Source organism: Drosophila subpulchrella, unplaced genomic scaffold (genome assembly GCF_014743375.2).
Source record: "Drosophila subpulchrella strain 33 F10 #4 breed RU33 unplaced genomic scaffold, RU_Dsub_v1.1 Primary Assembly Seq34, whole genome shotgun sequence".
Lineage (NCBI taxonomy): Eukaryota > Metazoa > Arthropoda > Insecta > Diptera > Drosophilidae > Drosophila > Drosophila subpulchrella.
Window position 1 is genome coordinate 1573089 of NW_023665571.1, and position 72089 is coordinate 1645177.

Here is a 72089-nt window from a genome sequence, read left to right on the forward strand (position 1 = left end):
CTACTTCCCGTGGAAACTCTGTGTACCCACTCCCCACAAAGATATTTCTGGCCCGGCATGTACCGCGAAGCAAAACCACGTTCGGCACTGTAAGTCGGCCAGAAATTTAAGACCGTTCAGACCGAAGCAGCAGGTAAAATGCTAACCCGCGTCGTAAGCGAACAATTAGACATTCTTTGTGCTGACTTCGTCGATCCACTGCCCCGTTCGAAACGAGGAAACTCTGTGCTTCTTGTTTTCCACGACGTGTTCTCCAAATGGGTAGAGTTGGTCCCACTCCGGAAAGCCACCACCGCTGTACTACAGAAAGCGTTTCGGGAACGCAGGGCCATCCCCCGGAAGTTCGTGTGCGACAATGGAACCAAATTCACAAGTCGGGTCCTAAAAGACTACTTTACTAAACTCGGCATGGAAGTCCAGTACACGTCCCCGTATTGTCCGCAGGAGAATCCCACCGAGGACCAATCGTACTGTGAAGTTGCTGATATCGCAGCTGTCGGAAGACGACCAAAGTTCTTCGCATAGTATGTTGCCGGAAATTTCCCTCGCTATCAATAGTAGCATATCGGACTTGACGGGGTATACTCCCGCATTTCTCACTCAGGGACGGGAGCTACGCTCGCCTGCGATGCTGTACGACGAACTTACCCCTGGGTCGGCGGTCGTACATACATGTCTTGAAGACAAGGCGTCGCATCTCAAAGGAATCTTCGACATCGTTCGATCGAATCTTCAACGTGCATCTTTAGAGCAGGCGAGGCACTATAACCTTCGAAGACGCGAATGGAGACCAACGCTCGGGAGTCAAGTATGCCTGCGACAACATCCCTTATCAAAAGCGGCTGAGGGATTCGCCGCCAAACTCGCTCCCAAATACGACGGTCCCTATACCGTCGCCAAGTTCACGTCTCCAAACTTGGTACGCCTGCGGCGTCCGGGAGACCGACGGCGACGGATCGCCAATATATCACAGATTAAACCCTACTATGCGGTGGACACCTCCGACACGATCGACGACAGCATCACCGGGTCGAGTAACCCGGCACGGTAAGCACCTGAAACCGCGGAATAATTTTAAGATCCATGCTTGTAATAGGTTAAGATAAACGGGTCCTTTGCTAGCTACACCGTTAGGTAGGGAGCTCAAAAGGTAGGGTTATACCAATAAGTCTAGACTAATATTTCAGTTGGACAAGGTAATCGTGTTATCCGACGACTCCAACGACGCCTTCTACCCAGAGGCCGTGAAGAAGAAAAGGAGGAGGAGTTCCTCACCTCCAAAGGTGAAGCCGAGGGTAGCTTAACGGGATTGGACGACGACGATTTCCAGAATCCCGGCGACTCACACTTTGCTTGACTTCGCTACCAGCCGGCGTCAGGATAACGCCAGCGACCACGACTCCGACCGATTCAGTCGACCCCCACGCTCTGGAGACAGCTCACCGCACGGTCATTCCCAAGGACGACGGTCAGGGGAACCGTACTACTCTGAGTCGCGACAATCCGAGTCGGAGGAGGACTGTCCGTGGACCAGTCGCGATCCCCGAGCCGGCCATCCGAGGTATTCGAGACCCGGACAATCACGATTCCCGGACGTAGAACATTTCTACCACCATACGACCGAGGACGAGGTGTGCAGGTACGCCGGACACGTGTCGCTCATGTGCATAGACGTCCGCTCGGTGCTCATAAAGGTGCCTGGGCTACACGCACAAGGGCCGAATGTGGACGAACCCCCATCCCCACCCCCATACCCGGCGCTGGAAGCCGGCATAGGAGTTAATCTCGACGCCGATCGTTTGCCGTACGACGTAGTAGCCCAATCACATGGGGAAGCTGCTAAGAGTTCCGAAGGTCCAACAATTCCTCCCCGACGAGTTTCGATGGCCCCAGCTACGCTCTCTCGAGGGTTCCAGACGTCCCCAACGTACAGAAAGGATCATCCACAGACGGTGTCCAACCAAAACCTCGCAACCCAACTGGCAGGACTTGCGCCGCTTCACCCAGACGCCCGAGATGCGGGTGCCTTACGACGAGGGGCCTTCCAGTCCGACACGTGACATCGGAGTCTCAACACCGATCGCTCCGTGTTCTGAGTATCTGGCAGGCTTTGAGTTGGTCACGGACACCGAGGACGATGAAGAAGAAATGCCTATGTTTCGCCGTTCCTTCGTGGCGTCGCCTCAGCAAGACCAGATGGCCAAGACCATGCTCTCCAGAGTCAGCGTTGAACGTTCTCGCCTTGTGGGCGCGAGGAACCTTTGGTCCACGTCGCGCGAAGGTGGGGACCCCCAACGATCCCCCAGTCGCGCCCATCCTGGCGAACCGCTCACTGAATGGGAGAATCAGGTGCTAGAGCAAGTCCTCACGGACCTGTCAGGAGTTGGGTCCCCCAAGCCTACCGTCGACATGGTTCTCATGCACGCGCAGACGGTGACCGAAGCAAGCGCATCATCCATTTCTGCGATGGGTTAGACCAGTCGGCAGAAACGGCGGACGACCTATGCTCACCAGAAGGTTGGAACGGAGGCAACATTTTACGCTGTCTGCCTCGACACTTCATAAGGCAGATAGAACGGAAGGTTGCTACCCGTTCCCGGTTCAGCTGAGGTTAGTACGAAGGCTCTCATGTGCTCAAAACGGTGTAGCGGACCCGGGTGAGGATGAATTGAATAAATAGTGAAAAATAAATAATCGCAACTTTCGATCATGTATTTTCTTTTCGTAGTCAGGTACTAAGTCTAACCTAACCTAACCTCATTCACACAGCTGCTTTGGGTCTGAACGCGCACTCCAACACCTACAAAATATCCTTCCCGGCTTGGCCTCGCCCGAAGGTCCAGCACGGTGGATTTTTCGCCTCTGACGCAAAGTTCAAGACTCCGGCTAGCCCTGCGTCTGCGTTTTCCTTGACGCAAATAAGGACCTCCGGTGAAGACTCCCCTCAACGTTACCCGTTCCCCTGTGGAGTGGAACCCTCTAGTCCGGTGTTTCGGTGATTTACAAATTTTCTTGTAAAGGACTCTTGGATCCGACTGAGATCTGTACTCCGGCCCAGAAAACATCCTTACAAGTGGCGCCCAAACAGGGACGCCGAGACTCGCTAGGGATTTATCCAAGTGGCCTAAAGACCCACTGTGAAAAGGATAGAGTCGCCCGGAGAGTCGAGACGCAACGACTGCCCCTACCCAGCGTCAGGAAGAAATAGGAGGATTTATGAAGGAAGACCACCCAGGAAAATAAGACGATGAGTACTCCTAAGGAATCAGACGGTGAATACGAAGAAGCCTATTTTATCAAAAACCATGGTGTAGGAGTTCGCTGGATATATGCTCGCCGAAAAGACAAACTCAACTCACTCGCCGTTGAGTTTGGCTTTAAAGCGGATGGTACCGTCGAGGATGCCAGAAAGGCGTTTGCTAACCTAGTCAGCGCAGGATCCTTCCCACAACGAGTGCGGAACCGACTAGCTCAGTTGCAGGAACAGTATAGCAGTCGGGCCCGAGCCCCGACCCTGCTGGGAAGGACGACGAGATGGGACAATTTGCGGAGTCCCTTCGGATCCCCGTCGGCTCTGATGCTGCTCCGATCGAGGTTCCAACACGTCATCGAGGGATAAATCCAGGAACGACACACGGCGTCTGGGTGCCGCCAGTAGATGTTCGCTCGGCCACTGGCCTACAGGAACAGAATGTACGTAGTAATACGATTCCCACTGAGCACTTGCTCCCCGAGAAGATGCATAAATGGAACCTGCGGTTCTACGGTAGCTCAGATCCGTTGACTCTCATCGCCGCACTCGAGGAGAAGATGACGACGTATAGGATTAATCCGGCAGAGATCCCCCGGGCTATGTCCGAAATCTTCGAGGGCCCGGCGGCACGGTGGTTCCGTACTAGCCATCTGCCGTCCGCCTCTTGGGAAACTTTCCGGAGGGAATTCTTGGATTTCTTCCTACCTCCTCGATATTTCGAAAGATTAGAGAATGAGATTCGGTCTAACGTGCAGAGGAAAGGGGAGCCTTTCAAAACATCCCTGATCGAGCTCAGAACAAAGATGCAACATTCCGGGTACCGAGAAGAGGAAGAGTTATACCGACCTCACGAAAACATGGCTCCAGAGTATCGGCTGTATATCAAGCGCAGCGAATTCGCGACGTTGAAGCAGCTGACCCACATGGCTACCGAGTACGAGAGTGTCAAACAACTCGAGTCGATTCGATGTGGAACCCCAGGGGTCGTCGAACCCCTTTCGGAACTCGGAGAGTACTACACAGGCAGGACACGTGAGTCACCGGATGATCGGGCAAGGAACCTCACGAGTAGAGGTGCAGCGGGCCTGCGGCCGCTGCGGTGAGAACGGACACTTCCGTCGAGACTGTCCCAACCCACGCCGCGACTTCTGTTGGAATTGTGGCCGAGTAGGAGTGTTAACCGTAGAGTGCTGCCGTCAGGATGCCTCGGGAAACGGAGGACGTCTCCGCCGGAACCCGAGTGCTGTGGAGACGAGCGAAGCATCGGCCCGACCCCTACAAAGGGTTAAGGGTACACGGTGGGCTCATCACGGCAGCGATAGAAGTCGGAGAGAGATGGGGGGACGCCACCGTTGATACCGGGGCATCGAGGAGTTTCACCAGTGAAAGTTTTACAAACCTGGTCGCCCGCGCAGGCGAGGTTCGGGATGTGGTCACTAGAATAGCGTTGGCCGATCGGCTATGTCTGGACGTAACGAATTTGTGGCGAACTCCGGTCACGTTGGTGGGCACCACATGTGGGCAAGCCACCCTTGACTTGCAGCCTGAGCCCTAAGCAGTCGGAGATCCTTTGTTACTCCCAGTCGTCATGCCATTGCCATTGAAGCAAAGGTATTATTAGGAACCCCATGATGCAACATGTCATCGATACCCAAGTAGACGAACTGCTCCGCGCAGGAGCCATCGAGCCTTCCAGGAGCCCACACAGCGCACCAATCGTTTTGGTGAAGAAAAAGGCTGGCGATTGGCGTCGACTACCGACAGTTAAACGCGCACTCGGTGCCCGACGCCTACCCGGTCCCGAGGATCAATCAAATCCTGGAGAAGTTGCGTCACGCCCGGTACATCTCCAGGTTGGATTTGAAAAACTGATATTGGCAAATACCCATGGCCAGGGATAGTCGCCAATACACGGCCTTCACTGTTCCAGGTCGGGGACTATACCAATGGAAGGTCATGCCCTTTGGGCCGCACTCTGCCAGTGCCACGTTCCAACGTGCTCTGGATAGCGTAATCGGGGCGGAGATGGAGCCGGTCGCCTTCGCTTACTTAGATGGCATTATTGTCATTAGCGCTAAGGAGGGACAACACTTCGCTAACCTCGCCGAAGTGTTCCGCAGATTGCGGACGGCAAATTTGAGGATAAATCCAAAGAAGTGTACTTTCTTCAAGCAAAAGTTGGTTTACCTCGGTCATGTGATCACCAGCGAAGGGATTCAGACTGATCCCGAGAAGGTGTCCGCGATTAATGGATTGAAGACCCCCACTAACCTCAAGGAACTCCGTCAATGGATCGGGATGGCATCATGGTATCGGAGGTTCGTCCATCGTATCGCGACCATCGTAAAATCAGTGACAGCGCTACTGAAGAAATGTCGGAAGTGTACCTGGGAACGGGATCAGCAAACCGCCTTGGAAGAGATTAGAAGATGCCTGACCACCGCCCCCGTGTTGGGTTTCCGGACTTTGACAAGAAGTTTGTATTGCAGACTGACGCGAGTGACGTCGGCTTGGGAGCGGTGTTATCTCAGGACATCGAGGGTCAAGAGAAGGTCATGGCATGCGCTAGCCGCCGACTAATTCCTGCGGAACGTAACTATACGACGACAAAGAAAGAGTGTCTGGCCATCATCTGGGCCACCAGGAAGATGCAGTGTTACATGGAGGGCTACCGATTCGAAGTCATTACCGACCACTTGGCTCCCAAATGGTTTAATTCTATTGAGAGTCCTCCCGGCCGAATAGCGCGCTGGGCTTTAAAACTACAACAGTTCCAATTTGACGTGCGCTACCGACGAGGGAAGCTGAACGTCGTGGCCGATACTCCTTCGCGACAGCACTGTGAGGCACTGCAATGCGCTGTCGAGCTCGAGGACCACTGCGAATGGATCGGTAAGATGAAAGATAAGGTACACGACGCGCCTGAGTATTTCGCGGACCATATGCTAGAGGACGGCCAGCTCTACAGGAACATGGGTTACCGAGCTGACGACGAGGACTACTTCCCGTGGAAACTCTGTGTACCCACTCCCCACAAAGATATTTCTGGCCCGGCATGTACCGCGAAGCAAAACCACGTTCGGCACTGTAAGTCGGCCAGAAATTTAAGACCGTTCAGACCAAAGCAGCAGGTAAAATGCTAACCCGCGTCGTAAGCGAACAATTAGACATTCTTTGTGCTGACTTCGTCGATCCACTGCCCCGTTCGAAACGAGGAAACTCTGTGCTTCTTGTTTTCCACGACGTGTTCTCCAAATGGGTAGAGTTGGTCCCACTCCGGAAAGCCACCACCGCTGTACTACAGAAAGCGTTTCGGGAACGCAGGGCCATCCCCCGGAAGTTCGTGTGCGACAATGGAACCAAATTCACAAGTCGGGTCCTAAAAGACTACTTTACTAAACTCGGCATGGAAGTCCAGTACACGTCCCCGTATTGTCCGCAGGAGAATCCCACCGAGGACCAATCGTACTGTGAAGTCGCTGATATCGCAGCTGTCGGAAGACGACCAAAGTTCTTCGCATAGTATGTTGCCGGAAATTTCCCTCGCTATCAATAGTAGCATATCGGACTTGACGGGGTATACTCCCGCATTTCTCACTCAGGGACGGGAGCTACGCTCGCCTGCGATGCTGTACGACGAACTTACCCCTGGGTCGGCGGTCGTACATACATGTCTTGAAGACAAGGCGTCGCATCTCAAAGGAATCTTCGACATCGTTCGATCGAATCTTCAACGTGCATCTTTAGAGCAGGCGAGGCACTATAACCTTCGAAGACGCGAATGGAGACCAACGCTCGGGAGTCAAGTATGCCTGCGACAACATCCCTTATCAAAAGCGGCTGAGGGATTCGCCGCCAAACTCGCTCCCAAATACGACGGTCCCTATACCGTCGCCAAGTTCACGTTTCCAAACTTGGTACGCCTGCGGCGTCCGGGAGACCGACGGCGACGGATCGCCAATATATCACAGATTAAACCCTACTATGCGGTGGACACCTCCGACACGATCGACGACAGCATCGCCGGGTCGAGTAACCCGGCACGGTAAGCACCTGAAACCGCGGAATAATTTTAAGATCCATGCTTGTAATAGGTTAAGATAAACGGGTCCTTTGCTAGCTACACCGTTAGGTAGGGAGCTCAAAAGGTAGGGTTATACCAATAAGTCTAGACTAATATTTCAGTTGGACAAGGTAATCGTGTTATCCGACGACTCCAACGACGCCTTCTACCCAGAGGCCGTGAAGAAGAAAAGGAGGAGGAGTTCCTCACCTCCAAAGGTGAAGCCGAGGGTAGCTTAACGGGATTGGACGACGACGATTTCCAGAATCCCGGCGACTCACACTTTGCTTGACTTCGCTACCAGACGGCGTCAGGATAACGCCAGCGACCACGACTCCGACCGATTCAGTCGACCCCCACGCTCTGGAGACAGCTCACCGCACGGTCATTCCCAAGGACGACGGTCAGGGGAACCGTACTACTCTGAGTCGCGACAATCCGAGTCGGAGGAGGACTGTCCGTGGACCAGTCGCGATCCCCGAGCCGGCCATCCGATGTATTCGAGACCCGGACAATCACGATTCCCGGACGTAGAACATTTCTACCACCATACGACCGAGGACGAGGTGTGCAGGTACGCCGGACACGTGTCGCTCATGTGCATCGACGTCCGCTCGGTGCTCATAAAGGTGCCTGGGCTACACGCACAAGGGCCGAATGTGGACGAACCCCCATCCCCACCCCCATACCCGGCGCTGGAAGCCGGCATAGGAGTTAATCTCGACGCCGATCGTTTGCCGTACGACGTAGTAGCCCAATCACATGGGGAAGCTGCTAAGAGTTCCGAAGGTCCAACAATTCCTCCCCGACGAGTTTCGATGGCCCCAGCTACGCTCTCTCGAGGGTTCCAGACGTCCCCAACGTACAGAAAGGATCATCCACAGACGGTGTCCAACCAAAACCTCGCAACCCAACTGGCAGGACTTGCGCCGCTTCACCCAGACGCCCGAGATGCGGGTGCCTTACGACGAGGGGCCTTCCAGTCCGACACGTGACATCGGAGTCTCAACACCGATCGCTCCGTGTTCTGAGTATCTGGCAGGCTTTGAGTTGGTCACGGACACCGAGGACGATGAAGAAGAAATGCCTATGTTTCGCCGTTCCTTCGTGGCGTCGCCTCAGAAAGACCAGATGGCCAAGACCATGCTCTCCAGAGTCAGAGTTGAACGTTCTCGCCTTGTGGGCGCGAGGAACCTTTGGTCCACGTCGCGCGAAGGTGGGGACCCCCAACGATCCCCCAGTCGCGCCCATCCTGGCGAACCGCTCACTGAATGGGAGAATCAGGTGCTAGAGCAAGTCCTCACGGACCTGTCAGGAGTTGGGTCCCCCAAGCCTACCGTCGACATGGTTCTCATGCACGCGCAGACGGTGACCGAAGCAAGCGCATCATCCATTTCTGCGATGGGTTAGACCAGTCGGCAGAAACGGCGGACGACCTATGCTCACTACCAGAAGGTTGGAACGGAGGCAACATTTTACGCTGTCTGCCTCGACACTTCATAAGGCAGATAGAACGGAAGGTTGCTACCCGTTCCCGGTTCAGCTGAGGTTAGTACGAAGGTTCTCATGTGCTCAAAACGGTGTAGCGGACCCGGGTGAGGATGAATTGAATAAATAGTGAAAAATAAATAATCGCAACTTTCGATCATGTATTTTCTTTTCGTAGTCAGGTACTAAGTCTAACCTAACCTAACCTCATTCACACAGCTGCTTTGGGTCTGAACGCGCACTCCAACACCTACAAAATATCCTTCCCGGCTTGGCCTCGCCCGAAGGTCCAGCACGGTGGATTTTTCGCCTCTGACGCAAAGTTCAAGACTCCGGCTAGCCCTGCGTCTGCGTTTTCCTTGACGCAAATAAGGACCTCCGGTGAAGACTCCCCTCAACGTTACCCGTTCCCCTGTGGAGTGGAACCCTCTAGTCCGGTGTTTCGGTGATTTAAAATTTTCTTGTAAAGGACTCTTGGATCCGACTGAGATCTGTACTCCGGCCGAGAAAACATCCTTACAAGTGGCGCCCAAACAGGGACGCCGAGACTCGCTAGGGATTTATCCAAGTGGCCTAAAGACCCACTGTGAAAAGGATAGAGTCGCCCGGAGAGTCGAGACGCAACGACTGCCCCTACCCAGCGTCAGGAAGAAATAGGAGGATTTATGAAGGAAGACCACCCAGGAAAATAAGACGATGAGTACTCCTAAGGAATCAGACGGTGAATACGAAGAAGCCTATTTTATCAAAAACCATGGTGTAGGAGTTCGCTGGATATATGCTCGCCGAAAAGACAAACTCAACTCACTCGCCGTTGAGTTTGGCTTTAAAGCGGATGGTACCGTCGAGGATGCCAGAAAGGCGTTTGCTAACCTAGTCAGCGCAGGATCCTTCCCACAACGAGTGCGGAACCGACTAGCTCAGTTGCAGGAACATTATAGCAGTCGGGCCCGAGCCCCGACCCTGCTGGGAAGGACGACGAGATGGGACAATTTGCGGAGTCCCTTCGGATCCCCGTCGGCTCTGATGCTGCTCCGATCGAGGTTCCAACACGTCATCGACACACGGCGTCTGGGTGCCGCCAGTAGATGTTCGCTCGGCCACTGGCCTACAGGAACAGAATGTACGTAGTAATACGATTCCCACTGAGCACTTGCTCCCCGAGAAGATGCATAAATGGAACCTGCGGTTCTACGGTAGCTCAGATCCGTTGACTCTCATCGCCGCACTCGAGGAGAAGATGACGACGTATAGGATTAATCCGGCAGAGATCCCCCGGGCTATGTCCGAAATCTTAGAGGGCCCGGCGGCACGGTGGTTCCGTACTAGCCATCTGCCGTCCGCCTCTTGGGAAACTTTCCGGAGGGAATTCTTGGATTTCTTCCTACCTCCTCGATATTTCGAAAGATTAGAGAATGAGATTCGGTCTAACGTGCAGAGGAAAGGGGAGCCTTTCAAAACATCCCTGATCGAGCTCAGAACAAAGATGCAACATTCCGGGTACCGAGAAGAGGAAGAGTTATACCGACCTCACGAAAACATGGCTCCAGAGTATCGGCTGTATATCAAGCGCAGCGAATTCGCGACGTTGAAGCAGCTGACCCACATGGCTACCGAGTACGAGAGTGTCAAACAACTCGAGTCGATTCGATGTGGAACCCCAGGGGTCGTCGAACCCCTTTCGGAACTCGGAGAGTACTACACAGGCAGGACACGTGAGTCACCGGATGATCGGGCAAGGAACCTCACGAGTAGAGGTGCAGCGGGCCTGCGGCCGCTGCGGTGAGAACGGACACTTCCGTCGAGACTGTCCCAACCCACGCCGCGACTTCTGTTGGAATTGTGGCCGAGTAGGAGTGTTAACCGTAGAGTGCTGCCGTCAGGATGCCTCGGGAAACGGAGGACGTCTCCGCCGGAACCCGAGTGCTGTGGAGACGAGCGAAGCATCGGCCCGACCCCTACAAAGGGTTAAGGGTACACGGTGGGCTCATCACGGCAGCGATAGAAGTCGGAGAGAGATGGGGGGACGCCACCGTTGATACCGGGGCATCGAGGAGTTTCACCAGTGAAAGTTTTACAAACCTGGTCGCCCGCGCAGGCGAGGTTCGGGATGTGGTCACTAGAATAGCGTTGGCCGATCGGCTATGTCTGGACGTAACGAATTTGTGGCGAACTCCGGTCACGTTGGTGGGCACCACATGTGGGCAAGCCACCCTTGACTTGCAGCCTGAGCCCTAAGCAGTCGGAGATCCTTTGTTACTCCCAGTCGTCATGCCATTGCCATTGAAGCAAAGGTATTATTAGGAACCCCATGATGCAACATGTCATCGATACCCAAGTAGACGAACTGCTCCGCGCAGGAGCCATCGAGCCTTCCAGGAGCCCACACAGCGCACCAATCGTTTTGGTGAAGAAAAAGGCTGGCGATTGGCGTCGACTACCGACAGTTAAACGCGCACTCGGTACCCGACGCCTACCCGGTCCCGAGGATCAATCAAATCCTGGAGAAGTTGCGTCACGCCCGGTACATCTCCAGGTTGGATTTGAAAAACTGATATTGGCAAATACCCATGGCCAGGGATAGTCGCCAATACACGGCCTTCACTGTTCCAGGTCGGGGACTATACCAATGGAAGGTCATGCCCTTTGGGCCGCACTCTGCCAGTGCCACGTTCCAACGTGCTCTGGATAGCGTAATCGGGGCGGAGATGGAGCCGGTCGCCTTCGCTTACTTAGATGGCATTATTGTCATTAGCGCTAAGGAGGGACAACACTTCGCTAACCTCGCCGAAGTGTTCCGCAGATTGCGGACGGCAAATTTGAGGATAAATCCAAAGAAGTGTACTTTCTTCAAGCAAAAATTGGTTTACCTCGGTCATGTGATCACAAGCGAAGGGATTCAGACTGATCCCGAGAAGGTGTCCGCGATTAATGGATTGAAGACCCCCACTAACCTCAAGGAACTCCGTCAATGGATCGGGATGGCATCATGGTATCGGAGGTTCGTCCATCGTATCGCGAGCATCGTAAAATCAGTGACAGCGCTACTGAAGAAATGTCGGAAGTGTACCTGGGAACGGGATCAGCAAACCGCCTTGGAAGAGATTAGAAGATGCCTGACCACCGCCGTGTTGGGTTTCCGGACTTTGACAAGAAGTTTGTATTGCAGACTGACGCGAGTGACGTCGGCTTGGGAGCGGTGTTATCTCAGGACATCGAGGGTCAAGAGAAGGTCATGGCATGCGCTAGCCGCCGACTAATTCCTGCGGAACGTAACTATACGACGACAAAGAAAGAGTGTCTGGCCATCATCTGGGCCACCAGGAAGATGCAGTGTTACATGGAGGGCTACCGATTCGAAGTCATTACCGACCACTTGGATCCCAAATGGTTTAATTCTATTGAGAGTCCTCCCGGCCGAATAGCGCGCTGGGCTTTAAAACTACAACAGTTCCAATTTGACGTGCGCTACCGACGAGGGAAGCTGAACGTCGTGGCCGATACTCCTTCGCGACAGCCCTGTGAGGCACTGCAATGCGCTGTCGAGCTCGAGGACCACTGCGAATGGATCGGTAAGATGAAAGATAAGGTACACGACGCGCCTGAGTATTTCGCGGACCATATGCTAGAGGACGGCCAGCTCTACAGGAACATGGGTTACCGAGCTGACGACCCGGACTACTTCCCGTGGAAACTCTGTGTACCCACTCCCCACAAAGCAAAACCACGTTCGGCACTGTAAGTCGGCCAGAAATTTAAGACCGTTCAGACCAAAGCAGCAGGTAAAATGCTAACCCGCGTCGTAAGCGAACAATTAGACATTCTTTGTGCTGACTTCGTCGATCCACTGCCCCGTTCGAAACGAGGAAACTCTGTGCTTCTTGTTTTCCACGACGTGTTCTCCAAATGGGTAGAGTTGGTCCCACTCCGGAAAGCCACCACCGCTGTACTACAGAAAGCGTTTCGGGAACGCAGGGCCATCCCCCGGAAGTTCGTGTGCGACAATGGAACCAAATTCACAAGTCGGGTCCTAAAGGACTACTTTACTAAACTCGGCATGGAAGTCCAGTACACGTCCCCGTATTGTCCGCAGGAGAATCCCACCGAGGACCAATCGTACTGTGAAGTCGCTGATATCGCAGCTGTCGGAAGACGACCAAAGTTCTTCGCATAGTATGTTGCCGGAAATTTCCCTCGCTATCAATAGTAGCATATCGGACTTGACGGGGTATACTCCCGCATTTCTCACTCAGGGACGGGAGCTACGCTCGCCTGCGATGCTGTACGACGAACTTACCCCTGGGTCGGCGGTCGTACATACATGTCTTGAAGACAAGGCGTCGCATCTCAAAGGAATCTTCGACATCGTTCGATCGAATCTTCAACGTGCATCTTTAGAGCAGGCGAGGCACTATAACCTTCGAAGACGCGAATGGAGACCAACGCTCGGGAGTCAAGTATGCCTGCGACAACATCCCTTATCAAAAGCGGCTGAGGGATTCGCCGCCAAACTCGCTCCCAAATACGACGGTCCCTATACCGTCGCCAAGTTCACGTCTCCAAACTTGGTACGCCTGCGGCGTCCGGGAGACCGACGGCGACGGATCGCCAATATATCACAGATTAAACCCTACTATGCGGTGGACACCTCCGACACGATCGACGACAGCATCACCGGGTCGAGTAACCCGGCACGGTAAGCACCTGAAACCGCGGAATAATTTTAAGATCCATGCTTGTAATAGGTTAAGATAAACGGGTCCTTTGCTAGCTACACCGTTAGGTAGGGAGCTCAAAAGGTAGGGTTATACCAATAAGTCTAGACTAATATTTCAGTTGGACAAGGTAATCGTGTTATCCGACGACTCCAACGACGCCTTCTACCCAGAGGCCGTGAAGAAGAAAAGGAGGAGGAGTTCCTCACCTCCAAAGGTGAAGCCGAGGGTAGCTTAACGGGATTGGACGACGACGATTTCCAGAATCCCGGCGACTCATACTTTGCTTGACTTCGCTACCAGCCGGCGTCAGGATAACGCCAGCGACCACGACTCCGACCGATTCAGTCGACCCCCACGCTCTGGAGACAGCTCACCGCACGGTCATTCCCAAGGACGACGGTCAGGGGAACCGTACTACTCTGAGTCGCGACAATCCGAGTCGGAGGAGGACTGTCCGTGGACCAGTCGCGATCCCCGAGCCGGCCATCCGAGGTATTCGAGACCCGGACAATCACGATTCCCGGACGTAGAACATTTCTACCACCATACGACCGAGGACGAGGTGTGCAGGTACGCCGGACACGTGTCGCTCATGTGCATAGACGTCCGCTCGGTGCTCATAAAGGTGCCTGGGCTACACGCACAAGGGCCGAATGTGGACGAACCCCCATCCCCACCCCCATACCCGGCGCTGGAAGCCGGCATAGGAGTTAATCTCGACGCCGATCGTTTGCCGTACGACGTAGTAGCCCAATCACATGGGGAAGCTGCTAAGAGTTCCGAAGGTCCAACAATTCCTCCCCGACGAGTTTCGATGGCCCCAGCTACGCTCTCTCGAGGGTTCCAGACGTCCCCAACGTACAGAAAGGATCATCCACAGACGGTGTCCAACCAAAACCTCGCAACCCAACTGGCAGGACTTGCGCCGCTTCACCCAGACGCCCGAGATGCGGGTGCCTTACGACGAGGGGCCATCCAGTCCGACACGTGACATCGGAGTCTCAACACCGATCGCTCCGTGTTCTGAGTATCTGGCAGGCTTTGAGTTGGTCACGGACACCGAGGACGATGAAGAAGAAATGCCTATGTTTCGCCGTTCCTTCGTGGCGTCGCCTCAGCAAGACCAGATGGCCAAGACCATGCTCTCCAGAGTCAGAGTTGAACGTTCTCGCCTTGTGGGCGCGAGGAACCTTTGGTCCACGTCGCGCGAAGGTGGGGACCCCCAACGATCCCCCAGTCGCGCCCATCCTGGCGAACCGCTCACTGAATGGGAGAATCAGGTGCTAGAGCAAGTCCTCACGGACCTGTCAGGAGTTGGGTCCCCCAAGCCTACCGTCGACATGGTTCTCATGCACGCGCAGACGGTGACCGAAGCAAGCGCATCATCCATTTCTGCGATGGGTTAGACCAGTCGGCAGAAACGGCGGACGACCTATGCTCGACACTTCATAAGGCAGATAGAACGGAAGGCGGCTACCCGTTCCCGGTTCAGCTGAGGTTAGTACGAAGGTTCTCATGTGCTCAAAACGGTGTAGCGGACCCGGGTGAGGATGAATTGAATAAATAGTAAAAAATAAATAATCGCAACTTTCGATCATGTATTTTCTTTTCGTAGTCAGGTACTAAGTCTAACCTAACCTAACCTCATTCACACAGCTGCTTTGGGTCTGAACGCGCACTCCAACACCTACAAAATATCCTTCCCGGCTTGGCCTCGCCCGAAGGTCCAGCACGGTGGATTTTTCGCCTCTGACGCAAAGTTCAAGACTCCGGCTAGCCCTGCGTCTGCGTTTTCCTTGACGCAAATAAGGACCTCCGGTGAAGACTCCCCTCAACGTTACCCGTTCCCCTGTGGAGTGGAACCCTCTAGTCCGGTGTTTCGGTGATTTACAAATTTTCTTGTAAAGGACTCTTGGATCCGACTGAGATCTGTACTCCGGCCGAGAAAACATCCTTACAATATTATAGTAGCAATTTTAACAAATTAGAATTTCTTATTAAGCCTGTGCATTTGTGATTGCAACACTCTGTACGCTGCTTGTGCCTTGCTCTTTGTATTTTCTCTCCCGTTTCTTTTCGTTTATACTGTTGTCGTTGGTTTTTTTGTTTCGCAAGCCATGCTTGGTCGATAGCTACTCTCTCTCTTTCGCAGTCAACATTTTTTTTTTTGATCCCAGTGTCAAATTGAGTAAGGTATTTATATTTTTTGTTGTTTCTTTTTACTTTTTAAATTTATAATTTTAAAATACTTGGAAAAAAGAAATGGGTCTCTTTTGTTCAAAAAAAAGGTTACCACTTTGGATCGTCACGTAATGACGTTTTTACTTACAGTCGTCTCTGCAATATGTATGTATGTATGACTATCCTATGAAAGTTAGCACTAGTTCGACCGGTATACCCAGCCCACTTGGTATAAGCCATTTTTTCACAAAGAAATGCTTAGAAAAAATGATAGAAATCACCTGCACTATTTTAGATCTCTCTTCTGTCAATTTTTGGTTGATATCTATGCTTAAATAAAAACAGAACGGCTTAATTTTTTTTTGAAAAAATCAAACAGAGCTAAGAGCAGAGAGATCCGAACATCTTCAAGATGCTAGGTATGAACAATGACGACAGATGGTAATTGTTTGTGCCTAACCGAAGTAGACACCTGCAGGACGATCGCGTCGCGGCAATGGTAACGATGGTTACTGCAATGCCGGACCACGGGCGATGCTGAACTGCGCTAAGGATGAGCTAACGTGGTTAGCTGCTAGTTGAGATAGTGTATTACGAGCCCTATTCCCAGAGGTAGGAAGTAGAACCGCGGAGTTATGAAGTGTGTTGATAACTGATTTATTCTTCATTTGATACCTGCTTATATTCTACTTAGAACACGGACGCTTAGTGTAATGGTTAGTGAAAGAAGCTATATTCTAAAGTAGGTCAGGGAATTATGATTACGGTAGCAGTTGCGTAGTTGGCTCGGCTGACACCGCAAATGTGCTGACTGCATTGGCGGGTCAGCGTATCGTTGTGACGGTGAGATGGTGAGATGGTGAGTTAGTGAGACATATGATATAATATGCTGATCAGCAATTCTCATCTGCAGTGAGTGCTACTGAGCGCCTGGTACTGTTCCCAATTTGGCTACTGCTTGATTTGTTGGGTGTGGTCATGTTGAGTAATGTCGGTCAGCCCTTGGCCGAATTGTATAGAAAGCACCTAACAAATCATTGACCACGGGGGATCTTCACCTGCGGCGGTTCCTGTTTGTGATTCAGGTCCTTCACATCTTCTTGATGCTGCTGAACACTCCCCTTTGCGATAAAATTTACATTACCGTGGGGACTGAAATTGTGCCCTCGTAGAATTTGATCATTTGGCACGTCTATGGTATGTGGACGTTCTGCAACAAAACTAAGATCTTTCTTGGTTAAGTTTAGAAATGTTGAACCAAAGTCAGCCTTCTTGTAGGTTTTGAATTGATGAGACGTCGGTTCTATATTCATCGGATTTTTATCTTTCGTTGGCTCATAAGCAGCGTTCGGTCCTGCAAAATCATCTCTGCTTTCTATTAGATTGGGGTTGATTTCCGTATCAGATGAGGTTTTAGAACACGGAAGCTTAGTGTAATGGTTAGTGAAAGAAGCTATATTCTAAAGTAGATCAGGGAATTATGATTATGGTAGCAGTTGCGTAGTTGGCCGCAAATGCGCTGACTGCATTGGCGGGTCAGCGTATCGTTGTGACGGTGAGATGGTGAGTTAGTGAGACATATAATATGCTGACCAGCAATTCTCATCTGCAGTGAGTGCTACTAAGCGCCTGGTACTGTTCCCAACTTGGCTACTGCTTGATTTGTTGGGTGTGGTCATGTTGAGTACCTTTGGGTACGAACATTCTCCCCCCCATTGAGGGGTACCCTAAATTAAAGGCGTGATGTCGGTCATCCCTTGGCCGAATTGTATAGAAAGCACCTAACAAATCATGGACCATGGAGGATCTTTCCTTCAACTGCGGCGGTTCCTGTTTGTGATTCAGGTCCTTCACATCTTCTTGATGCTGCTTAACACTCCCCTTTGCGATAAAATTTACATTACCGTGGGGACTGAAATTGTGCCCTCGTAGAACTTGCTCATTTGGCACGTCTACGATATGTGGACCTTCTGCAACAAAACTAAGATATTTCTTGGTTAAGTTTAGAAATGTTGAACAAAAGTCAGACTTCTTGTAGGTTTTAAATTGATGAGAAGTCGGTTCTATATTAATTGGTTTTTCTCTTGCAGTGTAAAGTTCAGTCAGCTGCAATGAACCATTATATGTATCGGTTGATTCTCGATCGGACGAGTCAGCGTCGCTAGTTTTTAATTGGCTACATATATCTTCAGGCTCTTTTATTTTATGATCCATCAATGCTACGTTCGTTGAATGAATGAGTGAAATCTCACCTTGCCGTTTGCTTTCTTCTATATCAAATTGATTATTATTCATCGGATTTTTATCTTTCGTTTGCTCATGCTCATAAGCAGCGTTCGGTCCTGCAAGATCATCTCTGTCTTCTACCAGAATAGGGTTGATTTCTGTATCAGATGAGGTTTCTTTATTGAGATAACCTGTGATTACATAACCAAGCCTTGTGCCTTGTGCCAAAGGCTTATTAGGTCTTAGTTCAAGAAGTTCACCGGTTATTACACGAGAAAAAACCTCAATCCCTAAAGTTAGGTCAATGGGTCCAGGTTGCCGAAAATCACGATCTGCTAACGGCAGTCCCTCGGGAATATTATGATCGGTATCAATCGGTACTGACGGTTGGTCTGCAATGACTGTGGGAATAATAAATACCTCTATTAGTGTTTCAAACCCTGATGTAACTGATGAGAGCTTTAGTGCTGATCTGATTACTGTTGATATTTTTCCTCCGATTCCAGATATTCCAATCGGTGACATTTCCTTAAAGGATAGCAGATCTGCCATCCTCCTTGAGATAAGATTCACCTGTGATCCACCATCTATTACAGCGCGACATGTTTGTAGTTGGCCGTTTGGCCCTTGTAATAAAACCTTGGCGGTCGCGAGCAGCGTACATCCTCCTAAGTGGTCGTAGCCTGCAGTGGTTACTGCTCCGGCCACTAGATTGCTAGTCGGTACTTGGTGTAACAGTGAATGATGCCATTGCTGGCAGCCTCGACAAGTGCCTGGTGATCCACAGTTTTCAATCTTATGAGCTGTAGACAAACAATTTGTGCATGCTCCTATTTGAATAATGGCTTGGCGCCGCGTTTTGGGGTCCATTTCCTGGAAGCGGCTACATGCTCTAAAATGATGTGGTCCTAGGTGACAAATCTTACAGCTCTCTTCGTTGTGAACTGACTGATGGCGGAATGTTGCTGTAGGTTGAGCGCTTATCGTCTCCAGCATGCAAGCGCGCCGCTCAATAAACGTTAGTACACTCCTTAACGTTGGGATTTCCGTTGGTGCATCCGCTGAATTCTCCAGAGCAGCTAGAGACTGCTGGTCTAGTTTTCTTCTGATAATAAAACCTAGGAGTGGATCCCAGGATTTCGTGTTGACATCGAAGTTTTTAAGAGTACTCATTGAGTTTTTGATAGTGCCATGTAAGACCCTTAGTTGGCGCGAGGAGCCGTCTATAGGCTTATAGTCAACCATTTTTGCTATAGCGGCGAATACTATTATCTTTCCGTTCTGGTACCTGGCCTTCAATCGCAACCAGGTGTCGTCATAGCCACCCTGTGAGAAGGCTGTGTCTGTCAAGACGTTCCTCGCTTCACCACGAAGCGAGCTCTGTAGAATATGTAGTTTTTGACTGGCCGAATATGGTTTGTTATGTACCAACTCCACAAAGAGATCATGGAACCGGGGCCAGTCTAGATACTCGCCGTCGAACTCCGGAATGCTAATTGGCGGAAGTGCCAAGTTTAGGCTCATTGGCGCGTCGTTTTCTCGAAGCAGGTTCATTTCGTATTCCTCGTATAATGTGTGGAATTGAGCTAGCTCTGCTACTGCCAGAGCTGCGGCCCCAGGTGTGCTGTCCAATTCGTCGTGGGCTTGCCTAAGTAACGCCCAATGGAGATCCAAGTGCCTTTGTAGGGCTGGGGTGACGGTTGGGGCGTTCGAGGCTAATGTTAATGATGACTCCAATTCGTTGCATCTTCTCTGCAACTGTCGGATCACCGTATCAATTGGGGAATCTCCTTTGACTTGATCTCTTGTTGTGATCTTGATGTTGGCCGAAGTTCGTCTGGGGCCCTTCGGAAGCCCGCTTCCAGTCGGCATGTTGTCCAGAAAGATATTCTGATATTTTTCGACCAGCTCCTTAAGTGCTACTAGTCGTGAAGAGTACTCACTTCCAGTGGGTAACGCCGCTTGTTGGACTTCTTCATCTAGGTCGCAAAACTGCTGCCAGAGATCGTTTAACTGAGTTAGCTTACCGGAATAATAGCCGTCTCGGTGGCGTCGGTCGACAGAATCCTTGCCATAATTCTTAATGAGCTGTTGGATTTTCCCTTGCAGCTCGTTTTGGGTGTCTAGTAATCGATTGTGTAAATCGATTCTTGTGTGACTTGTTTCCTCTATGAATGAAGTAGACATGTTGTGTGTCTTGGAAACAAAGAATCCTGTGAAACCGGATAAAGCTGTGTGTCCTGTGAAGCTGGATGAAGCTGAGTATCCTGTGAAGCTAAATGAAGCTGAGTATCCTGTGAAGCTGGATTAAGCTGAGTTCCTGTGACGCTGGAAGAAGAAGCGTATCCTGTGAAGCTGGATAAAGCTAACGATCCTGTGACGCTGGATGACGAAGCGTATCCTGTGAAGCTGGATTAAGCTGAGTTCCTGTGACGCTGGAAGAAGAAGCGTATCCTGTGAAGCTGGATTAAGCTGAGTTCCTGTGACGCTGGAAGAAGAAGCGTATCCTGTGAAGCTGGATTAAGCTGAGTTCCTGTGACGCTGGAAGAAGAAGCGTATCCTGTGAAGCTGGATTAAGCTGAGTTCCTGTGCCGCTGGAAGAAGAAGCGTATCCTGTGAAGCTGGATAAAGCTGACGATCCTGTGACGCTGGATGACGAAGCGTATCCTGTGAAGCTGGATGAGCTAGGGTTTCCAGGGAGGGTGGATGTAGTGAACTTAACGGGTCTTCTCACCAGTCAGAGGTTCAGCTTTTGGTAGGAAGGGGGTTGCTGAAGTGTGATCCTTTGTTGGTAAAGGATCACGTCGGGGTCACCAATGTTTGTGCCTAACCGAAGTAGACACCTGCAGGACGATCGCGTCGCGGCAATGGTAACGATGGTTACTGCAATGCCGGACCACGGGCGATGCTGAACTGCGCTGAGGATGAGCTAACGTGGTTAGCTGCTAGTTGAGATAGTGTATTACGAGCCCTATTCCCAGAGGTAGGAAGTAGAACCGCGGAGTTATGAAGTGTGTTGATAACTGATTTATTCTTCATTTGATACCTGCTTATATTCTACTTAGAACACGGACGCTTAGTGTAATGGTTAGTGAAAGAAGCTATATTCTAAAGTAGGTCAGGGAATTATGATTACGGTAGCAGTTGCGTAGTTGGCTCGGCTGACACCGCAAATGTGCTGACTGCATTGGCGGGTCAGCGTATCGTTGTGACGGTGAGATGGTGAGATGGTGAGTTAGTGAGACATATGATATAATATGCTGATCAGCAATTCTCATCTGCAGTGAGTGCTACTGAGCGCCTGGTACTGTTCCCAATTTGGCTACTGCTTGATTTGTTGGGTGTGGTCATGTTGAGTACCTTTGGGTACGAACAGTAATTTTACTTTTTTCCTTACTGGCTAGCCAAGGTACGTGCTAGAAAAAACTCAAGATGTCATGATGTACGTTCGTTATGGTCGTCCTGATCTGTTTATTACACTAACCTGTAACCTTAAATGGATGGAATGAAAGATTTAACAAGTGCACCATTTTCGGGAAAGAATCCTCACGATCGCTATGATACTATTGTTCGAGTCTTTCACTTAAAGGCCAAAGCTATAATGTTTTTAATTAATAAACATAATTTGTTTGGGGAAGTGCAATTTTTTATGTATACGACGGAGTGGCAAATAGTCGTTGAAGATGTAGTGCCATTAGTTACCCTTCAGGGCTTACAGACCTGCGTTCACTAGACTATGGATAACCTAGTGTATAGGAAGATTCGGGTTCGTGCACTTCTAGCATTGCTCGGTGCTAAGCTCGTCGGATTGACGTGGGATCTTCCTAGTCTTCTCTATAACATGCACCGTACTACGCGAAAAAACAAAAATAGTGGGTGTAAACGGACTCAAGGTAAGCGGACGGACGTTGAAGGCACATGCGAATCAGGAAACATTAAGAGTTAGGGTGGCTGGATGATATTGCCCCCCTTTTCTGTACCCTCCCTACCATGATAGCTCGTGCGAAATTGTTGGCGGTTATCCTTACTCAATGTTTATTCATTATTTACATTTTTAGTTCATATAGAGGCGGCATAGTATGATCAATGATGATCCCGCGATACAAATTTATTCAACCATGGCTAAACTATCTACTTCAATTACACCAGTTTACAAAAAACAAGGCAGAACGCTATAGTCGAGTACCTCGAATATCAGATACCCGTTACTCAGCTTAAGGGACCAAAGGAAAATGGAGATATGCAAGCAGCAAAGCGAGATTGAAATGCGCCACCTACCGGCGGTAGACAGATTTAAGAGATGTGGGCGTTAGATGTGGGCAATGACAGCTTTTATAAACACTAGTTCCTTGAGTTTGTTGTGTAAAAAGTTTACTGGATCGTGATTGATATTACTACATGTTCCTGCTCACCATGTAAATCAAACTCTCCAATGTTCCTTGATTGCTTGCCAAAATAAAATTACACTACCTAAAATTGGTTTGAATGCTTACTCACCGAATTACGTGTTCTGAACCGGTCAAAGGTCGAAGTTCCTCCGATACTTTGCAAATCCATTGCTCAGACGATCGTGATCTAAAAGTAAGTTTAAAGAAATTCCATCGAAATGAGATCTCAAGTTACCTGTTGGTTCTGGTCGACTATTCCGTAATAACTCGAAATACAATCGCAATTTTTAGAGACCTGGTTTACCGTCATCCAAATCCACAAATACTTTCTTATTTTCGTTAACTTCCAATTCTACATTGATCTGAGTGGTCGACCCGATCCGCAGATTCTTGATTCATTGTCGCTATTCCAGCCTCAAGATACAAGTTATCATTGAATAAACTGAGAAGAGGAAACTAAACTTCAGCAGACTCTAACAAAGACTTTATTAAATACTGGTAAAGCAATACGTGAAGTTAAACCTTCTCCTAGTAGCCTTCGCTTAGAAATAAACTGTAATCTAAGCGGTTTCGGTTTCTAGGGACGTAAATATCGTTTGGTTTTGGTTATGTAGTAGACAGCTAGGGCCATTAGTTACCCTTCATGGTTTACAGACCTCCGTTCACTAGACTATGGATAACCTAGTGTATAGGAAGATTCGGGTTCGTGCACTTCTAGCATTGCTTGGAGCTAGGCTCGTCGGATTATCGTGGGATCTTCCTAGTCTTCTCTATAACACGTACCGTACTACGCGAAAAAAAGTTTTAAGTGCTCTATACGGTAATCTAAAAGGCTAAAACAAAAATAATGGGTATAATCGGACTCAAGGTACGCGGACGGACGTTGAAGGCACAAGCGAAACAGGAAACATTTAGACTTAGGGTGGCTCGATGATATTTCCCCCCCTTTTCTGTACCCTCCCTACCATGATAACTTGTGGGAAATTGTTGGCCGTTATCCCTTACTCAATGTTTATTCAATATTTACATATTTAATTCATATAGCGGCGGCATAGTATGATTAATCACTTTCCCGCGTTACAAATTTATTCGACCATGGTTGAACTATCTACTTCAATCAACAAAAGAAAATCAGAAAATACAATAATGATTTCAATACAACTTAAGATCTTTCATCTTCAAAAAATCAAATTTAATTCAAAATAAAACAAGATTCAGGCTGACCGAGTAACCTTCCGTTTGATTTGGCACACACAATCATAATACCATTAATAAAAATAGAAAAAATTCAGAAAATCAATATGGTGGTAACAATATTTCACTTAAGCAAAACTCCTGCGTTGCAGGTTCGGTGGGCCCATCGAAGACGCTGTGCAAGGATGCTTTTAAGACAAGTTGACATATTCATTTCTGCCAAGATAAGTTAAGTGGCATATACGGATGGGCATTGTCAGGACTAAAAGAGAATTACTACTAAATCAATACAAAGGTACGCTACATACGCTTTTACCGAAAAACTACTCTACGTAGGTTGAAATGAAACTACACAAAACTTTAACGCCTGCGACAGCTCACTACATACGAAGGGTTCTGCGTCTTCGCTTGTCAGACAGCAGGTCTGTTCAATCGTTACTCTCCTCCAAATACATTAGCCTATGGTGAGGCTTTTCCCATCGGCAAGCCGCACGTGGCGATTACGGGCGAAGTGCCGGGTCTGCTACGCTACAAATCGCCTTACTGGACTAGCCAGGGCTGAGAATCCCGTTGCCGCGCATGGCGCGTGTTGGTGAGGCGATGTAGGTGTGGTAGCAAAAGTCACATCCGGTATCCGTTCACTTCCCTATTCAAGTACAACCACGGTTACGATCTATGGTCCAACCATAGCTGATGTACTTGTACTATAACCCTCAAAAATGTCACTCTATGGCTTAGCTAGAGCTGGGACACAGTTGTCATCCAGGTGGACTTCCTTCGATTCGGGGCGGTTCTTAATAGGCCGCACGTGGCATGCGGATAATGGGATGCCGGGCTAGAGAATTGCGCCGTTTGCGGACAATCTGTAGCCTCGGTCACCTTCCAAACGAAACGAAGCTGAAAATCTGTGTAACCATTCCTGGCCAGAATAGATGGCGCCTGAGTTTCTCAATCATTTTGTTCATTTCCTTTCGCTGTTCTCAAGATTGGAGATGAGTCTAATTTGGTTTTTAGATGGTCAGAAAGTCTTTCGCTCTTTCAGTGAACGGTCGTGCTTTTGTCTTGCGCTCCGAATTTTTGTTCGTTTTTTCGATAAACCATCGGGGTTTATTTCATATTTTCCTACATTTTTATAACTTTTTATGTCCCTAGCACATCCGTTCGCTTCGCAAGTGCACAGTGATTGTTTTGTGTTTAGATTAACAAAATTAGTTTGCACGTCTAATCTCTTTGCAGTGTTTGATGTTATTGTTTTTTTCTAATTGCCTTCTTATTTTCTTCCAAACGCTGCTTTGAGCGGTAAGAGTCTAAACGGAAGTTACCCGCTCTCCCGCACTCCCACATATAACTTTGTTGTTGGAACATCAAAAACTTACGCTCCCCCAGCTTACTCACTCCCGCTTACTCTCCCCGCTCTCTAGCTCTCTCTTTTACTTGCGCAGCTTTATTCTCCTTGCACTGTGGTTCGGAATATCGCGATAATATCTGTCTGCAATTTAAAGAAATGCAAGTCGTTGATTTCGGCTGGACAACAGCATTCCGTGCCATTCGTACGAGAATATTTTTCATGCAAAATGCCTTGGCTATTCGGGTCTGGTACGCGATGTAATCGACATGAGAAGTGGCTTGCGCTACTATTGTGATGAATGCATTGCCTATGAAATCCAGGCACTCTCTATAAGACGGCTTACAAAAAGCACTGATTTGGTTTCCGAATGCAAAGGACGCGAGGTTTTGCCGCATGAGACGCCCGAACAATCTGTTATAAATAATACAGTTATAATTAAAACGCCGCATGTTGACTTAACGTCCGGAATACCGACTTAAACAGGTAGTGCAGCCATAAATGCCGTAGTACCAAAATCTTTCACATGCGTGGTACCTAAAACAGTCACCTGTGTACCGCAGCGGAAACTAAAATTTGTTTCTCGGCTGAATCCTGACCTTTCATCCCTTGACATTACGGCCTATATACGTAACAAAGTTGAGATTGATAATCTAAAGGTTGAACGATTTAACTATGATATGCTAGGGAAGTATCATCATTTAAGATCGGTGTTCCCTGTGCTCATTTTGCATCTATGTGCTCAGCCAATTTTTGGCCTGTAGGCATTTTTGTTAAAGAGTACGAAGCTAAGAACAAGAAAATTCCTTTAAAGGAAGTTGGAAATCCCTTTAAAAAGCCATCCACAACTACATCCTCATCTATCTCAAAAAACTAGATTCTTTTCTTCAGCTATCTTATCAGAATACAACAGGTTTACAAAGTAAGTTGAACAAATTGTATACTGATAGTTTTTTCTTGTCTTCTCATGTTATTGTGCTTACAGAAACCTGGTTAAAACCAGAAATTCTTAGTCCTGAAGTTTTTCCAAGTAAGTACACAACTTACAGGCTTGATCGTCCGTCCCGACGTGGAGGTGGAGTTTTCATTGCAGTTGACTCAGAATTAACGTCTGAAGTAATAACCTCCGTCGAAATATATGACATTAAATTTCTGTGTATAAAACTATCCCTTCCGGGTATTTCTATATACATAACATGTTTATATATTCCGCCATCATCTGAATTCCCAATATAGGGATCAGTTAATAGTTTTAGGTGACTTTAATATACCTAGGGCGACATGGTCCACCGTCGAAACATCAAATATATTGTTACCTTCAACGCAGCATTAATTTTCTTGACGGTTTGCTTGATATTTCATTGTCTCAAGTAAATCACGTTCTAAATTTATTAGGACGATTACTCGATTTATGCTTTGTTTCCAGTCCAGATTGTGTTTGCATAGCTAGAACCTCTGCAATTACTTTACCAGAAGACCCACCCAACGCAAGAGCTGACTATTGACATTGAAAAGTCAGTTAACGCATCCCCTGCTTTCGTAGAGCAAACTTTGCACTCTGTACTTATGTACTAATATAACTGAAACTGTTAATATATTTTATAATGTATTAAACGCAGTTGTTGATACATGCGTTCCTACGTATTATCCTAAAATGTCAAACAAACCTCCGTGGTTTATCATAGAGCTGGCATGACTTAAAAATGTAAAGTCTAGACTTTAAAAAAAGTTTAGAGCTTCTGGTACACACGCTGCCTTTTCCCGATACTTAAGTGCTCGGTCTGATTTTACCGTGCTTAACGCCCAGTGTTATAAAAACTATTTAGGTTGTTGCAAGACCCATTTTAAACTGGATCCAAAACAGTTTTGTAATTTTGTTAACACAAAACGTAAATCTTCAGAGTTAGCTTCTCCTGTCCTTCAAACAGCAGCTGACAAGGACAACTGTTGTAAAGTACACTCCTGTGCAATAGCACACCGGACATCCGTTAAAATCAAGTATATAATCCATGATGGTGGAATGTATGACCGCATGGAGTAAATGCTGTTATATCGTTTGCGATTAATGGCTGCGTACAAGTCGTACACGATGTTATCTCGCCGCCTACTGTGGCTGGTAGATCGAGATTGCTGTGACGCAATGACAGCTTTTATAAACACTAGTTCCTTGAGTTTGTTGTGTAAAAATAAATAAAAAAATTACTACATGTTCCTGCTCACCATATAAATCAAACTCTCCAATGTTCCTTGATTGCTGGCCAAAATAAAATTACACTACCTAAAATTGGTTTGAACGCTTACTCACCGAATTACGTGTTCTGAACCGGTCAAAGGTCGAAGTTCCTCCGATACTTTGCAATTCATTGCTCAGACGATCGTGATCTAAAAGTAAGTTTAAAGAAATTCCATCGAAATGAGATCTCAAGTTACCTGTTGGTTCTGGTCGACTATTCCGTAATAACTCGAAATACAATCGCAATTCTTAGAGACCTGGTTCACCGTCATCCAAATCCACAAATACTTTCTTATTTTCGTTAACTTCCAATTCTACATTGATCTGAGTGGTCGACCAGATCCGCAGATTCTCGAATCATCGTCGCTATTCCGGCCTCAAGATACAAGTGATTATTGAATAAACTGAGAAGATGAAACTAAACTTCAGCAGACTCTAAAGAGAATGTATTGAAACCTGGTAAAGCAATACGTGAAGTAAGAAGTAACTAATTAGTTTTACTTTATGTATCTTGTCTATTCGTATTTTGACCAGTATTTTTAATTGTCTATTGTTATACTGTCTTTTTCTTTATCCGCGATTTTGTTTACTCGCCCAAAACGGTGAAGGGCTCCGTGTGTAACAAGCATTGCTTGGTGTTGTAGGGCCACTTGTTTGTACTGACCATAGTGCATCAACGTCAAAGAAAAGCGTCCTCTGCCGCTTGAGTCCACGAAAGAACTTTATTTTTCTTGAGCAGATCAGTTAGCGGAACGGCAATCGTGTCATAGTTATCCACAAAGCGCCTGTGCCAACCTTTGACGGTTGTAGGTGCAGGGAACTTTTCGATCGCACTTACTTTGTCCGAGTCAACTTTCAGCTCACCGTGACCAATGACAAAACGTATGTATTCAATTTGAGTCATACAGACCTTTCATTTGGCTATGTTTATTGTCAGGCTCGCATCACGAAGATAGCCTGCTATTTCTTCTAACAGCTTCATGTGCGACTCGAAGTCGTCAGACAAAGCCAAGAGGTAGTCCAAATAAACAAATATTCTCGAACGCAATTTCGCTGGAATAACCAAATCCATTAGTCTACACAGAGTTTGAGCAGCGTTACATAGACCGAAAGGCATCACCTTATATTGATACAAGGGCCTGTTAGGTATTGTAGATGCCGTATACTGTCTGGACTTTTCCTCGAGCGGTATTTGCCAGAAAGCATGTTTCATATCAAGGCCTGTGATATAGCGCGCGGGAGGCAACCGGCTAAGTATCCCGTCTATGTGCGGTAGTGGATAAGCGTCCTTTATTGTTAGCTTATTCACTTCTCTAGAATCGAGACACAAGCGAATTTTCTGTCCTTTCCTCACGAGAACACAGTTACTGCTCCATGGGCTTTTGGATTCTTCAATCACGCCTATTCTGCAACTCGGAAAACATAAGATTCTCTTTTGCCGGCGAGATTGGCCAATGACGCTGCTTTACTGGTTTCGCGTCCGCTACATCAATAACATGTTCCATCAGATGGGTTCGACCTCGACCGTTTTTTTCATAAGATGGTAGTTTATTTATGACTAAGTCTAGTCTTTCATTTTGCTGTGCTGACAGCACGTGAACTTGCGTAACGTGCTGCTCTAATATGGTAAGGCTGTGGGTATTTGTCCCTGGTTGATAAAGATTCGTCCGGTTGGTTGATTAACTTGTCTGGGATTAAATCTACTAATATTTCTGTTTGGGTACCTTTATCGGATTTTACTGCCTCGGATGCGAAGTGTGGTTCTTGACCAACGAATCCATAGTGTAGTTATCCGAAAGGTTGCACTTTTGGCATTTGGGCTTGTACGTGTTCTTTGCTCCACATCCGTAACAAAAGATGGTTCGATATTGGAAACATTCATCAAAACGATGACCTAGCATATCGCATTTCCAACACTTTAATTGCTTGCGTTGTATCGCTGCCACTTCAGCCAATTCGCTGAAGTCAAAATCTTGTTCTATCTGAGAAACAAAAGAGCGTTGATGAAAACTACTCTTCATGGTTTGTGCTTTTATTTGCCTACAAAATTGTTTATGAGTTCTGATTTCTTCCCTGAGCTGAGCTAACGTAACTATAAGTAAATGCATAATTTCGTGCCGCAGAGATGGCTTTGAATGCCGTATGAGAAGCCTCACTAACGATTCTTCTGAGATCGGAGTACTCAAGCGAGAAACGAGTCCTTCCACCTGAAATTGGTAATACTCAGGAGGCTTTTTTTTTAGCTTGACGCTTGCTGTTTATAAACTCCCAAATGTCCATATCGTTATCGCATTTCTTGAACTTATTTCCGAACTCTCTACAAAACTCTATCCAATTAAATTGATGGCATGAACGATGGAAATTCCAGTTCCATTCGCCACGAAATATTAGTGCAAATGGTCACACAAAAGCTGACGATCTTCATTTTAATTTTGCTGAGCTAATGCTTGTACACGATAAAGGAATTCTTTGGTCCGTAATCCGTCTTTGGATCCATCACACTTGATGTGCCAGCTCTGAATGATGTTCGGCAATTTTTCTGGTTGCACTGCCGAATTTGACCTGCTGACGCGCTTAGCGTTTGGGTGAATGTCATGATAAACTGTTCCTGCAGAATGAGCTTCCCCTGATTGACCTTGCCTTTTATCCAACCTCCTACCCCGGGTTTGAGCAGAACTAGCAATAAGTATATTTGCTACCTGTGCACGAATAAAATCAGAAAGTTCTTGCTTGAGGTTCAGTTGTTGCTCCTGCATGGCTGTTTGTATTACTCTCTCTATTTCCTCTAAATTCTCTACCCTAGAAGTATCTATTATCGAGTCTGTGTTCAGACTCCGTTCGTGGTGATTCACAGGATTATTGCGATTCGATCTCAGTGTCATTCCTTTTCGCGGTCAAGCGCCTCTGCGTTGACCTTTTACTCGCGTTACTGCCGTTAGCAGAGTTAGCTTCTCCTGTCCTTCAATCAGCAGCTGACAAGGACAACTGTTGTAAAGTACACTCCTGTGCAATAGCACACCGGACATCCGTTAAAATCAAGTATATAATCCATAATGCACTGTTGGTGGAATGTATGACCGCATGGAGTAAATGCTGTTATATCGTTTGCGATTAATGGCTGCGTACAAGTCGTACACGATGTTATCTCGCCGCCTACTGTGGCTGGTAGATCGAGATTGCTGTGACGCAATGACAGCTTTAATAAACACTAGTTCCTTGAGTTTGTTGTGTAAAAAGTTTACTGGATTGTGATTGATATTACTACATGTTCCTGCTCACCATATAAATCAAACTCTCCAATGTTCCTTGATTGCTTGCCAAAATAAAATTACACTACCTAAGATTGGTTTGAATGCTTACTCACCGAATTACGTGTTCTGAACCGGTCAAAGGTCGAAGTTCCTCCGATACTTTGCAATTCATTGCTCAGACGATCGTGATCTAAAAGTAAGTTTAAAGAAATTCCATCGAAATGAGATCTCAAGTTACCTGTTGGTTCTGGTCGACTATTCCGTAATAACTCGAAATACAATCGCAATTCTTAGAGACCTGGTTCACCGTCATCCAAATCCACAAATACTTTCTTATTTTCGTTAACTTCCAATTCTACATTGATCTGATTGGTCGACCCGATCCACAGATTCTCGATTCATTGTCGCTATTCCGGCCTCAAGATACAAGTTATCATTGACTAAACTGAGAAGAGGAAACTAAACTTCAGCAGACTCTAACAAAGACTTTATTAAATACTGGTAAAGCAATACGTGAAGTTAAACCTTCTCCTAGTAGCCTTCGCTTAGAAATAAACTGTAATCTAAGCGGTTTCGGTTTCTAGGGACGTAAATATCGTTTGGTTTTGGTTATGTAGTAGACAATTAGGGCCATTAGTTAACCTTCATGGTTTACAGACCTGCGTTCACTAGACTATGACCTAGACCTAGTGTAAAGGAAGATTCGGGTTCGTGCACTTCTAGCATTGCTCGGTGCTAAGCTCGTCGGATTGACGTGGGATCTTCCTAGTCTTCTCTATAACATGCACCATACTACGCGAAAAAACAAAAATAGTGGGTGTAAACGGACTCAAGGTAAGCGGACGGACGTTGAAGGCACATGCGAATCAGGAAACATTAAGAGTTAGGGTGGCTGGATGATATTGCCCCCCTTTTCTGTACCCTCCCTACCATGATAGCTCGTGCGAAATTGTTAGCGGTTATCCTTACTCAATGTTTATTCATTATTTACATTTTTAGTTCATATAGCGGCGGCATAGTATGATCAATGATGATCCCGCGATACAAATTTATTCAACCATGGTTAAACTATCTACTTCAATTACACCAGTTTACAAAAAACAAGGAAGAACGCTATAGTCGAGTACCTCGACTATCAGATACCCGGTACTCAGCTAAAGGGACCAAAGGAAAATGGAGATATGGAAGCAGCGAAGCGAGATTGAAATGCGCCACCTTCCGGCGGTAGACAGATTTAAGAGATGTGGGCAATGACAACTTTTATAAACACTAGTTCCTTGAGTTTGTTGTGTAAGAAGTTTACTGGATCGTGATTGATATTACTACATGTTCCTGCTCACCATATAAATCAAACTCTCCAATGTTCCTTGATTGCTTGCCAAAATAAAATTACACTACCTAAAATTGGTTTGAATGCTTACTCACCGAATTACGTGTTCTGAACCGGTCAAAGGTCGAAGTTCCTCCGATACTTTGCAATTCATTGCTCAGACGATCGTGATCTAAAAGTAAGTTTAAAGAAATTCCATCGAAATGAGATCTCAAGTTACCTGTTGGTTCTGGTCGACTATTCCGTAATAACTCGAAATACAATCGCAATTCTTAGAGACCTGGTTCACCGTCATCCAAATCCACAAATACTTTCTTATTTTCGTTAACTTCCAATTCTACATTGATCTGAGTGGTTGACCAGATCCGCAGATTCTCGAATCATCGTCGCTATTCCGGCCTCAAGATACAAGTGATTATTGAATAAACTGAGAAGATGAAACTAAACTTCAGCAGACTCTAAAGAGAATGTATTGAAACCTGGTAAAGCAATACGTGAAGTAAGAAGTAACTAATTAGTTTTACTTTATGTATCTTGTCTATTCGTATTTTGACCAGTATTTTTAATTGTCTATTGTTATACTGTCTTTTTCTTTATCCGCGATTTTGTTTACTCGCCCAAAACGGTGAAGGGCTTCGCGCGTAACAAGCATTGCTTGGTGTTGTAGGGCCACTTGTTTGTACTGACCATAGTGCATCAACGTCAAAGAAAAGCGTCCTCTGCCGCTTGAGTCCACGAAAGAACTTTATTTTTCTTGAGCAGATCAGTTAGCGGAACGGCAATCGTGTCATAGTTATGCACAAAGCGCCTGTGCCAACCTGCTAGACCAAGAAATCTTCGCAATTGTTTGACGGTTGTAGGTGCAGGGAACTTTTCGATCGCACTTACTTTGTCCGAGTCAACGTTCAGCTCACCGTGACCAATGACAAAACGTATGTATTCAATTTGAGTCATACAGACCTTTCATTTGGCTATGTTTATTGTCAGGCTCGCATCACGAAGATAGCCTGCTATTTCTTCTAACAGCTTCATGTGCGACTCGAAGTCGTCAGACAAAGCCAAGAGGTAGTCCAAATAAACAAATATTCTCGAACGCAATTTCGCTGGAATAACCAAATCCATTAGTCTACACAGAGTTTGAGCAGCGTTACATAGACCGAAAGGCATCACCTTATATTGATACAAGGGCCTGTTAGGTATTGTAGATGCCGTATACTGTCTGGACTTTTCCTCGAGCGGTATTTGCCAGAAAGCATGTTTCATATCAAGGCCTGTGATATAGCGCGCGGGAGGCAACCGGCTAAGTATCCCGTCTATGTGCGGTAGTGGATAAGCGTCCTTTATTGTTAGCTTATTCACTTCTCTAGAATCGAGACACAAGCGAATTTTCTGTCATTTCTTCACGAGAACACAGTTACTGCTCCATGGGCTTTTGGATTCTTCAATCACGCCTATTCTGCAACTCGGAAAACATAAGATTCTCTTTTGCCGGCGAGATTGGCCAATGACGCTGCTTTACTGGTTTCGCGTCCGCTACATCAATAACATGTTCCATCAGATGGGTTCGACCTCGACCGTTTTTTTCATAAGTTGGTAGTTTATTTATGACTAAGTCTAGTCTTTCATTTTGCTGTGCTGACAGCACGTGAACTTGCGTAACGTGCTGCTCTAATATGGTATGGCTGTGGGTATTTGTCCCTGGTTGATAAAGATTCGTCCGGTTGGTTGATTAACTTGTCTGGGATTAAATCTACTAATATTTCTGTTTGGGTACCTTTATCGGATTTTACTGCCTCGGATGCGAAGTGTGGTTCTTGACCAACGAATCCATAGTGTAGTTATCCGAAAGGTTGCACTTTTGGCATTTGGGCTTGTACGTGTTCTTCGCTCCACATCCGTAACAAAAGATGGTTCGATCTTGGAAACATTCATCAAAACGATGACCTAGCATATCGCATTTCCAACACTTTAATTGCTTGCGTTGTATCGCTGCCACTTCAGCTAATTCGCTGACGTCAAAATCTTGTTCTATCTGAGAAACAAAAGAGCGTTGATGAAAACTACTCTTCATGGTTTGTGCTTTTATTTGCCTACAAAATTGTTTATGAGTTCTGATTTCTTCCCTGAGCTGAGCTAACGTAACTATAAGTAAATGCATAATTTCGTGCCGCAGAGATGGCTTTGAATGCCGTATGAGAAGCCTCACTAACGATTCTTCTGAGATCGGAGTACTCAAGCGAGAAACGAGTCCTTCCACCTGAAATTGGTAATACTCAAAAGGCTCTTTTTCAGCTTGACGCTTGCTGTTTATAAACTCCCAAATGTCCATATCGTTATCGCATTTCTTGAACTTATTTCCGAACTCTCTACAAAACTCTATCCAATTAAATTGATGGCATGAACGATGGAAATTCCAGTTCCATTCGCCACGAAATATAATAAATGGTCACACAAAAGCTGACGATCTTCATTTTAATTTTGCTGAGCTAATGCTTGTACACGATAAAGGAATTCTTTGGTCCGTAATCCGTCTTTGGATCCATCACACTTGATGTGCCAGCTCTGAATGATGTTCGTCAATTTTTCTGGTTGCACTGCCGAATTTGACCTGCTGACGCGCTTAGCGTTTGGGTGAATGTCATGATAAACTGTTCCTGCAGAATGAGCTTCCCCTGATTGACCTTGCTTTTTATCCAACCTCCTACTCCGGGTTTGATCAGAACTAGCAATAAGTATATTTGCTACCTGTGCACGAATAAAATCAGAAAGTTCTTGCTTGAGGTTCAGTTGTTGCTCCTGCATGGCTGTTTGTATTACTCTCTCTATTTCCTCTAAATTCTCTACCCTAGAAGTATCTATTATCGAGTCTGTGTTCAGACTCCGTTCGTGGTGATTCACAGGATTATTGCGATTCGATCTCAGTGTCATTCCTTTTCGCGGTCAAGCGCCTCTGCGTTGACCTATTACTCGCGTTACTGCCGTTAGCAGAGTTAGCTTCTCCTGTCCTTCAATCAGCAGCTGACAAGGACAACTGTTGTAAAGTACACTCCTGTGCAATAGCACACCGGACATCCGTTAAAATCAAGTATATAATCCACGATGCACTGTTGGTGGAATGTATGACCGCATGGAGTAAATGCTGTTATATCGTTTGCGATTAATGGCTGCGTACAAGTCGTACACGATGTTATCTCGCCGCCTACTGTGGCTGGTAGATCGAGATTGCTGTGACGCAATGACAGCTTTTATAAACATTAGTTTCTTGAGTTTGTTGTGTAAAAATAAATAAAAAAATTACTACATGTTCCTGCTCACCATATAAATCAAACTCTCCAATGTTCCTTGATTGCTTGCCAAAATAAAATTACACTACCTAAAATTGGTTTGAATGCTTACTCACCGAATTACGTGTTCTGAACCGGTCAAAGGTCGAAGTTCCTCCGATACTTTGCAATTCATTGCTCAGACGATCGTGATCTAAAAGTAAGTTTAAAGAAATTTGGTTCTGGTCGACTATTCCGTAATAACTCGAAATACAATCGCAATTCTTAGAGACCTGGTTCACCGTCATCCAAATCCACAAATACTTTCTTATTTTCGTTAACTTCCAATTCTACATTGATCTCAGTGGTCGACCAGATCCGCAGATTCTCGAATCATCGTCGCTATTCCGGCCTCAAGATACAAGTGATTATTGAATAAACTGAGAAGATGAAACTAAACTTCAGCAGACTCTAAAGAGAATTTATTGAAACCTGGTAAAGCAATACGTGAAGTAAAACCTCCTCCTAGTAGCCTTCGCTTAGAAATCAACTATTGTCTAGGCGGATGGACGTTGAAGGCACAAGCGATTCAGGAAACATTAAGAGTTAGGGTGGCTCGATGATATAGCACCCCTTTTCTGTACCCTCTCTACCGGTTATCCCTTACTCAATGTTTATTCATTACTTACATTTTTAATTCATATAGCGGCGGCATTGTATGATTAATCACGTTCCCGCGTTACAAATTTATTCGACCATGGTTGAACTATCTACTTCAATCAACAAAAGAAAATCAGAAAATACAATCATGATTTCAATACAACTGAAGTTCTTTCTTCTTCAAAAATTAAATTTAATTCAAAATATAACAAGATTCAAGCTGACCGAATAACCGTCCGTTTGATTTGGCACACACATTCATAATACCATTAATATATAGGACAAATGTCAGAAAATTAATATGGTATATGGCCCATCGAAGACGCTGTGCAAGGATGCATTTAAGACAAGTTGACATATTCATTTCTGCCAAGATAAGTTACGTGGCATATACGGATGGTCATTGTCAGGACTTAAAGAGAATTACTACTAAATCAATACAAAGGTACGCTACATACGCTTTTACCGAAAAACTACTCTACGTAGGTTGAAATGAAACTACACAAAACTTTAACGCCTGCGACAGCTCACTACATACGAAGGGTTCTGCGTCTTCGCTTGTCAGACAGCAGGTCTGTTCAATCGTTACTCTCCTCCAAATACATTAGCCTATGATGAGGCTTTTCCCATCGGCAAGCCGCACGTGGCCAATATAGGCGAAGTGCCGGGTCTGCTGCGCTACAAATCGCCTTCCGAGATACCGCTTACTGGACTTACCAGAGCTGAGAATTCCGTTGCCGCGCGTGGCGCGTGTTGGTAAGGCGATGTAGGTGTGGTAGCAAAAGTCACATCCGGTATCCGTTCACTTCCTTATTCAAGTACAACCACGGTTACGATCTATGGTCCAACCATAGCTGATGTACTTGTACTAAAGCCCTCCAAAATGTCGCTCTATGGCTTAGCCAAAGCTGGGGCGGTGGATACCGCGCGTGGCGCGTGTTGGTGAGGTTATGCACTAGCCACAGTTGTCATCCAGGTGGACTTCCTTCGATTCGGGGCGGTTCTTACAAGGCCGCACGTGGCATGCGGTTGGTGGGATGCCGGGCCAGAGATTTGCGACGTTTGGGGACAATCTGTAGCCTCGGTCACCTTCCAGAAAGTTTCGCGCCTTTGCTGATAGCAGGGGGGCACCTAGCGAGTCACGTGTCCGCAGGTGGCAACCCTACCGTGGCAGGTTGGGTTGAACTGACACCAAGAAAAAGTCTCGTCTTGGCCGACGCCACTTAATACACTGCCTATGCGGTTAAATTCGTGTATTTATAATTACCAGTAGTTGGGTGCAAAAACATAAACGATCCTCCCGTTAGTTTTAACTTGCCCGGCGTGCACACAATTAAACGGAAACCAAACAGCGTGGGTTGTAATTTTCAGTTATTATTTTTATTACCGCAGCAGCCTTGCGTGCGTTTTCATTCAAAGTTTTAAACGAAGTGAACGAAAACTCTTGACGCGAGAAGTTGGCTGTACGCTGCCGCGTTGCTAAACTCCACCTAACGGGATCTTTCCAGATTCGGTTCCCCTTTATGCCTGAGAAGGAGAGGGTGTTATGCTGACAGACTATTATGTGTAAGGGTGTCAGCTAGACGACACTCGATGCTCTCTGCTGTACTCTGCGTTTAGCTGTTAGGCAAATTCGAATTTAAATGCGAAATGACTTTACTTTGATTACTTTCAAAAGTTTTTACTTTCATTTACGATTGGCTCCCACAAAGACTAAAATTACGTCTCATAAATTTTATTCTGATATATCTGCAGAAATTTCAGATCCTCTCCTGTATGAGTTTGTTAAAGCTCATATTATTCAAGGACAATGCGGCCGCTTAAGCTAAGAAAAACTTTTGAAGCTCACATTAATGGCGCACATCAATAAAATCAATTAAATACATTTGTAAGTACACCAATAAGGGCAATGATCACTGATCAAGCACAGTTCCTGGATAGACATACAGTGGTCGGCATAAGTATTTTGACAAAACAAAAGTTAAATATACTCAGAATTTGAACTTACTTCTTGTAATCTTTGGCATCAATGGAAACATAATTTAAATGCCGTTTGAATGATATAATACATATCTTAACCCATTCAGTACTTATTGAAAAGGACGAATTTGTGTAAACATCTACTTTTAAACTTTTTTCCTCGACTTGAAAACTTAAATTTTTTGATTCAAAAAGTTTCTTCAAGCAAAAATAATAGTAACTGCAAAAGAATTTTTCAAAAGTCATTTTGCTTATATTTTTTATGATACTTTGCAAATCCATTGCTCAGACGATCGTGATCTAAAAGTAAGTTTAAAGAAATTCCATCGAAATGAGATCTCAAGTTACCTGTTTTTTCTGGTCGACTTTTCCGTAATAACTCGAAATACAATCGCAATTTTTAGAGACCTGGTTTACCGTCATCCAAATCCACAAATACTTTCTTATTCTCGTTAACTTCCAATTCTACATTGATCTGAGTGGTCGACCCGATCCGCAGATTCTCGATTCATTGTCGCTATTCCGGCCTCAAGTTACAAGTTATCATTGAATAAACTGAGAAGAGGAAACTAAACTTCAGCAGACTATAACAAAGACTTTATTAAATACTGGTAAAGCAATACGTGAAGTTTAACCTTCTCTTAGTAGCCTTCGCTTAGAAATAAACTGTAATCTAAGCGGTTTCGGTTTCTAGGGACGTAAATATCGTTTGGTTTTGGTTATGTAGTAGACAGCTAGGGCCATTAGTTACCCTTCATGGTTTACAGACTTGCGTTCACTAGACTATGGATAACCTAGTGTATAGGAAAATTCGGGTTCGTGCACTTCTAGCATTGCTCGGTGCTAAGCTCGTCGGATTGTCGTGGGATCTTCCTAGTCTTCTCTATAACATGCACCGTACTACGCGAAAAAACAAAAATAGTGGGTGTAAACGGACTCAAGGTAAGCGGACGGACGTTGAAGGCGCATGCGAATCAGGAAACATTAAGAGTTAGGGTGGCTGGATGATATTGCCCCCTTTTCTGTACCCTCCCTACCATGATAGCTCGTGCGAAATTGTTAGCGGTTATCCTTACTCAATGTTTATTCATTATTTACATTTTTAGTTCATATAGCGGCGGCATAGTATGATCAATGATGATCCCGCGATAAAAATTTATTCAACCATGGTTAAACTATCTACTTCAATTACACCAGTTTACAAAAAACAAGGAAGAACGCTATAGTCGAGTACCTCGACTATCAGATACCCGTTACTCAGCTAAAGGGACCAAAGGAAAATGGAGATATGCAAGCAGCGAAGCGAGATTGAAATACGCCACCTACCGGCGGTAGACAGATTTAAGAGATGTGGGCGTTAGAGTGGGCGTGGCAAAGTTTTTTTGGATCAATCGATAGGTATTGATGAGACCAATTCATTTCAGTTTAAATTTTTTATCTAGCATGAAACTTGTGGGTGCCACAGGCTTGGGCGGTTTGTGGGCGTTAGAGTGGGCGTGGCATCTTCGCGTAACAAACATGCGCTGCGCTCAGGCCTACGGAATCTAAATCTGAAATCCCATTTCTCTATCTTCGATATTTTCCGAGATATCCGCGTTCATATTTACGATTTTTTGAAGTCTGTGGGCGGTTTGTGGGCGTTAAAGTGGGCGTGGCAAACTTTTTTTTGGGTCAATCGATAGGTATTGATGAGAACAATACATTTCAGTTAAAATTTTTATTCAAGCATCAAAACTGTAGGAGCCACAGTTTTGAAACAATTTTGCGCTGCGTAAGAAGCTCAGGAATCTGCACGCCAATCTCAATAGCCTAGCTCTTATAGTTTCCGAGATCTCAGCGTTCATCCGGACAGATAGACGGACAGACGGACATGGCTAGATCAACTCGGCTAGTGATCCTGATCAAGAATATATATACTTTATGGGGTCGGAAACGCTTCCTTCTGCCTGTTACATACTTTCCGATGAATCTAGTATACCCGTTTACTCTACGAGTAACGGGTATAAAAATGGAAGAAATACACCTTCAAGGAAACCTTTGTTTTCTGGTAAGGTATATCTCCCTGATAAAGAAAATTGCACTTAAAATTTTTTCTAAGGTACCAATTTTTTTTTAAGTGTTAAAAACTTTTTTCGCACTTTTTTATTTTCTAACTCGAGTTCTGGTAGACCGAATTCTATTATCAAATACTCATTTTACAGGTTATAGAATGCCCTTTAACTTTCTTATACACATCATTGAGTTCCATTCATTTCAAAGTTGAAAAAGTTGGAAAAAATGCAAAAACGCTGGCATAAATGGGTTCTTTAAAAATACACGCATAAAAACCGAAATTAGTTTTATGTTGTTTTTTTTTAAGGCTGAACCTTAACGGAGAATATGCGCCATTGATCACGACAATCCGTTGGTAAATCGATTTTTTACAGATTTTTAAACGTTAAACATTATTTTAAATTTTCAGTGTTTGGGAACGTAAGAATTTGGTGCAAGTTGTATTACATACCGTCAGTTTCCTTGCTATTTCCTTGCTAAAAATATATGAAAATGATTTCCTCGTAACTGCAATCGCATACCTTTTAGCTTGCCCAGCACTAATAGCAAGGCATCTGACGTTATGCATTACAGCTTGAACCAAATTTTTACGTTCCCCAACATTGAAAGTTTAAAATAATGTTTAACGGCCGCCGCTCCCGAATACTGTAAAAAAATCGATTTACCAACGGATTGTCGTGATCAATAGCGCATATTCTTCGTTAAGGTTGAGCCTTCAAAAAAACAACATAAAACTAGTTTCGGTTTTTAGGCGTGTATTTTTAAAAAAGCCATTTTTGCCTACGTTTTGGCATTCTTTCCAACTTTTTCAACTTTGACGAAGTGTAGCTTCTAAACCAATGAATGGAACTCAATGACGTGTAAAAGAAAGTTAAAGGGTATTCTGTTACCTGTAAAATGATGATGACCAAATTCGGTTTATCAGAACTCGAGGTAAAAAATAAAAAAAAAACGAAAAACGTTTTTAAAAAAAAATTGGTACCAAAAAAAAAATTTTAAGTGCCCTTTTCTTAATCAGGGAGATGTACCTTACCGAAAAACAAAGTTTTTCTTAAAGGAGCATTTCATCAATTTTTTTTTGTAAAGTAGTGTTATTAATTTCCTATTTCTTTCTCCGTTCTGAGCACAAACAGTGCTTGAGGATCTGTTTTCTAACATTTTTTAATGTTTGCGATCGAAATGGAAAATATTTTTTTTATATTTTTGTCTACACCACACTAAGTGCAAATTCTTTTTAAATTAAGCAACATTTGTTCTTTTATAGCAAACACAATAAGTGCGTTATATTATTGACTTAAGCACAAACTGTACATTTTGATATACTTTTTATACCCGTTACTCGTAGAGTAAAAACGTATACTAGATTCGTCGGAAAGTATGTAACAGGCAGAAGGATGCATTTTCGACATCATAAAGTATATATATTCTTGATCAGGATCACTAGCCGAGTCGATCTAGCCATGTCCGTCTGTCCGTCTGTCTGTCCGGATGAACGCTGAGATCTCGATAACTATAAGAGCTAGGCTATTGAGATTTGGCGTGCAGATTCCTGAGCTTCTTACGCAGCGCAAGTTTGGTTCAGCAGAGTGCCACACCCACTCTAACGCCCACAAGCCGCCCAAAACTGTGGCTCCTACAGTTTTGATGCTAGAGAAAAATTTTAACTGAAATGTATTGCTCACGGCAATACCTATCGATTGACCCAAAAAATAGTTTGTCGCGCCCACTTTAACGCCCACAAACCGCCCACAAACTTCAAAAAATAGTAAGAATGAACGTGGATATCTCGAAAACTATCAAAGATACAGAATTGGGATCTCAGATTTAGATTCCGTAGACTTGTATGCAGCGCAAGTTTGTTGCGCAAATGTGCCACGCCATTTCTAACGCCCACAAACCGCCCAAACCTGGGGCGCCCAGAATTTTCATGCTAGATAAAAAATTGTAACTGAAATATATTGGTCTCGTCAATACCTATCGCTTGATCCAAAAATAATTGCCACGCCCACTCTAACTCCCAGAACGCTGTAACGAACTGATTTTTGTGGTCTGCTCGCTACGAGATTCGTGCGGCTAGCTCAGTATATTGTGTGTTCGTCCCACCAAATTTATATAACCGTGACCGCCCAGTAGCTCAGTGAGAAAGCACAGAATTCACGGGCTCGTAGTGGGTTTATTGCGGGTATATTATTACAAATGTCTTGGTAGCTTGGTTGGCCTTGACTCGTCGCTTGTGACCTTCGATACTTCCGACGGTCCTGATTGACTCGACGACCTCTCGCCTTGATGACTCGGTGCTCCAGTCCTGTAGCTCCCTGAAGATCCTCGCAGCTCCCTGAAGATTCTCGCAGCTCCCTGAAGACGCTCGCTCGCTGCTCGCTCCTCACGCGTGACTTGGTGAATGCTGGTAACGACTCGGACTCGCGAGGGGGATCAGCCGTACGGGCTTAGGGAAGCGTCACCGTTCTCAGACTAGGGTGAACAGAAACTGCGCTCTCCAGGATCGCTCCTTTCGACACACCGCCGCCTGTCCCTTGCTTTGTCGCGGATGGTCCCACTGGGGTTTCTGCTCAGCCCGCGCGGACAGTCAAGGCGGAACGCAAGGAAGCTGCAACGCGCTTTACTTCGCTTCCACGCCTAGTGTAAACGAACGTTCCCCTAGGCTCACCCTTCCGGGACGTTTACGCGTGGCTTTTGGTACTCAAGGTTCGGGCACGCCGCTCCGGGACCTCGCAAGTCGAATCCGTAGGGCTCTCCTGGACAATTCCACTCGAGGCCGTACCGATCGACCGCTCTCCCTTCTGGCTTGTTATATTTGGGGTTCGGGCACGCCGCTCCGGGACCTCGCAAGTCGAATCTGTAGGGCTCTCCTGGACAATTCCACTCGAGACTCTCCCTTCTGGCTTGTTATACCCTCTCCAGGCGTAACGCCAGGGCTTTGTGGATAGGGTTAATCGACCACCTTGACCTAGCCGTGTGATGCCCTCTGGACCTCAGCTACCTGCGTCTCAATTCGGAGATTCCTGGTATCCCAATCCCGAACGTCTCGACGTAGCAATCTTGCTCCTCGTAGGCTCCCACGGCGCTGCTTCTCCGCCGACTCGACTTGCTGTTGCTCCCTTGTAGATTATCTGGTTGTTTGATTGTTCACTTTGATATCTGATTGATCTTGACGGTTTGACTCCTTGTGATCGACTGATCCAGCTGCCAGCGCTCTGCGGCCTTATATAGGGCCTCCGGGAACCGTTATTTCCCTTTTGCGCATGGCCCGCTGGATCTCTCCACTCCGGGTCCAAAGTCCGTGCCTCCTAGTTGACCCACTTGTCCTTCACGTACCGCTTCCAATCGATGCTCCGCCCACTGCTGCCGTCCCGCTGAATTCCGTGATGCTTGTGGCACGCCTGTGTGCCGCGGTCCAAAGTTCACGGGAGAGTCCAAAGTCCGGTGGAGTCCCGTTATCCGCTTTTCCACACGGCACTCTTGCCTTGCCCGCGAAGTCTCAATTCCCTCTCGATTTCCATCCTTGGTCCCTAAATTGTCTCGCTCTCCATCCTTGGTCTCCAAACACTCCCTCTCTCCATCCTTGGTCTCCAAACTCTCTCGTTCTAGATCCAAGTCTCCAAACTCACCTTGCCGCGCTGTTACTACGCGAATTCGCCGCGTATCTGGTAAGCAGCCGGCCATCTGCTGCTGCTTATATTTGTGGGGAGTTATTTAACTCCTCACATTCCCCCCTTACTTTGGGAAACATTTAAAACTTGTTCCTACTCTCCGGCGTTTCCTTGCTTATCCTAGCCTTTGAGTCCTTGTGATTCCCGCAGCGCTCCCTCGTTGCTCCCTCGATTCTCCCACGACGCTCTTAACTCCGTTGAGTTTCTACAGCGCTGGTCATCCTGCTCGTAGCAACTTGAATCTCCCGCGCTGATATTCTCCCTGGTTCCACTGGGACATCGATACTCATGGGCTATCGATCCCCAGCTCGCACGCACCATTCGTGCGTGTTCGATGTTCATTCGCATATCGATATCGACGGTGCGGCGTTGCCACCTGCTCGTTGCGATATTTCCACCTTAGGCCGATATTACCATTTTCGTGTACCCATCGATCGCACTTTCATCTAATGCCAATCGATCGCCTATCGAGGCGCCCCCTTCCCTGGTTCATTGTGATTTTGCTACTTTCTAGGTAAGTTTTCGCACTTCCTCTCCTTTCTATATTATCCTTTCTCTCTCCATACGACCTCTCTCGCCTCTCGTCTCTCTCTCTCGCCCTTCAATCGTCCTCAGCCGGCTGAGCCTGACTCCATGCTGGCAACACTCGAGAGCGGGTGCGAAGAGGACTTCGCATTTGCTTCACTGCAGGGGAGTATTTTGGTATCGTTTGGCTGCTTCCTGTATTAACCCAATGTGAATTTCAGGATGCCGGAGCTGCAATGTGTGCCCCTTTCTTCTGGCCCCTGTTTCAGCCGCGGTTCCCGTCCTATGCCGGTTTTTAAACTCTGTTTTGTTTCTTTTATTTAAACTTTATTCGGCCGCTCCTCGAACACTCTTGTGCCCGCAAGCCCCAACCGGCCCCGGAACGCGCGCCCCTCTCTCTATACGCGCACGCTGCGCCTACCGCCCAGGATGCGAGCCTCCTTCACCGCCGGTGCCTCCGCGATCCCTTCGGGGCATTCGTGCTCCGCGATCTCTCGCCATCGCTGGCCCTCCGGCGCCGACACCGTCCGCGACAATTTCGGCCGTGCCACCACCTCGGACACTTTGGGCGCCGAGGGCTGCCGCTTGAGCGGAGGTCGGCCACCTTCCACGGGCTCGGGCGACACCCAGGGTCCTCGCTCCAGCGGCTCATCCGGCTCCGCGGTTACCGTCGCGGTCCCTGTTGGCATTGGCGTCGATGGCCCTGTCCTTGGCGTCGTCGGTCCGGTGCTCGGTGTCGGTGGGGCCCAATGCTCCGGTCTGCCGCCGGTCCTGGGATCCAGCGGGCTCACCCGGGGACCACTCTCCTCCCAGATTCGGGGCTCCTCCGTCGCCGCCGTCTCCTCCGCGGGACCCTCCGGCCAGGTCCAGACAACCGTCTGCTGCCGCCACCTTACCCCTTCGGCCACGAACGTCCGGGTGCTGTGGCTCACGTGGGCCGCCGGTATGTCCGTCCGGATGTGTTGTTGCTGCGTCGGATCGGTCTCGTGCTGCTGGCGTCGCTCGCGTTCGGGCTGCTGCTGCGGTGGTGGCTGCTCGAACCTCGGCGTGGGTGGTCGTGCTGGCGTCCACTGCGGTGACCCCTCGGCCGCATACCTCGGCGTGGGTGGGTACCCTGAGTTTTCCCACAGCTGCTGCTCCTCCACCTCGGCCGCCCGCAGTTGGGCCTGCCAATCCGGCGACTCCTCCATCTCCTTCATCCGCCGCTCCTCGCTCTGCCTTCGCGCATCGCACTTCCGTCGAAATTCCAACGTAGCCTCTGCCACAGACTCGGCATGGCTACTGGGCGTCGCTGTCGGAGCTGATGACCGGCTCGGGAGATCCGCCGCGAGGTTCGGGTAGGCCCGGCTGTCGACCATCCTTGCCCCGGGCTGGATCCTCCGGACGGCCGGTGGGCAGCCATCATTTTGCGCGCTTCGTTACACGTGTGCTCAAGATGCTTGTCGATTTTGATTGTTCTTCTGAAGCCTGGGCTCCCTTCAACGACACCTCGGTTCCGAGCCTTCCTCTTTGCTCAATCCCGCTATTTCCTTCGCCCTCTCCTTCTTATTACCCAGATCTACGGTACAGCACTCTGCTCTGTACCGTCTTCCCCCTTCCTCCGGCAGACTGTTGATGCGTGTTTTTTCTTTCCTCCGATCAGTCCCAATCGAGACTTTAGACGCTCCAGATGTAACGAACTGATTTTTGTGGTCTGCTCGCTACGAGATTCGTGCGGCAAGCTCAGTATATTGTGTGTTCGTCCCACCAAATTTATATTAACGTGACCGCCCAGTAGCTCAGTGAGAAAGCACAGCAGTACGGGCTTAGGGAAGCGTCACCGTTCTCAGACTAGGGTGAACAGAAGCTGCGCTCTCCAGGATCGCTCCTTTCGACACACCGCCCCCTGTCCCTTGCTCTGTCCCGGATGGTCCAACTGGGGTTTCTGCTCAGCCCGCGCGGACAGTCAAGGCGGAACGCCAGGAAGCTGCCTCGCTCTTCACTTCGCTTCCAAGCCTAGTGTAAACGAACGTTCCACCCTAGCCTCACCCTTTTGCTTTTGGTCCGGGACGTTTACGCGTGGCTTTTCGTACTCGGGGTTCGGACACGCCGCTCCGGGACCTCGCAAGTCGAATCCGTAGGGCTCTCCTGGACAATTCCACTCGAGGCCGTACCGATCGACCGCTCTCCCTTCTGGCTTGTTATATTTGGGGTTCGGGCACGCCGCTCCGGAACCTCGCAAGTCGAATCTGTAGGGCTCTCCTGGACAAATCCACTCAAGACCGTACCGATCGACCGCTCTCCCTTCTGGCTTGTTATACCCTCTCCAGGCGTAACGCCAGGGCTTTGTGGATAGGGTTAATCGACCACCTTGACCTAGCCGTGTGATGCCCTCTGGACCTCAGCCACCTGCGTCTCAATTCGGAGATTCCTGGTATCCCAATCCCGAACGTCTCGACGTAGCAATCTTGCTCCTCGTAGGCTCCCACGGCGCTGCTTCTCCGCCGACTCGACTTGCTGTTGCTCCCTTGTAGATTATCTGGCTGTTTGATTGTTCACTTTGGTATCTGATTGATCTTGACGGTTTGACTCCTTGTGATCGACTGATCCAGCTGCCAGCTCTCGGCGGCCTTATATAGGGCCTCCGGGAACCGTTATTTCACTTTTGCGCATGGCCCGCTGGATCTCTCCACTCCGGGTCCAAAGTCCGTGCCTCCTAGTTGACCCACTTGTCCTTCACGTACCGCTTCCAATCGATGCTCCGCCCACTGCTGCCGTCCCGCTGATTCCCGTGATGCTTGTGGCACGCCTGTGTACCGCTTCACTGCCGAGATGTGGCACTTCTTCTCCCGGTCCAAAGTTCACGTGAGAGTCCAAAGTCCGGTGGAGTCCCGTTATCCGCTTTTGCACACGATCTCCATCCTTGGTCTCCAAACTCTCTCGCTCTCCATCTTTGGTCTCCAAACTCTCCCTCTCTCCATCCTTGGTCTCCAAACTCTCTCGTTCTCCAAACTCTCCTTGCCGCGCCGTTACTACGCGAATTCGCCGCGTATCTGGTAAGCGGCCGGCCATCTGCTGCCGCTTTTATTTGTGGGGAGTTATTTAACTCTTCTTGATCAGGATCACTAGCCGAGTCGATCTAGCCATGTCCGTCTGTCCGTCTGTCTGTCCGGATGAACGCTGAGATCTCGAAAACTATAAGAGCTAGGCTATTGAGATTCTCAGATTCCTGAGCTTCTTACGCAGCGCAAGTTTGTTTCAGCAGAGTGCCACGCCCACTCTAACGCCCACAAACCGCCCAAAACTGTGGCTCCTACAGTCTTAATGCTAGAGAAAAAATTATAACTGAAATGTATTGCTATCGGCAATACCTATCGATTGACCCAAAAAAAAGTTTGTCACGCCCCCTTTAACGCCCACAAACCGGCCACAAACTTCAAAAAATCGTAGGTATGGATGTGGACATCTCGAAAACTATCAAAGATAGAGAATTGGGATCTCACATTTAGATTCCGTAGACTTGTACGCAGCGCAAGTTTGTTTCGCAAATATGCCACGCCATTTCTAACGCCCACAAAGCGCTCAAACCTGTGGCGCCCAGAATTTTCATGCTAGATAAAAAATTTTAACTGAAATGTATTGGTCTCGTCAATACCTATCGATTGATCCAAAAAAAATTGCAACGCCCACTCTAACGCTCATAACGCTTAAATCTGCCTAACGCCGGTAGGTGGCGCATTTCAATTTCGCTTTGATGCTTGCATATCTCAATTTCCCTTTGGTCCCTTTAGCTGGGTAAAGGGTATCTAATAGTCGAGGTACTCGACTACAGCGTTCTTCCTTTTTATACCCGTTACTCGTAAAGTAAAAGGGTATACTAGATTCGTCGGAAAGTATGTAACAGGCAGAAGGATGCATTTTCGACCCCATAAAGTATATATATTCTTGATCAGGATCACTAGCCGAGTCGATCTAGCCATGTCCGTCTGTCCGTCTGTCTGTCCGGATGAACGCTGAGATCTCGAAAACTATAGAAGCTAGGATATTGACATTTGGCGTGCAGATTCCTGAGCTTCTTACGCAGCGCAAGTTTGTTTCAGCAGAGTGCCACACCCACTCTAACGCCCACAATCCGCCCAAAACTGTGGCTCCTATAGTTTTGATGCTAGAGAAAAATTTTAACTGAAATGTATTGCTCTCGGCAATACCTATCGATTGACCCAAAAAATAGTTTGTCACGCCCACTTTTACGCCCACAAACCGCCCACAAACTTCAAAAAATAGTAAGTATGAACGTGGATATCTCGAAAACTATCAGATAGAGAAGATAGAGAATTGGGATCTCAGATTTAGATTCCGTAATGCAGCGCAAGTTTGTTGCGCAAATATGCCACGCCATTTCTAACGCCCACAAACCGCCCAAGCCTGTGGCGCCCAGAATTTTCATGCTAGATAAAAAATTGTAACTGAAATATATTGGTCTCGTCAATACCTATCGCTTAATCCAAAAATAATTGCCACGCCCACTCTAACTCCCATAACGCTGTAACGAACTGATTTTTGTGGTCTGCTCGCTACGAGATTCGTGCGGCTAGCTCAGTATATTGTGTGTTCGTCCCACCAAATTTATATAACCGTGACCGCCCAGTAGCTCAGTGAGAAAGCACAGAATTCACGGGCTCGTAGTGGGTTTATTGCGGGTATATTATTACAAATGTCTTGGTAGCTTGGTTGGCCTTGACTCGTCGCTTGTGACCTTCGATACTTCCGACGGTCCTGATTGACTCGACGACCTCTCGCCTTGATGACTCGGTGCTCCAGTCCTGTAGCTCCCTGAAGATCCTCGCAGCTCCCTGAAGATCCTCGCAGCTCCCTGAAGACGCTCGCTCGCTGCTCGCTCCTCACGCCTGACTTGGTGAATGCTGGTAACGACTCGGACTCGCGAGGGGGATCAGCCGTACGGGCTTAGGGAAGCGTCACCGTTCTCAGACTAGGGTGGACAGAAACTGCGCTCTCCAGGATCGCTCCTTTCGACACACCGCCGCCTGTCCCTTGCTTTGTCCCGGATGGTCCCACTGGGGTTTCTGCTCAGCCCGCGCGGACAGTCAAGGCGGAACGCAAGGAAGCTGCAACGCGCTTTACTTCGCTTCCACGCCTAGTGTAAACGAACGTTCCCCTAGGCTCACCCTTCCGGGACGTTTACGCGTGGCTTTTGGTACTCAAGGTTCGGGCACGCCGCTCCGGGACCTCGCAAGTCGAATCCGTAGGGCTCTCCTGGACAATTCCACTCGAGGCCGTACCGATCGACCGCTCTCCCTTCTGGCTTGTTATATTTGGGGTTCGGGCACGCCGCTCCGGGACCTGGCAAGTCGAATCTGTAGGGCTCTCCTGGACAATTCCACTCGAGACTCTCCCTTCTGGCTTGTTATACCCTCTCCAGGCGTAACGCCAGGGCTTTGTGGATAGGGTTAATCGACCACCTTGACCTAGCCGTGTGATGCCCTCTGGACCTCAGCTACCTGCGTCTCAATTCGGAGATTCCTGGTATCCCAATCCCGAACGTCTCGACGTAGCAATCTTGCTCCTCGTAGGCTCCCACGGCGCTGCTTCTCCGCCGACTCGACTTGCTGTTGCTCCCTTGTAGATTATCTGGCTGTTTGATTGTTCACTTTGGTATCTGATTGATCTAGACGGTTTGACTCCTTGTGATCGACTGATCCAGCTGCCAGCTCTCTGCGGCCTTATATAGGGCCTCCGGGAACCGTTATTTCCCTTTTGCGCATGGCCCGCTGGATCTCTCCACTCCGGGTTGACCCACTTGTCCTTCAATCGATGCTCCGCCCACTGCTGCCGTCCCGCTGATTCCCGTGATGCTTGTGGCACGCCTGTGTACCGCTTCACTGCCGAGATGTGGCACTTCTTCTCCCGGTCCAAAGTTCACGTGAGAGTCCAAAGTCCGGTGGAGTCCCGTTATCCGCTTTTGCACACGATCTCCATCCTTGGTCTCCAAACTCTCTCGCTCTCCATCTTTGGTCTCCAAACTCTCCCTCTCTCCATCCTTGGTCTCCAAACTCTCTCGTTCTCCAAACTCTCCTTGCCGCGCCGTTACTACGCGAATTCGCCGCGTATCTGGTAAGCGGCCGGCCATCTGCTGCCGCTTTTATTTGTGGGGAGTTATTTAACTCTTCTTGATCAGGATCACTAGCCGAGTCGATCTAGCCATGTCCGTCTGTCCGTCTGTCTGTCCGGATGAACGCTGAGATCTCGAAAACTATAAGAGCTAGGCTATTGAGATTCTCAGATTCCTGAGCTTCTTACGCAGCGCAAGTTTGTTTCAGCAGAGTGCCACGCCCACTCTAACGCCCACAAACCGCCCAAAACTGTGGCTCCTACAGTCTTAATGCTAGAGAAAAAATTATAACTGAAATGTATTGCTATCGGCAATACCTATCGATTGACCCAAAAAAAAGTTTGTCACGCCCCCTTTAACGCCCACAAACCGGCCACAAACTTCAAAAAATCGTAAGTATGGACGTGGACATCTCGAAAACTATCAAAGATAGAGAATTGGGATCTCACATTTAGATTCCGTAGACTTGTACGCAGCGCAAGTTTGTTTCGCAAATATGCCACGCCATTTCTAACGCCCACAAAGCGCCCAAACCTGTGGCGCCCAGAATTTTCATGCTAGATAAAAAATTTTAACTGAAATGTATTGGTCTCGTCAATACCTATAGATTGATCCAAAAAAAAATTGCCACGCCCACTCTAACGCCCACTCTAACGCCCATAACGCTTAAATCTGCCTAACGCCGGTAGGTGGCGCATTTCAATTTCGCTTTGATGCTTGCATATCTCAATTTCCCTTTGGTCCCTTTAGCTGAGTAAAGGGTATCTAATAGTCGAGGTACTCGACTACAACGTTCTTCCTTGTTATACCCGTTACTCGTAAAGTAAAAGGGTATACTCGAATCGTCGGAAAGTATATAACAGGCAGAAGGAAGCGTTTCCGACCCCATAAAGTATATATATTCTTGATCAGGATCACTAGCCGAGTCGATCTAGCCATGTCCGTCTGTCCGTCTGTCTGTCCGGATGAACGCTGAGATCCCACTCTTACGACCACAAACCGCCCAAAACTGTGGCTCCTACAGTTTTAATGCTAGAATGAAAATTTTAACTGAAATGTATTGCTTTCCGCAATACCTATCGATTGACCCAAAAAAAAGTTTGTCACGCCCACTTTAACGCCCACAAACCGTGCAGATTCCTGAGCTTCTTACGCAGCGCAAGTTTGTTTCAGCAGCGTGCAACGCCCACTCTAACGCCCACAAACCTCCTACAGTTTTGATGCTAGAATAAAAATTTTAATTGAATTGTATTGTTCTCATCAATACCTATCGATTGACTCAAAAAAAGTTTGCCACGCCTACTTTAACGCCCATAAACCACCCACCATTTCAAAAAATCGTAAATATGAACGCCGATATCTTGGAAACTATCAAAGATAGAGAATTAGGATTTTAGATTTAGATTCCGTAGCCTTGTACGCAGCGCAAGTTTGCTACACGAATATGCCACACCCACTCTAACGCCAACAAAACGCGCAAGCCTGTGGCGCCCACAATTTTCATGCTAGATAAAGAACTGAAATGTATTGGTCTCGTCAATACCTATCGATTGATCTTAAAAAATTTGACACGCCCAATTTAACGCCCTTAACGTTTAAATCTGTCTACCGCCGGTAGGTGACGCATTTCAATCTCGCTTTGCTGCTTGCATATCTCCATTTCCCTTTTGTCTCTTTAGCTGAGTAACGGGTATCTAATAGTCGAGTTACTCGACTATAGCGTTATTCCTTGTTATTTTTGCATTTTTGTACTATTAATGAAAATAATTCATTCCTATTTTAAGGATACTAAAACCTTATTTTTCTTGAACCATAAAAATTTTCGGATAGTTTGGATGTAAAGAATGATTTATTCTTGATTCAAGAACGCGCAGCATATTCATCAGCAAATAATAGATGTGCGTTTTATTATTGATTTAAGCACAAACTGTACTTGTTGATATACTATTTATTTTTGAAGTTTTGTAGTACCTATCAGATTAATTCATTCCTATTTTAAGAATACAAAGACCTAATTTTCTGAAATTAAGTACTTTTAGTGATCACATTAAGAATGTTCTTGCTTACGAAGAACTTTTTTTTTCTCAGAATATATTATACTTAATTTAAGCAGAAATCGTACTTATTTAGTGCTGTTCATTGAATAATGTTCTTGAATAAAGCACTTTTTCGGATATTTTGTGTTTTAAGAACGATTTATTCTTAGTTCAAGAACCCGCAACGTACTCATTCTTAAAACAAGGAAGAACGCTATAGTCGAGTACCTCGACTATCAGATACCCGTTACTCAGCTAAAGGGACCAAAGGAAAATGGAGATATGCAAGCAGCAAATGCGCCACCTACCGGCGGTAGACAGATTTAAACGTTGAGGGCGTTCTAGTAGGTGTGGCAAAGTTTTTTTTAAATCAATCGATAAGTATTGACGAGACCAATACATTTCAGTTAAAATTTTTTATCTAGCACGAAAATTGTGGGCGTCACAGGCTTGGGCGGTTTGTGGGCGTTAGAGTGGGCGTGGCGTATTTGCGTGACAAACATGCGCTGCGCACAAGGCTACGGAATCTTAATCTGAGATCCCAATTCTCTATCTTGGATAGTTTCCGAGATATCCACGTTCATATTAACGATTTTTTGAAGTTTGTGGGCGGTTTGTGGGCGTAAAAGTGGGCGTGGCAAACTTTTTTTTGAGTCAATCGATAGGTATTGATGAGAACAATACATTTCAGCTTAAATTTTTATTCTAGCATCAAAACTGTAGGAGCCACAGTTTTGGGTGGTTTGTGGGCGTTAGAGTGGGCGTGGCACTCTACTGAAACAAACTTGCGCTGCGTAAGAAGCTCAGGAATCGGCACGCCAAATCTCAGTAGCCTAGCTTTCATAGTTTCCAAGATCTCAGCGTTCATCCGGACAGACAGACAGACGGACAGACGGACAGACGGACATGGCTAGATCGACTCGGCTAGTGATCCTGATCAAGAATATATATACTTTATGGGGTCGGAAACGCTTCCTTCTGCCTGTTACATACTTTCCGACGAATCTAGTATACCCTTTTACTCTACGAGTAACAAGTATAACAAGCCCAAAAATACTATCCGAAATCAACTATACGTCGCGCTCAAGCTTAGGATGCCTTTTTTTCTGAGTGTATGCTTATCAATATCAATCATTGAATCGTATTCACAGAAAATCTTCTTTCGATTCTTATAGTACCTTGAGAAGTTAAATTTGAACATATAGTTGAATTTAATTGCTCAGCAGGTAAGTCAAAGGCTAATATAAAACTGTTTGAATCAAACATATCCTTGGTAATTTGTAGTCCACGTGTTTAATTCCATATGATCTAAGAAGCATATTATAACCTCTTGAGCTTTGGACCTTTTCAGCGTTCGATTAATCGAACTCCAGAGCCTGGGAAGGAACTTGAACTCCATTAACCAATAGGTTAAAGCGTTAAAGCGTAGGAGGTTATATGTTAAAGAACACCAAAGCTATAATTTGTTTCATATTTTTTTCCCACCAATTTTCCGATCGTTCCTATGGTTTTATGATATAGTCGTCCGATTTTGATAAAATTTAATTCGAAATTCAAAACTAATTAAAAAAGTAATTTCCAAGTTTAGAAGGTTTGATGTTAAAAAACACCAAAGATATAATTTAAAAAAAAACTTTTTTCCGAATGTTTCTATGGAAGCTATAAAATATAGTTATCCGATCCGGCTGGTTCCGACTTATATACTTCCTGCAAAAGATAGGGGACTGAGAGACTAGTTTGCGTAGAAACGGACGGTCAGATGGACATACGAACACGTCTCCTTCACTGCTTTGCAAACATCTGACTGAAATCAATATACCCTCTGAAAGGGTATAAAAAAATGTGCTTCTAGTTTCCTTAAATTTGATTCAGTACCAGTTGCCATTAAATAAAATGCTGTTTCTCCAATATTGAAATTAATTCTTAAATCAACAATTTTTGCGAATAACTCAACCTTGTTACTATTTTGAAACATATTTTTAAGGGGCTCATTCGAGTCCGGATAAACATATTTCCCTCCTGTTATTCTTTTTAAATTTGGAGAATAACCTTGGAGGCCAAGTGACTTTCAGAGGCGTCACTCCCATAGTTTAAAATTGTTTGTAAATACGCTCTATAGTGATAATTATTATTTTGCGATACCAGTATATTATTTAAATAAGCTGATGAACTTCTAAATATTGAATGTAGAATATTGTTTACAACATTAACAGCATTTCCTTCAATGCTGTTGTTATCGTTTTTTTAAGTTGCACAACAAGTCGTCAATAAACACTTGATAAATCTCGATACGTTTCACCATTTCCCAAGAAAAGAAATTCGATTGAAGAGGCGCCGTCCAAATAAGCAATTGGATTGTATGAGACTTCTTCAGTTCTTAGAATAGAACTTTGCGTACTCATTTTGCTTTAGAAAAAATATCTTTAACATATAATTTTCTTGTTGATTTTTTTATTTGATGCGTTTGGGTATGTTCACGTTGTCTTTTAGATATATAATGATATCCTATAATAATATACTATTACCAAGCTTTTCATTTCTTTTTCCACTTCCACTTTGAAAACGTGTAATTCTATAAATTGCTTTATTTGAAAGATTTTGTAAATAAATTTTACTTTGTTCTTGAACTATATTTCTTAAAGGCTTTCTCCCAAATTCATGGATTACATCCTTACCAGTCTCAGCAGCCTGATTTTTTTCAGCCGTTTTGCCTAAGAAAAATGGTTAAATGTAATTAAAAAGACCGCTAAAAAAATTTCCTATTCCCCGTCCTTGTTGCACTATATGCGGAGATATGTAAAAACTTCCGATGTTGCTTAGGCCCTAACCACACTGATTTACATAATAATCCTGATAAGATTTAACCATGATGACTATTTTAGTTTTAAATAAATAATATTTGGGTATGCTTTATTTATAGTCCTGACCTTCTACTTCTTCTAAAATGAAGACAAATGGTACCTTATATCCATTGGAATCAGTAATTAGTATTGAGATTTCATTTGGTGGTCACCATATGTCCAAAGGATAATACTCAATATTTTTAAATAGAGTATTTTTTTCCTTTCCAATATAATGCAGTACACATCGCGGTCTTTTAATACCTACTGACCTTGGTTTTATTATGTCAGTGTAATTACAAATCAATCAATTTTCAGTTATATTCGTTTCAAGGGATACATTTTTATACCTAAATGTATCAGATTTACAAGACAAATTCAGTTTCTTCAAAGACGTTTTTATCGTGGTTAGGTGTATATTTAATGTAATTATTTAAATACATATCTGTAATACCGACTTCACAATCATAGTTTATGTCTTCTGGAATGTTTACAATGTTTGTAAATGCAGAAAAAAGCATTTATTTAGTCATTACTTAGCAATGAGATAAAAAAAAAACAAGGAAGAACGCTATAGTCGAGTACCCCGACTATCAGATACCCGTTACTCAGCTAAAGGGACCAAAGGAAAATGGAGATATGCAACCAGCAAGGCGAAATTGAAGTGCGCATCCTACCGGCGGTAGACAGATTTAAGCGTTATGGGCGTTAGAGTTTTTTTTTGGGTCAATCAATAGATATTGACCAATACAGTTCAGTTAAAATTTTGTATCTAGCATAAAAATTGTGGGCGCCACAGCCTTGGGCGGCTTGTGGGCGTTAGAGTGGGCGTGGCATATACGCGTAACAAACCTGCGCTGCGCTCAAACCTACGGAATCTAAATCTGAAATCCCATTTCTCTATCGTTGATAGTTTCCGAGATATCTGCGTTGTGGGCGTTAAAGTGGGTGTGGCAAACTTTTTTTTGGGTCAATCGATAGGTATTGATAAGAATAATACATTTCAGTTACAATTTTTATTCTAGCATCAAAACTGTAGGAGCCACAGTTTTGGGCGGCTTGTGGGCGTTAGAGTGGGCGTGGCACTCTGCTGAAACAAACTTGCGCTGCGCAGGAATCTCAGGAATCTACATGCCTAATCATAGTATTGTAGCTCTTAAAGTTTCCGAGATCTCAGCGTTTATACGGACAGAAGGACAGACGGACAGACGGACATGGCTAGATCGACTCGGCTAGTGATCCTGATCAAGAATATATATATACTTTATGGGGTCGGAAACGCTTCCTTCTGCCTGTTACATACTTTCCGACGAATCTAGTATACCCTTTTACTCTACGAGCAACGGGTATAAAAATTGAGAAAATACGCCTTTCAGGAAACCTTTGTTTCCCGGTAAGATACATCTCCCTGATTAAGAAAAGGGCACTAAAAATTTTTTCTATGGTAATATTTTTACTTTTTTATTTTCTAACTCGAGTTGTGATAAATTGAATTCAGTCATCAAAGACTCATTTTACACGTAATAGAATGCCCTTTAACTTTCTTATACACATCATTGAGTGCCATTTATTAGTTTAGAAGCTACAATTCGTCAAAGTTGAAAAAGTTGGAAAAAATGCAAAAACGCTGGCATAAATGGCTTCTTTAAAAATACACGCCTAAAAACCGAAATTAGTTGTATGTTGTTTTCTTGAAGGCTGAAACTTTCCGGAGAATATGCGCCATCGATCACGTCAATCCGTTGGTAAATCGATTTTTTACAGATTTTTAAAGGTATATACCCAAGTTCAGTATTCGGGTGCAGCGGCCGTTAAGCATTATTATACCCGTTACTCGTAGAGAAAAAGGGTATACTAGATTCGTCGGAAAGTATGTAACAGGCAGAAGGAAGCGTTTCCGACCTCAATAAAGTATATATATTCTTGATCAGGATCACTAGCCGAGTCGATCTAGCCATGCCCGTCTGTCCGTATGAACGCTGAAATCTCGGAAACTATAAAAGCTACAATACTGGGATTAGGCATGCAGATTCCTGAGATTCCTGCGCAGCGCAAGTTTGTTTCAGCAGAGTGCCACGCCCACTCTAACGCCCACAAAACGCCCATGCCTGTGGCACCCACAATTTTCAGCAGAGTGCCACGCCCACTCTAACGCCCACAAAACGCCCATGCCTGTGGCACCCACAATTTTCATGCTAGACTAAAATCTGAAATGTATTGGTCTCGCCAATACTTATCGATTGATCCAAAAAATATTTGCCACGCCCACTCTAACGCCCATAACGCTTAAATCTGTCTACCGCCGGTAGGTGGCGCATTTCAATCTCGCTTTGCTGCTTGCAAATCTCCATTTCCCCTTGGTCCCTTTAGCTGAGTAACGGGTATCTGATAGTCGAGGTACTTGACTAAAGCGTTCTTCCTCGTTATACCAGTTACTCGTAGAGTAAAAGGGTATACTAGATTCGTCGGAAAGTATGTAACAGGCAGAAGGAAGCGTTTCCGACCCCACAGGATCACTAGCCGAGTCGATCTAGCCATGTCCGTCTGTCCGTCTGTCCGTCTGTCCGTCTGTCCGTATGAACGCTGAGATCTCGGAAACTATAGGTGCTACAATACTGGGATTACGCATGCAGATTCCTGAGATTCCTGCCCAGCGCAAGTTTGTTTCAGTAGAGTGCCACGCCCACTCTAACGCCCACAAACCGCCCAAAACTGTGGCTCCTACAGTTTTGATGCTAGAATAAAAATTTTAACTGATATGTATTGTTCTCATTAATACCTATCGATTGATCTAAAAAAAGTTTTCCACGCCCACTTTAACGCCCACAAACCGCCCACAAACTTCAAAAAATCGTATATATGAACGTGGATATCTCGGAAACTATCAGAGATAGAGAATCGGAATCTCAGATTTAGACTCCGTAGCTGTGTACGCAGCGCAATTTTGTCACGCGAATATGCCACACCCACTATAACGCCCACAAACCGCCTAAGCCTGTGGCGCCCACAATTTTAAAGCTAGACAAAAAATTTTAACTGAAATGTATTGATCTCGTCATTACCTATCGATTGATGCAAAAAAAATTTTCCCCGCCCACTCTAACGCCCATAACGCTTAAATCTGTCTACCGCCGGTAGGTGGCGTATTTAAATCTCGCTTTGCTGCTTGCATATCTCCATTTCCCTTTGGTCCCTTAAGCTGAGTAACGGGTATCTGATAGTCGAGGTACTCGACTATTGCGTTCTCCCTTGTTTTTTTAATTTCACCGAGTAAAATAACTATATGTTACATATTAAGTGGTGTTAGTATTTTTTCAAGACTGGTGTATGGGATATCTCCAGCCAATACTATAACTCATAATTGGTGTTTTCTAAGTACACAAAGAGCTTAAATCAATTATTTAATGAACATCAAAGTGGAAGTTTTTTCTTGTATATTCTATAACTGGTAAGAAAATTGGGTAGTTAAGTTAAACTTATTCCAATATCCATACCGATAATGTTTGTTGATAAATACATTATTAATTTTTTTTTTTTTTTTTTTTTAATTTTACCACGAAAAAGAACTGTGTGATACTTATTGAGTGGGGTTAGTATGTCTTCAAGACTTGTATATGGAATATCTCCAGCTGACCAATCCAATTTGTTTACGTTCTGCTGCTTAAGGGTTCCATTATCCAATTCTTTTTTGTTATATGGCGGTTTGAAATGAAAACAAGAAAGGAAGTTTACTTCAGCATACCCTGTATACCCTTGCAGTTATAATAATTAAATTTAAAAATACAAAAAAGATATTCCCAATAGTATTAGATAATATGTCAAAAAACACCGAAGCTTTAATTTGTTTCATATTATTTTAGTTGTTCGATCCGGCTGGCTCCGACTTGCTGATCAAGAATATATATACTTTATGGGGTCGGAAACGTCTCTTTCACTGCGTTGCAAACGCAAACCCTCTGCAAGGGTATACAAATTAGGTATAACAGTTCCAGCAGGCATGAACGCCAACTCCTTAACAAAACTTGTTTGTGGTTTCCAAGTACATATTGAAAATCTACTATAATGCTTGATTTACGATCTACTGAGTTCATGATTGGTTGAGATTTTTTAATCAACTGAGGGTGTGCTTGTAAGGGCTTTCTCCTTTATATACCGCTTCGTCGCCAGTCGCCGTCCCCGCATCGTCGCCAGTCGCCGTCCCCGTAACTTCGTCAGTCGAAGCTACATCAGCAACATCATCATCTGCATCGCAGTCTCGATCGTCCTCCCCAGCTGATCAAACTCGCCCCTCAGGTCAGCGAGCTGCGTCGACTTTGGCCCCTTCAGTGACCTCTCTCCTGCAGCACCGGAGTCTGCACATTCTGCCGACGACCATAGTGGTCATCGATACGGGGTCCAACTGCTACGAGACAGGCGCGCTCATCAATCCGGGCACCCCCATAAGCAGCATCGACAGATCGCTGACTGAGGCTCGACGAACATCAAGTCGAGGTCGGGCAATTTCCAAATTGAGATGGTCCTGAAGATCGACCCCAGTCTTCGGATCCGAGCATCAATTCGGGCGCTGAGCGATGAGGTTCGGGCCAAATTCAACGACATAAGGCTGGCCGATGAACAGTTCCACCGTCCGGCCACCATCTCCCTGGTGTTGGGATCCGATGTATGCCCACAGGTGATCCAATCCGGGTTCCTGAATTTGCAAGATGGGCTGTCTGTCGCTCAGAACACGTTGTTTGGGTGGAATGTGTCTGGAGCCTGCCGTCAGTTTTTATGTATTGCTTCAATGTACTCTCTCGCAAGGGGGAGAGAATGTCCGCGCCAAGGCGCCTAGCTTTTCGAGCAGTGCACTTTCCTTCCAGATGTACTCTCATCTTGCTCTCGGGCTGTTCCCAGTGACTTTGCTCTCACTTCAAAAGCTTTAAGTAAATCAGTGTAAAAACTAGCGTTACCGAGTGAACAAGCACTAATAAAGTGAAGTCAATAGTGAAACTCAGTCTACGAGGCCATTTTTTATTTCTGTGCGCTGACGTCCATATCTCCCAGGAAATTCCCGACCGCTTGAGGAAAGCAAAAGCAAATCCACCAAATGGGTGTATTTAATGGTTTACTAACTGTTTCGTTTACATAGCTTTTTACTAACTGTCTGACTAACTGTTACATCTTGCTGTCCACTAACTGTCTGAAAAACTGTTTCACTTTGCGGTCTACTAACTGTTTGATCTTGCTGTCTACTAACTGTCTGACTAACTGATTCATCTTGCTGTCTCCTAACCGTTTCATCTTGTTGTCTACTAACTATCTGACAAACTGCTTAATCTTGCTGTCTACTTATTGTCTGACTACTCGTTTTAGCAATGTTGCTCTCATTGGCAAGGAACATCTTGTCTTTAAAACAGCAAGTAAACTTCTCGGTACCCTCCGCCTCTAATTTCTGGTTACCAGCTGCCACCACTAGTTGTTGGTCTGATCTATTGACTCCAGAACGCGATGAGTGTTGCCATGTAGCCACAGTTGCGCTATACCTTTCAATGAATATCAAACGCATTCCACCATTGTCCAGATCGTAAGCTTTGGCAATATTCTGCACCTGTGTAATCCGGATTCTAGCGCATGTCTCACCATCGTAGTCCGCAGTTACCTCCTTTTCCAACGAAATAGGTTCAAAAATTTGGTGGCGCCGCTATGGTGCAAAAACGATCAAGCAAAAATGACCGTGCTTGATCGTTTTTGCATGCATCCTTTTTAGAAGCTCTGATTTCAGCCCGATGTTGGTCGAAGAGATTGATGTCAGTCTCGATGTTTTGATCACCTTGCATCTGCAACAAAACAGATCCATCCATGTCAGAAAGTGGCGGTTCCTTGTCCTCGCTATGCTCCGCGTTTTCGATCTGACCTTCTTGAACACGGTTCTCTGGCGGCACGCCACGTGATTCTGGAACGGAACTGCTATATTTTGCCCGGGACAGCACCGACTAACTCTGGAATTTCTCAGGGCGGAGTATCAAAATGTCCTAACAGTTCCCCAACATTAATATCGATAGCTATCATAGTCTCACGATACTAGCAAGAACCCACTACTTTGACAGCGAAAAGTTATACGAAGACAAAAATTATACATTTTGTATAAAAATGACGAAAAAAGGCATAAGGTATTGTCGCCACAGCTCGCCCACAGTTTTCTATTATTCTAGGGATCAAAGACGGGCCATCGAAGGACACTGGAGAACGATTACAGACACATGACAAGTGTAACGATTTTTGCACCGATAAAGTGGAGCTCCAAGGAATAGGAAAGGGCGTGCGACGTAATTGCGTGCCTATTCGCCTACTGTTCCTGCCACTGTGGACGAGGGCTGCTCCGGTCCAAAATTTTTTCTCACCTGCGGCTGCCACTGCCAGGTTATGAGAAGGGTGTTTTAAGAAGATCCACAACAAAATGGCCTAAGGACACACACTTCTATTGAAAAACATAAAATTAGCTTTCATCAATCCAAGCCCGGTGCTTTAAAAAGTGGGTCATTGGACGATCCAAAACCAGAATTCCCAAGAGCGAACCGGGATACATTTAAAAAGCTGAGTGCCCAATGGCCAACAAAAGGGGCGCCACCGTTGGGGTTACCCTGGCAACGCTATCGAAAGCCTTTTTGTCTCGCTATAGGCTTACTTCCAGCAAGCTTCAACTTGAAATGCAACACCACCCAAAGACTTAGAGAGACGCCACCCTTTCTGAAGCCACTCGACGAAGTCACTGGGATCATTTAAATCCGGTGGTATACTTCCCTCACCTGGCTTGACCAAGAAGGTTTGAGCCCGTTGGTTATATCGTTGGCGGCTTCTCTCATATGCTGCCGCCAGGAATTTTCGGACTTTTGCTGGATCAGTCGGAGTTTGTCCCCCGTCTTCATTCCAGCCATCTCTTGGTCACACAAGGTTCTTATCTTTCTCGCTAACTTGTAGTTGGCGCCGTTCAGGAACATGTGATGTCCGAACACAGTGAAGAAAGTGGCTTCTCTTGTGGCCGAGTGAATCGCGCTGCGAAGAGCTACCTCAATCGCTGGGACATAAGCATCCCAGTCCGGATGGTCGCATTCAAAAAGCCCCGGATTCTTGTCAACACACTTCGATTGACTTGTTGTCTTTAGATGAGTGATCCCAAAAGTCTACCGCTTCCTGGAAGATCTTGGTTGTGAACTGACGACCATTGTTCCAGTGTACTAATTCCGGGATGCCGAATTTTTAAAGCACCTCGTAAACTATGAAATCTACAGCGTTCGAGGCGGTAGCTTCTTTAATGGGCTTCAACCTCGGATATTTCGCTAGGAAGTCGATGTACAGTCCGTCAGGACTTTTTCTCCGATCCCGACTTGCATCCAGAAATTTGGTGCCTTCGACTCCTTGCATTCACGCACGAACTCGCGGACTTGGAGTACCATGCCTGGCCAGTAGTACTGTCGCACAACTTCCAGAGTCTCCCAATCCGCCATGAGCTGCTGCTGGGTCCGTACACAATAAGAAAAAAATTGTTATGATATGATGGTTAATTTGATTAAATCCAGTATCAATTCGACCTAGATATGGCACATATCAATTTGATATGCTCGAAAATGTTAAAAACGATTTTTCGGTAATATCAACTTTACAATATAGCGGTATCAATTTTTTCAAAATGTTTTTGTTTTAAATTTGATATTGTAATTTCAAATGTACATTGTGGTAAATTGGATGTTAAAATATTAAATTGATATTATTGTTAATTTAATATTATAATTTCAAACACAATTTTAAATAATAAATAGTATAACTTTTTTATATTTTTCGTTTTCATTACATATTTACAGTTTGTACAATATATTTACAGTATTAAATATTTACACATTTTGTTAGATAATTACAGTTGGCTCTTTTTTATACCCGTTACTCGTAGAGTAAAAGGGTATACTAGATTCGTCGGAAAGTATGTAACAGGCAGAAGGAAGCGTTTCCGACCCCATAAAGTATATATATTCTTGATCAGGATCACTAGCCGAGTCGATCTCGCCATGTCCGTCTGTCCGTACACAGAAAAAAAAATTGATATGATATGATGGTCAATTTGATGAAATTCAGTATCAATTCGGCCTTGATACGGCTCATATCAATTTGATATGTTCGAAATGGTAAAAACGATATTTCGGTAATATCATTTTTACATTAAGCGGTATCAATTTTTTAAAATATTTTTATTGTAAATTTGATATTATTGTAGATTTGATATTATAATTTCAAATGTACATTGTAGTACATTGGATATTAAAAATACCAAATTGATATTATTGTTAATTTGATATTATAATGTCAAAGACAAATTTAAATAAAAAATAATATACCAATTTTTGTATTATACGTTTTATTACCTATTTACAGTTTGTACAAAATATTTACAGTATATCTAATTAACACATTATTTTAGGATATTTACATTGGGTCTTTTTTTCGTACTTATGTATACTTATTAACTCAAATTTCTTAATTTTGATTAACTTATAATTATAGTTTTTATATAATCTTAAAAGATTCCAGTTTGGCATCCACCACATAAGCTTGAAAGTGCTCGCTAAAATTTGAAACCTTAATTAATTGAGTAATAAGAACAAATTTAAAAGACATTGAAGAATATGCAAAATTTTAAGAAAAACAATGAAAATCACGTGCATCTGTCTATACATGCATATGTACATATGTACATGAGAAGCGACTTTGCAGGGCGGCGTAGAACAAAAATGAATAGGCATGTACATCTAAGCGCATTTTAAAATATGTTTATGTTTAAATGCAATAATGTTTAATGTTAGATAGACATACATACTTATAAATTTTATTCACGCTGACACACATACACACGCTTACATACATACGTATGTATGTACATAAATAGTTGCACGTGCTTTTGTTGTCGTAGGGCAGTCAGAAAACCGCACACGGTTTTAGTTTTTTCCACTAAGTTTACTCACCTTTTCCTTGTTCTGCGCTAAGAAAAAAACACTGACAATTTACGTCTTACCGGCTTCACAATAAAACTCAAGTGTCAAAAAATCCACTAAAACGTATGTACGTGCAAGCGAGACAACATGATCGAAGTAGGCCAATTCGAGTTTCGAATATATCCTTTTCGCTTCCACTCTCTTTTTCGATGTCAAAGAATTTCCGAAATGAGAGAAATCGACAACTTGACAATTTTTGGTATCAATTCGACATTATTTAATGGTAAAAATGATATGTGTCTAAAAAACACAAATTTACCATGCGCATATCAAATTGATCCTGGCTCGTTTTTTTTTCTGTGTATGAACGCTGAGATATCGGAAACTATTAAAGCTACAATATTGGGATTAGACATGCAGATTCTTGAGATTCCTGCGCAGCGCAAGTTTGTTTCAGCACAGTGTCACACCCCCTCTAACGCCCACAAAACGCCCAAGCCTGTGGTACCCACAATTTTCATGCTAGATAAAAAACTGAAATGAATTGGTCTCGTCAATACCTATCGATTGATCCTAAAAAAATTTTCCACGCCCACTCTAACGCCCTTAACGCTTAAATCTGTCTACCGCCGGTAGGTGGCGCATTTCAATCTCGCTTTGCTGCTGCATATCTCCATTTCCCTTTGGTCCCTTTAGCTGAGTAACGGGTATCTGATAGTCGAGGTACACGACTATAGCGTTCTTCCTTGTTTTACTTTTAAATTCTTATTATTATATATTTATGGAAATCACTTTACAATCAAAACAGATCACAGACCATTAATATATCTGTTTTCAATGATAAATCCGAGTTCCAAACTGACACGTATGAGGCTAGAGTTAGAAGAGTAGGATTTCACAGTTGAATACCTAAAGGGCAAAGACAATTATGTAGCTGATGCGTTATCAAGAATTACCATTAAAGATCTACAAAACATTATTGAAAATATTAAGAAAGTCACTACTAGATATCAAAATAGACAGAAATTCCGCGCGGAAAACAAACAAATAGGATTGCCTACGCAATTTAAAGAGAAAGCTTCTAAGCCCAACGCAATGACGAAGTACGTAAAGAAGTGACCTTGCATGTAAAAGACATGCTATGTTTATTTAAACACGGTAGGAAAATTACTGCAATATATGATGTTAGCGATTTATATACCAATGGAATCCTAGACTTAGGTCAATTTTTCCAAAGGCTTGATATGCAAGCCGGTATAAACAAAATCACCCATCTTAAAATGGCACCGTGGGAAAATATCTTGGAACATGTATCAATAGATAATTTTAAACAAATGGGCAACAAGATATTGAATACCTTAAGAGTAGCGCTACTCAACCCGGTGGCCCTTATAGAAAAACAAACCGAGAAAGAAGCAATACAGTCTAAATTCCATGACGATCTAATACATTGAGGTCATACTGGCATTACAAAAACCTTGGCCAAGGTCAAAAGACATTATTTTTGGAAAGGTATGACTCGAGATATTACTGAATACATACGAAAATGTCAGAAATGCCAAAGAGATAAAATAACTAAGCACAATTAGACTCCATTGATAACTCCATTGGTCCACTACCAAAATCAGAAAATGGCAATGAGTATGCAGTCACTCTAATATGTGACCTGACTAAATATTTAGTTGCCATACCAGTTCCAAGTAAAAACGCGAACACTGTCGCTAAAGAAATTTTTGTATCATATATTCTGAAGTACGGTCCAATGAAGGCGTTCATTACGGACATGGGTACAGAATATAAGATTTTAATTATAAATGACTTGTGCAAATACCTAAAAATTGAAAATATAACATCTACGGCACACCACCACCAGGCAGTTGGAACAATAGAACGAAGTCATAGAACGTTCAATGAATACATACGCTCATACGTATGGCTTCAATATTTCGTTTTTTGTTTCAACACGACCCCTTCAATGGCACATAATTATTGTTCATACGAGCTAGTATTTGGTAAAACAAATAATTTACCAAAACAATTTAATAGTATAGAAAATATAGAACCCATATATAATATAGATGACTGCTCGCTACGAGATTCGTGCGGCTAGCTCAGTATATCCCACCAAATTTATATTAACGTGGCCGCCCAGTAGCTCAGTAAGAAAGCACAGAATTCACGGGTTCGTAGTTGGGTTATTGCGGGTATATTATTACAATGTCTTGGTAGCTTGGTTGGCCTTGACTCGTCGTTTGTGACCTTCGGTATTTCCGACGGTCCTGATTGACTCGACGACCTCTCGCCTTGATGACTCGGTGTTCCAGTCCTGTAGCTCCCTGAAGATCCTCGCAGCTCCCTGAAGATCCTCGCAGCTCGCTGCTCGCTCCCCACGCGTGACTTGGTGACTGCTGGTAACGACTCGGACTCGCGAGGGGGATCATCCGTTCGGGCTTAGGGAAGCGTCACCGTTCCAAGACTAGGGTGAACAGAAGCTGCGCTCTCCACGATCGCTCCTTTCGAAGTGGTGCTCATAAATTATTATATCAGAGCCAGGTGGAATATAGGAACATGTAACAAATATTGAGAATGATTGCAAGGAAACTTTCACACTAACAAATTCAATTTCATTAGGAGTATCAGAGTGAATTCTCTCGGATGTTAGGCTGGTGCTAACGGCAATCAGCACACCGCCTCCCCTACGTGAGGAGCGATCGGTCCTATAGGCATTAAAATTGTTAGACAGAACTTCATTGTCAGATATCTCTGGTTTCAGCCAAGTTTCCGTAAAAGCCAAAATATCAGCAGTAAGTGCAGAGGAGTCAGCATAAAGCTTGGGTAGCTTCATATTTAGTCCCCTAACATTTTGATAAGCCAAAAATAAACTTTTTAGTTTTTTGGCGCAGTGGTTATTTGTTCTCGGTTTATTGGGAACGAATTCTTTTATTACTAAATCATCATTAAGCCAAAAGCTTTCAGAAAGTAGTACCTTAAACACATCAGGCGGAGCAAATATTTTAAAAGACGATATACTACGAGCATATGAAAATCTAAATTGTTCAACTGAAATATTCTCGGATGGGAATTTTTCACGAATAAATTCCAAAACATCCTCAGATGTGGTATCTGGGGTGAATCTCGAAACAAATAATTGTTTTCTATGTGGAACAACTGATATTTTCTTACGTCCCCCAGCAGCAGATTGCACCTCACTAAGCTGAGAGCCAGAAACAGTAACTTCTGTACCTATAGGTACGGTCGGCACCGTAGCCGGCACTGAAGGTTTCTTTACCACCCGACTTCGAGAAGCAGTGACTTCACCTGAAACAGCTGTATCCATAGGCGCAGTAGGTTCACTTACCACAGTGTTAACAGAGACTGCTGCAGCCACCAAGTTCGAATTTGGGGTGGATACCGTGACCGTATTAACTGACGCTAAGCTGGTTTTTTTACGTTTAGGCGACTCAGTTAGTAATTTTTTATTATTAAATTGGGCACAAACGGAATTGAACCCCTCATTGAGCTGTTTAAAAGCACCAGAGAGATTCAAAAGGCTGTCTCGAGTCTGCTTCATAAAGCCGCTCATCTCAACAACCATTTCCTTGCAGGATCCGCATGACCACATGAGTCCAGAATTCTGATCAATGAAGTCTTTGACTCTACCAGTAAATCCTGCGCACTTAACGTGCATCATCGACTCGCAGAGCCAGCAGAAAATAAAAGGGTCTTTAGTTGAACACGAAAGAGTACAATTTTTCTTTGAGCAAACAAGAGCCATTTAAAGGAAATGAAATAAAATAAAATATTATATGAAAAATACCTCAAGTAAATTTGGCACTGGGATCAAATTCCAAAAACACAAAGGCACAAAACACGAAAACAAATAAGAGCGCGAGATCGCGTATTATTTTAAATGTAAGAGAGCACGAGAGAATAAATCTTTTATCGATTGAGCGTTGCTTGTGGGACACTGACAACTTTACGCAGGAACAGTTACAATCTAAAGCAAGCAAGAGAGAGAGAGAGAGAGAGAGAGAGAAAGACAAGAGAATAGCACACCAAAAGTCTACCAGAAATTTGGCAGGTTCAGAGAGAGTTTAAGTTACAGTTGTAATATAGAGCGGGAGAGAGAGTGAAAATCAAAGAGTTTAGTGAGTATAAAATTACACTAACAAAGCTAGGAGATTAAACAAATCTAATATAAATGTTAAAATAACTATAATCACTGGGAGATCTAGTAAAAAACACTAAACACACTTACCCAGCGGTTAGACTGAGCTTTGTTAATAAACAAACACAAAACACTCGCAAAAAATCACAGAATAGACAAAAATTCAGAGCACAAGAGTAAACACAACCGTTCACAAGCGACGCTAAATCGGGGTTCGGGCACGCCGCTCAGGGACCTCGCAAGTCGAATCCGTAGGGCTCTCCTGGACAATTCCACTCGAGACCGTACCGATCGACCGCTCTCCCTTCTGGCTTGTTATATTTGGGGTTCGGGCACGCCGCTCCGGGACCTCGCAAGTCGAATCTGTAGGGCTCTCCTGGACAATTCCGCTCGAGACCGTACCGATCGACCGCTCTCCCTTCTGGCTTGTTATACTCGCTCCAGGCGTAACGCCAGGACTTTGTGGATAGGGTTAATCGACCGCCCTGACGTAGCTCTGGACCTCAGCTACCTGCGTCTCTATTCGGAGATTCCTGGTATCCCAATCCCGAACGTCTCGACGTAGCAATCTTGCTCCTCGTAGGCTCCCACGGCGCTGCTTCTCCGCCGACTCGACTTGCTGTTGCTCCCTTGTAGATTATCTGGTTGTTTGCTTGTTCACTTTGGTATCTGATTGATCTTGACGGTTTGACTCCTTGTGATCGACTGATCCAGGTGCCAGCGCTCTGCGGCCTTATATAGGGCCTCCGGGAACCATTATTTCCCTTTTGCGCATGGCCCGCTGGATCTCTCCACTCCGGGTCCAAAGTCCGTGCCTCCTGGTTGACCCACATGTCCTTCGCGTACCGCTTCCAATCGATGCTCCGCCCACTGCTGCCGTCCCGCTGATTCCTGTAAGGCTTGTGTCACGCCTGTGTGCCGCTCCACTGCCGAGATGTGGCACTTCTTCTCCCGGTCCAAAGTTCACGTGAGAGTCCAAAGTCCGGTGGAGTCCCGTTATCCGCTTTTGCACACGGCACTCTTGCCTTGCCCGCGAAGTCTCCATTCTCTCTCGATCTCCCTCCTTGGTCTCCAAACTCTCGCTCTCCATCCTTGTCTCCAAACTCTCCTCGCCGCGCCGTTGCTACGCAAATGGGCGCCACAGGTTTGGTCGGTTTGTGGGCAATCGAGTGGGCGTGGCAATATTTTTTGTATCAATCGATAGATATTGACAAGGCTAATACATTTCAGTTAAAATTTTGTATCTAGCATGAAAATTGTGGTTGCCACAGGTTTGGGCGGTTTGTGGGCGTTAGAGTGGGCGTGGCATATTCGCGTAACGGGTATAACAAGGAAAATAATAATATACTATATGATCAGAAAAGACGAAGCTTATATACCCTTGCAGCTATAATTATTAAATTTAAAAACACAAAATATGATATTCCCTATGGTATAAGATAATATATCAAAAAACACCGAAGCTATAATTTGTTTCATATTATTTTCCTACCAATTTTCCGATCGTTCCTATGGCAGCTATATGATATAGTCGTCCGATTTTGATAAAATTAAATTCAAAACTCAGAACTTATTAATAAATGTTATTTTCAAGCGTAGGAGGTTATATGTTAAAAAACAACGAAGCTATAATTTGTTTCATATTATTTTCCTACCAGTTTTCCGATCGTTCCTATGGCAGCTATATGATATAGTCGTCCGATTTTGATAAAATTAAATTCGAAATTCAGAACTAATTAAAAAATTTTATTTCCATCGTTGGAGGTTATACGTTGAAAAACACCGAAGCTATAATTTGTTTCGTATTATTTTTCCACCAATTTTCCGATCGTTCCTATGGCAGCTATATGATATAGTCGTCCGATTTCGATAAAATTTAATTCAAAATTCAAAACTAATTAAAAAATGTTATTTCCAAGCTTAGGAGGTTATATGCTAAAAAACACCATAGATATAATTTTTTACAATTTTTTTTTTCGATTATTCCTATGGGAGCTATAAGATATAGTTGTCCGATCTGGTTCCGACTTATATACTACCTGCAAAAGATATAAGACTTTTGGGAAAGTTTCAGCCCAATAGCTTTAAAACTGAGAGACTAGTTTGCGTAGAAACGGACGGACAGACGGACAGACGGACATGGCTAGATCGACTCGTCTAGTCATGCTGATCAAGAATATATATACTTTATGGGGTCGGAAACGTCTCCTTCACTGCGTTGCAAACTTCTGACTGAAATAAATATACCCTCTGCAAGGGTATAAAAATAGATATATCAGTAGGTGATCAAGTCCTTTTAAGAAATGAAACAGGTCAAAAGTTAGATTATCAATATACCGGTCCGTATAAAGTAACGGAAATAGGAGAAAGAAATAACATTATAATAACGAATAATATGAACAAAAAACAAACAGTTCATAAAGACAGATTAAAAACGTTTATTTCATAATTGCATTTAGCATGGCCATGCTTAGAAATACTTCTTCTTTAAATACGAATATTATTCCCAATTCCATTCTCTTTGTAACCAATAAAAAACAAGGGAGAACGCTATAGTCGAGTACCTCGACTATCAGATACCCGTTACTCAGCTTAAGCGACCAAAGGGAAATGGAGATATGCAAGCAGCAAAGCGAGATTTAAATGCGCCACCTACCGGCGGAAGACAGATTTAAGCGTTGTGTGCGTCAGGGTAGGCGTGACAAATTCATTGTTCAATAGAATAAGTTAGCCGCGCACTTTGCTCTCTCTGAGCGCCGGCAGTGCTTTTCTCTTTGCCGCTAAGTTCGGCCGGCAACTATTTACATACACACACATACACGCGTAAAAACATTTCGCACTGTCTGGCTCTGACGTCATAGCTTTTTTTCTTGGGAGGTTTGAGGGCGTTAGAGTGGGCGTAGAAAAATTTTTTTGGGTCAATCGATAGGTATGGACAAGACTAATACATTTCAGTTAAAATTTTCTATCTAACATCAAAACTGTAGGAGCCACAGTTTTGGGCGGTTTGTGGGCGTTAGAGTGGGCGTGGCACTCTACTGAAACAAACTTGCGCTGCGTAAGAAGCTCAGGAATCTGCTCGCCAAATCTCAATAGCCTAGCTCTCATAGTTTCCGAGATCTCAGCGTTCATCCGGACAGACGGACAGACGGACAGACGGACATGGCTAGATCGACTCGGCTAGTGATCCTGATCAAGAATATATATACTTTATGGGGTCGGAAACGCTTCCTTCTGCCTGTTACATACTTTCCGACGAATCTAGTATACCCTTTTACTCTACGAGTAACGGGTATAACAAGGAAGAACGCTATAGTCGAGAACCTCGACTATCAGATACCCGTTACTCAGCTTAAGGGACCAAAGGGAAATGGAGATATGCAAGCAGCAAAGCGAGATTTAAATACGCCACCTACCGGCGGTAGACAGATTTAAGCGTTATGGGCGTTAGAGTGAGCGTGGCAAATGTTTTTTTGGATCAATCGATAGGTATTGACGAGATCAATACATTTCAGTTAAAATTTTTTATCTAGCATACAAATTGTGGGCGCCACAGGCTTGGGCGGTTTGTGGGCATTATAGTGGGCGTAGCATATTCGCGTAACAAACTTGCGCTGCGCACAAGGCTACGGAATCTAAATCTGAGATCCCAATTCTCTATCTTTGATAGGTTCCGAGATATCCACGTTCATATTTACGATTTTTAGAATTTTGTGGGCGGTTTGTGGGCGTAAAAGTGGGCGTGGCAAACTTTTTTTGGGTCAATCGATAGGTATTGATGAGAACAATACATTTCAGTTAAAATTGTTACTCTAGCATAAAAAATTTAGGAGCCACAGTTTTTGGCGGTTTGTGGGCGTAAGAGTGGGCGTGGCACTCTACTGAAACCAACTTGCGCTGCGTAAGAAGCTCAGGAATCTGCACGCCAAATCTCAACAGCCTAGCTCTCATAGTTTCCAAGATCTCAGCGTTCATCCGGACAGACAGACAGACGGACATGGCTAGATCGACTCGGCTAGTGATCCTGATCAAGAATATATATACTTTATGGGGTCGGAAACGCTTCCTTCTACCTGTTACATACTTTCCGACGAATCTAGTATACCCTTTTACTCTACGAGTAACGGGTATAAAAATTAAGAAAAAAAGATTAAA

At 45.1% G+C, this 72089-nt stretch overlaps 1 protein-coding gene across 1 annotated transcript; it reads right to left on the reverse strand.

The window, feature by feature from the left end:
• Positions 1-44219: 44219 nt before the first annotated feature.
• LOC119559706 (nascent polypeptide-associated complex subunit alpha, muscle-specific form-like) lies at positions 44220-45179 on the reverse strand. Its single transcript, XM_037872767.1, has one exon. It carries the CDS (start codon positions 45177-45179, stop codon positions 44220-44222), a length of 960 nt encoding a protein of 319 aa, XP_037728695.1.
• Positions 45180-72089: the final 26910 nt, after the last annotated feature.

What these genes read in the sequence shown, in the direction of transcription:
- LOC119559706 (XM_037872767.1), bottom strand. Translation starts at nt 45,179, where the DNA reads ATGGTCGACAGCCGGGCCTACCCGAACCTCGCGGCGGATCTCCCGAGC.